The 59116-nt window shown below is 43.1% G+C and overlaps 1 protein-coding gene across 1 annotated transcript; it reads left to right on the forward strand.

Moving 5' to 3' along the window:
* The first annotated feature begins 514 nt into the window (after positions 1–514).
* grtp1a (growth hormone regulated TBC protein 1a) lies at positions 515–58513 on the forward strand. Its single transcript, XM_052014003.1, has 8 exons — positions 515–654; positions 753–892; positions 19518–19676; positions 27795–27919; positions 39976–40072; positions 52611–52783; positions 55791–55976; positions 57643–58513. The coding sequence occupies exons 1-8, from the start codon at positions 611–613 to the stop codon at positions 57730–57732; spliced, it is 1014 nt and encodes a 337-aa protein (XP_051869963.1). The 5' UTR covers positions 515–610; the 3' UTR covers positions 57733–58513.
* The last annotated feature ends 603 nt before the right edge of the window (positions 58514–59116 follow it).

Below are 59116 nucleotides of genomic sequence, written 5' to 3' on the forward strand. Positions count from 1 at the left end.
CGGGCGGGCTGATTGGCAAGTGACAGCAGGCGGGGTGATTGTCAGGTGAGGCAGTACTTGTGAAGCAGGGTCAACGTTTCAAACCTTTGGATTTTCCGCATCAGCAGTTGTTTGTAGTTTGATTGAATAGAAAAATAAACCGCAATAAAACAAAGTGCTAGAAACGTTCTGCGGGTCAGGTAGCATCAATGGAAAGAGAAAAAGGTTAAAGACCCTTCATCAGAACTGGGAAAGAGAGAAAAAAGTTAGTTTTAGTTGCAGTGGATGGGGTGATTGGCAGGTGTTAGTGGGCGGGATGATTGGCAGGTAGCCGTCGGCGGGGAGGTTGGCGAGCAGCGGTGGGCGGATGATTAGTGGGTGGCAGTGGGCGGGCTGATCGGCGGATGATTGGCGGGTGCCAGTGGGCGTGGTGATCGGCGGATGATTGACATGTGGCAATGGGCGTGGTGATTGGCAGGTAGCAGTGGGCGGGGCGATTGGCAGGTGCGCTGGGCGTGGTGATTGGCTGGCTTCAGAGGGCGGGGAGGTGTGCGCCGAGTCCCGCCGCGCCGGCTGATCGTCTACCTGCGGCGGCTCGGCCTGGCAGTGTGGGACCGGGTTGGCAGTGGTAATGGAGGCAGCGGAGTCGGGTCCTGAGCAGGAGCCGCTGACTAGGTACCAGTTGGGCCGGGACTCGCGTCGAGGTGATCGGGGCGGCTGGAGCAGCCGCGGGTCAGGTCGGGTCTAAGCCGCTGCTTTCCCTTTCTCTCCAGGGTGGACGAGTACGGGTTCGAGCGGCCGGCGGGGACCGAGGCAGAGGAGCTGGTGTCGGATTACCAGGCAGTGCTGAACCGCCGCGCGATCAAATGGCGCAAGCTGCTGCAGGGCAGTCGGCTGCAACGGAGCCTGAAAGGTGAGTCACAGGCCGGCCAGACCGGGGGCAGTCGCCCCATCCTTCCCCTTCCACACACCCCCCCCCCCCCCCATTTCTGGGTTCTTACATTTGTCCCACTGCCCCAATTTGCCGTCTTTCTTCCCTGCCCCCGGTGCTAACATTTCCCCCAAATTGCTGGTTTGTGTCTTACTCCCACTTGCTCCCCGGACACAAGAACTGCCTTTCGCCTCCCTTTGCTCCATATTAATAAGATCAATACCTCCTTAGCACCCCCGCCATATGTCCAACCTCCTTGATGCAAAAACCTGCCTATCCAGAAGTGCTGCTGTTTTTGTATGCTGAACTTCGAGCATTGATGCGGTTGCATGATCCACAGAATATCACATCCCCCCACAAATTCCTGACTGGAGTCTTGTTTGTTGAGGTTGTGAGTAGTCAGGTACGCCAGTCGCAGAGCAGCTAATTTCTCTCCTCTTCATGTCACTGTCTCCATGATATGGGTTGTCTGCTTAATAAGGCACTTTAAATATTAAAAAAAATATCAGAAGGCAAAATACAGATTCTATATGAATAATTTGAATTGTGCATAACATATTTCTCTTTGCAAATGAATTTAGTGCTACTGTACTGTGAATAGACTTTTAAGGAGAATGTAAACATAGGGTGGTACTTGGATTACAGAATAGAGATGACATTTAAGGAGCCTGTGCTACTACCACTTGGGTTACTTAATAAAGTAAAATTAAGGATCAGCTGAATTTTTTGATATGAATAAGTGGTGCTGTTCTCCTTGGCTAAATCTTATTTGGTTATTGCTCCTATGAAGCATCTTGGGACACTTCATTGTTAAGGACACTATACAGATATCTATTTGTTATGTCTGCAGTCTTTTCATTTTCATCGTGTCTGTAAAACTTGTCCTCTTCACTCCCAATGTTGTGCTTTGTGTTAAAGCCTACCTTGTCTGTAGAGTATGCTCTTTGCATTGACAATTCTTTCTAGAATCAAACTTGGTTATGTACATACTCTGTTGTACCACCTCATTGCTGTCTACAGTGATTGCATATTAGTTTCCTTGTATTTCAGGGCGTTTCCCATCACCCACAGATTCCTCCCTCTGGTTTACCTCCCCTTTAGTCCATCATCCACTGTCCTCTTCTATCAAATTCCATCTTCTTCTACCCTTTATCACTTCCACCCATCACCTCCCAGCCTCTTGCACCATTCCCACCCTCCCCCTCCCTCATCTGCCTATCACCCTTCTCTGACCTGGATCCACCTATCACCTGTCAGCTCTTGCTCCACCCCTCTTCCCCCCACCCCCCCCCCCCCCGCACATCTTTTTATTCAGGCTGTCTCCCCTCTTTCTTTCCAGTCCTGATCAAGGGTCTCGACCCGAAACGTTGACTGTACACTTCCCTCGATAGATGCTGCCTGACCTGCTGAGTTCCTCCAGCATTTTGTGTTGTTCCAGATTTCCAGCATTTGTAGTCTCTTGCGTCTCTGTATTTCCTAGTATTTACTCGTTTTCAGTTTAAAATAAGAACTATATATCCATTTGCAAATTAGCCAGAGAGATGATGCATAAATCTATTCAACAAATTGTATGCTAATACATTAATTCATTCCGGGTAACTATTGAAAAAGTAATTTGTCCCTTTTCTAATTATTGATGCTCTTCATGCAACAAAAAGTCATCAACTGTAAAACCAAAGATAATTTTCGTCCTCTTCAACAGACTAGTAGCTAATATCCACCTCATCTTCATGCTTTTACATTTGTGGCAGTAGGTGTCCAGAACTTTCAGATACTCCATGCATCCTTGGAACCAAGGTTGGCTCTTGGGCATTACTTGGATCCTTTTCTACGTCGAGGGGGTTACAGAGGTTGAACTGTTCAACTTCCAGCCATGTGACATCATGGGCTTTGTGTTCAGGTTCTAGTTGGGGAGAAGACTGGCAATGCATTGGCACCTTCTCAGAAAAAGAAGCCTCTCATTTGTGTAAAGAAAAAAAAATTCATGTTCTCAATACATCGCAAAGTACTTTAGTGCTTTTGAAGTATTACAATATAGGAAGCAACAGTCACGTAGTATAACTTTAATGAAGTTTGCTGCAGTGTAATTGTTAGCTTTGATATGTAAGGTGGAACTTGCCAGATTTTTTAAGTGGTTTGATCTTCTAGCTGCCTCAGTAAAGCAGCCAACATACTTAAAAACACCACCCACCCCAGACATTCTCTCTTCTTCTCCCTCCCATCGGGCAGAAGATACAAAAGCCTGAAAGCATGTACCACCAGTCTCAAGGACGGCTTCTATCCCGCTGTTATAAGACTACAGAATGGTCCCCTTGTATGCTAAGATGAACTCTTGACCTCACAATCTACCTCATTATGGGCTTGTACCTTATTGTCTGCAAGCACTGCACTTTCTCTGTAACTGTAATACTTTATCCTGCATTCTATTATCGTTTCCCCTTGTACTACCTCGATATACTGATGTGATGAAATGATCTGAATGGATGGCATGTAAAACAGTTTTTCACTGTGCCTCAGTACATGTGACAATAATAAACCAATTTACCAAATAATGTACTAATTTCTTCCCGAGAATGCAAGCTCTGCTTGGTTTTACCATCTTATCAAAAAGTCACCATTGCAGCACCACTTCAGTTTCCATGCTGGGATTGTTTCAATTATATATGGGCCTGGATTTCTGAATCTACAGTCCATGGGGTGTGATAATTTGGTGGTTAGTTTATGGACTATTGGTCCAGAGAAAGGAGATTAAGTTCCTCTTTGGCGGCTGGAGGATAAAAAAAATCAACAAATAACTTGACACTGAATTAAGAAAAGGTGGTCTTGGTGACAGTAACATGAAACCCCCAGATTGTCATTAAAAACCCATCTGGGTCACTAATCTCTCTCATGGAAGGAAATCTGTCATCCTTACTTGCTTTGGCCTATGAGTGACTCCAGACTGACCACTGTGGTTGATTCTTACCTGCCTCCTCAGTTCAGCAAAAAGTAGGGATATGCACAATAAACGTTGGCGTTGCTAGTGGTAAATCTTTTAGACTTGTTATTTACCTGTTACAGGATGATGTGAATAATTGTTATGCTCTTCCTTGTATCTCTTGGCTGGAGTCCTGAGCATTGTGTGGTACTTTTTGTGGTAAATGTTCCACTCTGGTTCACTGTCCTGTCACTGCAGGCTTATCAGATGCTGTCATGTTATTCTCCTTGTCTTTGTTAGTTGAAGTAGACCAGGCTCAAGTTGCACTGGTTCTACAACAATAATCCATTATACAGCACATTTAAAACAGTTTCCCCAAAGTTTATCAGGATGATTGGATAAAGGGGGAGACCTTCCACTAACCAGTGAGCTGTCCAAACTTGCTAACTGCTTATCTTTGGAGCCTACTCTTTGATGCAGCCTGGCCCTGAACTCTGATTTTGTGGCAGCCACCATCCTGTTCCTCAAGCTGTCAAAGCTGTTGTTTAAATTGCCTGTTTATTTTTAATGTGTCAATGTAGTAAAATGAAAATAATACGAAAAAAGAAAAGTCTTGAGTTAAAGGGCTGAAAAGTTAGATTAAAAAAAACTTAAATATATTTAAATCAAATGAATTAAACCTATGGAAAATTAGCATGTCAGTTCTTTGTATGGATTTGAGTGGGCTTGAACCAGGATAAACTGATGCAGACTAGGTAGGCAGATTTCCCCAGCCTGTGATGGGAAATCCAAGAAAGTTTGCATTGTCTACAGCCCAGGAAACCCTGGATTAGCACTTAGTTGGAAGGGAAGGTTGGACTGCACTCTGTGCTTGGAAGACCAGAGCTACTGGGTTTAAGCAGAAGATTGCAGCCATTATAATTCTTGAAGACATCCGGCCTGGACTATCTCAATATAGAACTGATTATTGGAGATGGTTCGTCTTTTTTCCCCACAAAGGAACATGACCAGTAGTCCACTATCAGATAGTCATCCAGTACTTATCTGAAATGCACAAATTATGGCTCCATCCCAATGTCTCTTTTTTGATTCTCCAGAAGAACAGCTGACAACAACATGTTGGCCACAGGCATTTACTCCTACATCAACTCTCATTTATATTTTAATGTATCTGGTCTCTGGTCCTCTGTCCTGGTGTTTGTCAGCAATTTGCACATCCCCTTTGCAGGAGAGTTAAACACAAGTCCTTATTAGAACCAATAAGTAATGCATAATTGCTATCTGCATAAGCTGAGTTATAATGGGTCAGATACTTTGTCACACCCAAAAACTGTGCCTTATCTTTGCATTTTTCAATTCTGAGCTAATCACTTGTTGCAGTGGAGTCATGGAGTAATGAAACAGGCCATTCAGCTCATGACATTCATGCCGCGTGGTGGGAACCCATCTGTGCAACCATCCAATGGAATTCTACCTTCCAGCACTTGGCCTGTAGCCTTCTAGCTGGGGTGATTCAAGTGCTTGTCTAGGCACTTAAGTTCCATCTGCAACTCTCCTTTCACCACTCTCTGGGTGGAAAAAGAATCCCCCTCAGATCCCTTCTAAATATCTTGCCCCTTTCCCTATATCTATATCCTCCTAGTTTTGTCTACCTCTGATATAGATAGAACATGGGACAGTACAGCACAGGTACAGGCCATTCAGCCCATGATGTCTGTGCTGAACATGATACCAAATTACACTAATTCCTTCTGCCTGCGTACAATCCATATCCTTCCATTCCCTACATATTCATGTGCCTATCTAAAAGCCTCCTGAACACCACTATCATATCTGCTTTCTCTACCAACACTGGCAGCATGTTTCAGGCACCTACCACCCTTTTTCTTTTAAAGAAAAACTTGCCCTGCACATCTCCTTTAAACCTTCTTCTGTCACCTTAAAGCTATGCCCTCTGGTATTCAACATTTCTATTCTAGCAGACAGATTCTGGCTACCGACCCTATCAATGCCTCTCATAAGTGTGTAAACTCTCAGGTTTCCTCTCAGCCTCTGACATTTAACAGAAAAAAATCCTCTGTTGTCCAACCTCTCCTTGTAGCTAATACAGTCTAATCCAGGCAACATCCTCTCCAAAGCCTCCACATTCTTCCTGTAATGGGGCGACCAGAACTACATGCAATACTCCAAGTGCAGCCTAACCAACATTTTGTACAACTGTATCACAACTTCCTGACTCTTATCCTCAGTGCCCTGACTGATGAAGGCAAGTATGCCATATGCCACCTTTACCACTCTATCTACTTGAATTGCCACTTTCAGGGAGAGGTATGGACTTGGATCTCAAGATACCCAGAAGGAGATAGAGAGCCTAGTGACATAGTGTCATGACAACAACCTTTCCCTCAATGTCAGCAAAACAAAAGAGCTGGTCATTCACTTCAGGAATGAAGGGGGCGGGGTGGTGCACATGCTCCTGTTTACATCAACAGTGCTGAGGTTGAGAGCTTCAAATTCCTAGGAGTGAACATCATCAATAGCCTTTCCTGGTCCAACCACATTGACACCAGGACCAAGGAAGCTCACCAGCGCCTCTACTTCCTCAGGAGGATAAAGAAATTTGGCATGTCCCCTTTGACCCTCACTAATTTTTATCAACGCACCATAGAAAGCATCCTGTCTGGATGCATCATGGCTTGGTATGGCAACTGCCCTGCCCCTGACTGCAAGAAACTGCAGAGAGTTGTGGACACAGCTCAGCACATCACAGAAACCAGCCTCCCCTCCATGGACTCTGTCTATACTCCTCTCTGCCTCGGTAAAGCAGCCAACATAATCAAAGACCAAACTCACCCCGGACATTCTCTCCTCTCTCCCATTGGGCAGAAGATACAAAAGCCTGAAAGCATGTAGCACCAGGCTCAAGGACTGCTTCTATCTCGCTGTTATAAAACTATTGAACGATCCCCCTAGTACAATAAGATGGACTCTTGACCTCACAGTCTACCTTGTTATGAACTTGTACCTTTATTGTCTTGCCTACACTGCACTTTGTCTGTAACTGTAACGCTTTGTTCTTCATTCTGTTATTGTTTTACCTGTGCTACCTCAATACGCTGTTGTAATGAATTCTATATGAACAGTATGCAAGATATTGACATCTGACAGTAATAAACCAATTTAATCTGTACATTAATGCTTTTCATGATCCTTTATACTTTCCCCTTGCATTAGCCCCCCCCCCCCCCCCCCCAAAAAGTGCAACACCTCACACTTGCCCAGATTAAACTCCATCTGCCATTTCTCCATAACTGTAACTGATCTAAATCCTGCTGTGGCCTTCGATGATTTTCTTCACTGTCTGCAACTCCACCAATTTTTGTCACCTGCAAACTTACTAACCAACCCATCTGTTTTCATCCCAAGTTATTTACATGTATCACAAACAACAGAGGTCCCAGCACTGATCCCTGTTGAACAGTACTGGTCTAGGCCAGATATGAAGAAAAGTTTCCTGCAGTATACCCTATCTATATCCCTCAAATTTATGTACCTCAATCATGTCTCCTCCTAACCTCCTCCAGTCCAGGGAGAATAGACCCAGGCCTCTCCAGTCTCTCCTCATAACTGAAAGACTCCATCCCAGGCAGCATCCTGGTGAATCTCTTCTGTGCCTCTTCCAGTGCTATCACATCTTCCCTATCATGTAGTGACCAGAACCACATTCATACTCTAGCTGAGGTTTGACCAATGTCAGAGCACAACCTCCCTGCTCTCGTATTCATTGCCCTGACTAATGAAGACTAGTATCCCATGTGCCAAATGTGCATTACCCCAACACCTCTTGCCCCCCACCCTGTCAAAAGTGATGATGCCGGGGATTATTTCATGCAGGAATCCCAGATTTTTCATACACTTTGATTCCATACACTTCCATAGGCCGCACTGTTTGCAGCCTCTTCCAAGACAAGGAAAAGAAAATTACTAGAATCAATGTGATTGTTAAGCTATGTTCAAACTAATTGTTCTGTAAACTACACTTTAATGCTGTCACCCCTTTAAAGATCTTTTCATCTGCTGAGCATACACTGTCCAAACGTCACTTATCGTTCGTGGGACACTGGCATCACTGGCAAGACCATTTAATGCCTATCTTTAATTGCTCTTGAAGAGATGGATATCTTAAACTGCAACAGCCAGTGTAGTGAAAGTACTCCCCGCTACACAGGTTTCAGGATTTGTATCTAGTGATGATGAAGGTATAGCCATAAATTTCCACAATCGGGGCGGTGTGTAATTTACAGGCAGTGATGCCCTTGTGCTTTGCGTAGCTGATGTCCTGCTAAAACCTGATGATTTGCTGTAGTTTACCTTGTAGATGAGTACACAGCCCTGCTGTGATAAACTGCTGGTGGAGGAATTGAATGTTGGAATGGTGACTGGAGTGCTTATAAAGTAGAGACACGAGACTGCAGATGCTGGAATCTGGAGCAACACACAAAATGCTGGAGGAACCTGTTGAGTTCCTCCAAATGTTTGGGGGCTACCGATAAAGTAAATTGCTTTGTTCTGGATGTTGTTTGAGTTGCTTATGTTGCTGTAGCCACACTGATCCCAGACAAGTAAAGGAATCACTGCATCCCTGAACTTGTCACTTGTAGAAAGGCTTTGGGAGTCAGGCAGTAAGTTGAGTAATTCAGATTCCGCTTCTGATGTTGTAGCCAGTATATACAGTATATGTATAGTGAAGATCCAGTTAAATTTTTTGTCATTGGTGACTATCACCACTTGCTCCATGACATTGATGTTGAGGGATTTGGCAAGGATGTTGCAATTGAGTATCATGAAGAGGTGTTCGCTGCTAGGCAAACATTATATCTGAACGTTGTCAAAGTTGAGCTTATTGTCATGTGCACAAGTACATGTATGGACGGGTGCAATGAAAAACCTACTTTCAGCAGCATCATAGGCAATAGCATCATATAAGCAGCATTCACAAGAAAAATATAAACATAAATTATACACAATTTTTACAAGAAAGAACACAATTAGTATAAAAAAACAAAGTCCATTTTTAGTGTAAAGTGATCAGAGTGGCCATAATGTTGCTAAGCTGTAGTGGTGTTCAGGGTTTTGCTGGTTTGTTCAAGAACTGAATGGTTGAAGGGAAGTAGCTGTCCTTGAACCTGGTGGTGTGGGATTTCAGGCTCCTTGTATCTCCTGCTTGATGGTAGCTGCGAAAAGATGGCATGGTCCTGATGGTGGGGATCTTTGATGATGGATGTTGCCTTCTTGGGGCAGCGCCTCCTGTAGATACTACAGATGGTGGGGAGGGATGTGCCCATGATGTTTTGGACAGAGTCCACTACTCTCTTCTTGTGTTCCTGGCATTCGAATTGCTGTACCAGACCATGATGCAACCAGTCAGGATATTTTCAACAGTACATCTGTAGAAGTTTGTTCAGGTCCAGTTTTTATTGAAAGTTGGCATAAGACTTTTTGCCGTGTGAGGAATTGTGAAAGAAACCAAACAGTGCCCAAACATCGGCCGACATCCACTTCTAGTATTGTTTCGGGGTGAACTTGCGTGGTGAAGCTGTTTGGCCCAGGATGCTGCCCAGATGAATGTCTGGAGTGACCTTCGAAGGATTGAGACAATTTTGTCTCCCAGAAATCGCCACCATTTTCCGTTTGTGTTAGGTATGACTCCTGCCAGTGGGATAATTTCCTCTTGATTCCCATTGATTTCAATTTTACCAGGCCTTGTGATGCCACAGTCAAAGGATGCCATAAGATCAAGGGGAAGCGCTCATTCCTGGATTTATGCTTTTGTCCATATTTGGGCCAAGACTGTAAATGAGCTCAAGTGATCATGGCTGGATGCAAACAAAGCAATGGTACATTGGTTATTGGTGAACAAGTGCTCCTTGATAGTGCTGTTGATGATGCCTAATGTTACCTTGCTTATGATTGACAGTGGTAATTACAAGATTAGATTGTCAACCTTCTGTGCCCTGGACACTTCCCTGAAAGTGGTGTCGCAGATAAACCAGGTGGTGAAGAAAGCTTTTGGCATGCTGGCCTTCATCAGTCGGGGCATTAAGTATAGAAGTTGGGATGTTATGTTGCATTTACACAAGACAAGAGGCGGCATTTGGAATATTGTGTTCGGTTTTGGACACCCTGTTATAGGAGAGATGTCATTAAGCTGGAAAGAGTGCAGAAAAGATTTACAAGGATGTTGCCAGGATTCGAGGGACTGAGTTATAGAGAGAGGTTGAGCAGGCTAAGACTTCATTCATTGGAGCATTGGAGAATAAGGGGTGACCTTGTAGCAGTGTATAAAACCGTGAGAGGCAGAGATAGGGTGAATGCACACTGTCTTTTTCCCCAGGTTTGGGCAAGTATGTGGATAGGAAGGGTTTAGAGGAACTAGCTTAGATGGGCATCTTGGTTGGCATGGTTGGTTGGGCTGAAGGGCCTGTTCCATGCTGCATGACTCTGACACACTTGGGCAACTTTCCACATTGTTGAGTCAATGTCAGTGTTGCAGGTCCACTGGAAAAGCTTGTCCATAGCTGTGGCTAGTTCTGGGACATAAGTTTTGCTACTGCTGGGGTTTGTTGGGGTTCAGAGTTTGCTGTATCCATTGAGCTTAATCACTTCTTGATGTTGTGTGGATTGGATTGAATTGACTGAATCATGGCTCTGAAATTGGGAAGCTCAAACAAGCAAACACGAGACCAGGATTGGTCATTGTATTTTATCTTCTGAAATCTGGCTTGGCTCCCAGTGTATGAATTACAGATTGTGTTAATCTCATTGTTCTGTTTCTGGTTAAAAATATTCTCATTTGTAAGACATATATTGAATTTTCTAGCGGTAGTCCATGTATACTTATTTTAAAATCATAACTCCTATATTAATTATTTACTCAGGACTTTAATGATGTAAATCATTACAAACACTTCAACTTTGCATTCAGATGCTGAATCTTGCCATCTTTGAGGATGGAGGTGTTCGTGGAGCCAACATAAAAACAGAACATGCTGGAAACACTCGGTGGGTTAGGTGCCATCAGTGCAATGAGAAACAAAGTTAACATTTCCCTTTTCACAGATACTGCCGAACCTGCTGAGTGCTTCCAACATTTTGTTTATATTTCAGATTTCCAGCATTTGCAGTTTTTAACTTTCATGTTAATGGAACTGCTGCCACCTATTAGTTTAATTTTCATCACTGTTCACGATCGGATGCAGCAGACTGCAAAACCATTGCTTTTGTGACTTATTTCTATCTATAGTACGTTATATCTGCTGTTTTAGTACACCCATTGTCCTGTGTTTGGCTATAACAGGTTAACGCCTCAATTTTATGTTCCTCTATTACTGCTTCTGGAAAGTCCTGCCACATTTTGCATTGAACCAGGACTGGTCCCTGTCTTGATAGTAATGTAGAGTAGGGGATATGTTAGGCCAGGAGGTTAAGAATCGCAGAGGAATAGAATTCTGCTGCTTCTGATGGTCCTCAGTACCAGATGAAAGTCAATTTTGAAATACTAGATTGGTTCAATCATAGTCGTAGGATATGTTACACGGAAATGGGCCCTTCAGCCCACCATGTCCCTGCCAACCATCTAGTACCTATCCACTGATTCCATTAACCAGCACTTGAGGCTACCTGCCTCCACTCAGGCAGTGTGTTCCACACCTTTGAGTGAAACATTTCTTCCTCAGCAAGACTTCTTTGTTTTATACTCTATTCTCTGGCTAATGAAGGCAAGCATCCCATGTGCTGCCTTCACTATCCTATCCACCTGTGCTGATCTTGAGGGATCTGTGGACGTACACCAAGGCCCCTCTGTTCCTCAATACTCCCTATGATGAATGTCCTGCTCTTATTAGGCCTCCCAAAATGCATCACCTCACACTTATCAGGATTAAATTCCATCTGCCATTGGCCTGCCCAGCTGATTAATATCATTCTGTAGCCAGAGACTACCCTCCTCACTATGAGCAACCATCTGCGTGTCATATGAAGACTTACTAATCATCCCTCCTACACTTGCATCTGATCGTTAATCAATATAACAAACAGCACTGATTCCTGTGATACACTGTTGGGTATAGGACTCCAATCACAAAAGCGAGCCTCCCCAACAACCTCTGTCACCTATTACCAAGCACATTTTGGATTCAATATGCCTTGGCTCCCATGGGCTCTAACCTTTGGACCAGTCTTCTACATGGACCTTGTCAAAGGCCTTTCTGAAGTCCATGTACACATCGCTCTCATCAATATATTTAGTAACGTCTTCAAGAAACTTAATTAAATTAGTCAGATAGGACCACCCACCAACAAATCCATGCCAACTATCAATCCCTGCCTTTCCAAGTGTAGATTAGTCCTGTCCCTCAGGATTTTTTCCAATAACTTACCTCCCACTGACATTAGACTTGCTGTCCTGTAATTACCTGGCTTATTCCTGCTGACTTTTTTGAATAAAGTTACCACATTTGCTGTCTTCCTGGCACCTCACCTGCAGTCAGTGCAGATTTAAATATCTCCTTCAGGGCCCCAGTAATCTCCTCCCTTACCTCCAGTAGCAGACTGGGATACAGCTCATCAGGCCCTGGGGATTATTCTGCCTTTTTGCCCACTAAGACATCTAAAACCTCCTCCTTAATCTTAATGTGCCCTGGATTTTTGCCACCCTAACCAAAATCATTTACCATGATGGTGCAGGTACTACATGTGAGGGAGGGGGTTCTTCATATAAAGGCTTGGGCTTGATGTTTTGGTGAGCAGACAGATAAAATACAAGGTTAAGTAGTTATTTTGCTCCACATTGGTTCTCTTGCCCTCACCACAGACCCAACCTTGTTCACGGCTTGACCAACAAATTCAGTGCTGTTACTGCAACAGTACTGGCAATGGACAGTAAAGTCTCCAACCCAGAGTACGCTCTGATCTTGCTACTCGGTACTTTTATTCCAGGTGCCCCCTCCAGTGTCCAGGACGGATTCCTGTCACACTATTGACAGGCCTACTAGAGGGAATGCCATATTAGATCTAGTATTAGGTGATGAACCGGGTCAGGTGACAGATCTCTCAATGGGTGAGCATTTATGGACAGCAGGGCTTTGTGAAGGGAAGATCATGTCTCACAAGCCTGGTAGGGTTCATTGAGGAGGGTAGTGCAGTAGATGTGGTCTACATGGATTTTAGTAAGGCGTTTGACAAGGTTCCACATGGTAGGCTTCTTCAGAAGGTCAGAGGGCATGGGATCCAGGGATGCTTGGCCGTGTGGATTCAGAATTGGCTTGCCTGTAGAAAGCAGAGGGTTGTGGTGGAGGAAGTGCATTCAGATTGGAGGGCTGTGACTAGTGGTCTCCCACAAGGACCTCTACTTTTTGTGATATTTAATAATGACTTGGATGAGGGGGTAGAAGGGTGGGTTAGCAAGTTTGCAGACGACAAAGGTCGGTGGTGTTGTGGATAGTATGGAGGACTGTTGAAGCTTGCAGAGGGATATTGATAGGATGCAGAACTGGGCTGAGAAGTGGCAGATGGAATTCAATCTGGAGAAGTGTGAGGTGGTACACTTTGGAAGGACAAACTCCAAGGCGGAGTACAAGGTTAATGGCAGGATTCTGGGTAGTGTGGAGGAGAAGAGGGATCTGGGGGTTCATATCCACAGATCAAAGTTGCCTCACAGGTGGACAGGGTAGTTAAGAAAGTTTATGGGATGTTAGCTTTCATAAGTCGTGGGATCGAGTTTGAGACGTGAGGTAATGATGCAGCTCTACAAAACTCTGGTTAGAGAACACTTGGAGTACTGTGTCCAGTTCTGGTCGCCTCATTATAGGAAGGATGTGGAAGCAGTGGAAAGGGTGCAGAGGAGATTTACCAGGATGCTGCCTGGTTTAGAGAGTATGGATTATTAGGAGAGACTAAGGGAGCTAGGGCTTTACTCTTTGGAGAGAAGGAGGATGAGGGGAGACATGATAGAGGTATACAAAATATTAAGAGGAATAGATAGAGTAGACAGCCAGCACCTCTTTCCCAGGGCACCAATGATCAATACAAGAGGGCGTGGCTTTAAAGTAATGGGTGGGAAGTTCAAGGGAGATACCAGAGGGAGGTTTTTCACCCAGAGGGTGGTTGGTGCATGGAATGCGCTGCCTGGGGTAGTGGTGGAGACAGATACGTTGGTCAAATTCAAGAGATTGTTAGATAAGCATATGGAGGAATTTAAAAAAGGGGGATATGTGGGAGGAAGGGGTTAGATAGTATTAGGTGTGGTTTAAAGGTCGGCACAACATGGTGGGCCGAAGGGCCTGTATTGTGCTGTATTGTTCTATGGTATTTGAGGACGATTAATTCATCAGCTGAGGGAGGACACATGGCAATCATCTGTAAGTTTCCTTATGTGCGTTTTGCCTGATGCTATGAGACTTTTGAGGTCCAGAGCCAATATTAAGGATTTCAGGGGACATTTGATATTAAATAGCACAGAGCTACCACTTTTAGTGAGCCTATCCTATTAGTGGGGCAAGGCAAGGATTGTAATGAAGGAGTCTGGAACAGTCTGGAGGTCAGCAGCAATGGCCTGGGATGATCCTGAGGCTAGGAAGCTGGGAGCAACCTGACCCTGACAAAGCAGTCAAGGCATCTGTATAAATCTGTGCTCAAGATGATAAAGAGAAATCATGGCTATCAGTTAGGACAGAGAATGTTAGCTTGAGTGTTGGAGCTTCAAATATCATGTTTTCAGAGGAAGCTGGATTAGTAAAATCTTATTTTGTGAATAAATAAGAACTTTGTTTTTTTTGGACCAGTAAGGTTGAAAATTGTGTTGACGTGAATTTGGATGTTGCACTATTGACATTTGGGGGAAGTATTACACAAAGAAAAACTTGTTAAGACAAATGAAAATCCTGTCAAAAAATTGAGAATTCAATTTCCCAATCGGTGCTTCGACATTCAGAAATAGAGGCAACTTGGTCTGCTCTGAGTTAAGGCAATTTTCAACCGTAGAGCACTCTTGCATTGTCTAAAAGAATTTCTAGATTCTGGTCTCTGTTCATTAAATGGATATAAATGCACAGCAGAGAGTGGGGGGGGGGGAGAATTACAGGGGTAGTCACAGAATTAAGTGCATACAGAAAAGACTCAACAAGTTGAAGCTTTTTAAAAAGGGAAGACTGAGGTATCCTGATAGAGATCTTTAAAATAATGGAGGGGTTGGACAGGGTTGATGTAGGAGTGTATCCACTTATGGAACAATCCAAAACTAGTTGACATCAGAATAAGATAATTGCTTATAATTCCAATGGGAATTTTAGACAAAATGCCTTTACTCAGAGAATGATAAGACCTGGAGCCTTTTACCATGGAAAGTAGTTTGCAGTAGATAATTTGGATGTCTTCGAAAGGAAATTAGTTATAATCTGACATCCTCAGGACTTTGGTGCTAGACCATCAGGTTTTCCAATCTATTGGATATTAATCCTTTTAATACCTAAATGTAATTTTACTTCACTTTCTGATGAACCTGGTAAGAAAGGGAGTAGGAACTGTACAAGTACTCTGGACCCCTGCTCCAGCCACAAACCTACCCACATTCCTGACCCCTGGTGTCCCAGTCCCCAACCCTGGCTTTTGCTGCACACCCCACTTGCACTCTAGACCTCCGCCTCGCATTCTGTACTAATCAGCGCCAGATGCCCAACCATTAGGATTTCTGTACAATCAGATGCTGGATTATGGAAGATTTAACTGTATATAAGGACATGGGAGAAAAACGATTAGAGAGAGCGGTACTTGAAAAAAAATCTGAGATGCTTATAGAATCTTGTAGAACCCTAACCTGTGAAGTGTGAACACCAGTTGAGTTATGCAAAATGGACTGTTTTTATGCCAAATATTCTGTGTGATTTTGGAGAACGACCTAAGTGGGTAATAAAATCATTTTACTGTGAAGAAAGATATTAAGATAAATTGAGGAACTAGATGTTGGGATTGTCTTGGCATATGGAGAGCCTACTCTGCTGCACTTGGAGTACTGTGTACAGTTTTGGTCACCCTGTTATAGGAAAGATGTAGTTAAACTGAAAAGAGTGCAGAAAAGATTTACGAGGATGTTGCCAGGACTAGAGGGCCTGACTTGTAGGGAGAAATTGGCCAGGTTAGGTCTTTATTCCTTGGAATGTAGGAGAATGACGGCAACCTCATAGAAGTGTTTAAAGTTATGAGAGGTATAAATAAGGTGGACGGTAATGGTCTTTTCCTCAGGGTAGGGGAGTCCAAAACTAGGGGGCATAGATTTAGGGTGAGAGGGGAAAGATTTCAAAGGGAACTAAGGGGCAACTTTTTCACACAGGGTGCTGAGTGTATGGAATGAGCTGCCAGAGGAATTGGTTGAGGCAGATACAATTGTATCTTTTAAGAAGCATTTGGATAGGGACATGGGGAGAGGTCTGGAGGGATATGGGCTGAATGCAGGAAATTGGGACTAGCTGAGTGGACAACGTGGTCTGCATGGACTAGTTGAGCTAAGGGGCCTATATCTGTGCTGTATTGCTCTATGACGCTGTGGCTAGGCAGCAGTTTGAAAGCCCATTTACAAAGTCTTTCTGCTTTGGAAAAATGGATCTACAGCTTCATCCTCCCATAATATTTACATAATATTAACCTATCAGGGTGTGCATTCTATTCCTGTGTGTATGTGTATATGTATAAATAAAATTGCCTTCCCCTTAAACTGCCATTCTACACGTCACTGCAGCTACTCTTGTTCACTCCCAATAAAGGTTTCCCCTGAACTCCTCCTGGATTTATTAGTGGCTATCTTTTGTATAAGGTCCCTATCTTCGGACTCTTCACGTGTGTGTGTTCACAATCAATGCCTTATAATTTTAAACAAGTGCATTGGGTTACCCCCTCCCTGTCTTTGTCTGTACCAGAGAAACCGGTCCAGTTTTCTCAGACTTCCCAGGCAGATATAACGTCTACATTCTAGTATTGTATCCACTCCAGTGCCTCTATGTTGAATTTGGGTCACTTTTGTATTTTGTCTCTTTATTCTGTGCCTACTTAGTGTGTATTCTTGATCCAAAAATGTTGATTTTATTTTGAGTGTGAGGTTGTTCAAGCTTTCAAATCTTAGTTGCTCCATATAAATTGAAGACTGTAATTGGACTTACTTTTTTAATAAAGTAACAGTCTCCTAATTCAGCTGTTATGAGTGCAGTGAAGCATGTCTTTTTTTTTGACCAAAGAGAAAGGATTCATTGAGGGTTTCTGTTGGAACTGAATGGCTCTTTCATCCAGAGATAAAGAAGTGAATGAATGAAGATGCTTGTCATGTACAAAGTGGTTCATGAACTCTGAGGGATGTAAGCCAGTTCTCTGCCAAATACTTCTACCCTGAATAGCAACATTAGATTATGTGAATAAAGTCTTCAAATATGGGGTAGGCAGAGGAGAATTCAGAATCAGATTTATTATCACTGACTTATTACGTGAAATTTGTTGGTTTTGCAACAGCAGTACAATGCAAAGATTACTATATGTTACAAAAATAAATAGTGCAAAACAAAAGGAATAGTGAGGTAGCGTTCTTGGACTGTTCAGAACCATAGAACCGTACAGCACAAAACAGGCCCTTCGGCCCACCATGTTGTGCCGTCCATCAAACCACCCTCACACTATCCTCCCGCATATCCCTCTATCTCACGTTCCTCCATATGCCTATCCAACAAACTCTTGAACCTGTCCAATGTATCTGCCTCCACCACCACCCCAGGCAGTGCATTCCATGCACCAACCACTCTCTGGGTGAAAAACCTCCCCCTGACATCTCCCCTCAACCTCCCACCCATAACCTTAAAGCCATGCCCTCTTGTCTTAAGCATTGGTGCCCTGGGAAGGAGACGCTGACTGTCTACTCTATCTATTCCTCTCAATATTTTATATACCTTTATCATGTCTCCTCTCATCCTCTTCCTTTCTAGTGAATAAAGCCCTAGCACCTTAAGCCTCTCCTCATATTCCATACACTCTAATCCAGGCAGCATCCTGGTAAATCTCCTCTGCACCCTCTCCAGCGCCTCCACATCCTTCCTATAATGCGGCGACCAGAACTGAACACAGTACTCTAAGTGTGGTCTAACTAGAGTTTTGTAAAGCTGCATCATCACTTCGCGGCTCTTAAACTCAATCCCACCACTTATGAAAGCTAACATCCCATAGGCCTCCTTAACTGCTGTATCTACCTGTGAGGCAACTTTCAGTGAAGTATGAATATGAACTCCCAGATCCCTCTGCTCCTCTACACTGCCAAGTATCTTGCCATTTACCTTGTACTCTGCCCTGGAGTTTGTCCTTCCAAAGTGTACCACCTCACACTTCTCTGGATCGAACTCCATCTGCCACTTGTCAGCCCAGCTCTGCATTCTATCAATATCCCTCTGTAAGCTCCGACAGCCCTCCATACTATCCACAACACCGCCGATCTTATTGTCGTCCGCAAACTTACTAACCCAGCCTTCCACCCCCTCATCTAAGTCATCTATAAATATAACAAAAAGTAGAGGTCCTAGAACCGGTCCCTGCGGGACACCACTAGTCACTGCCCTCCAATCCGAGGGCACTCCCTCCACCACAACCCTCTGCTTTCTACAGGCAAGCCAATTCCTAATCCACACAGCCAAGCTTCCCTGGATCCCTTGGCCTCTGACCTTCTGAAGAAGCCTACCATGAGGAACCTTATCAAACGCCTTACTAAAATCTATATAGACCACATCCACCACACTACCCTCATCAATCCTCCTAGTCACCTCCTCAAAGAACTCTATCAGGCTTGTGAGGCAAGATCTTCCCTTCACAAAGCCAAAGAAATCTGATGGCGGAGGGGAAGAAGCTGTTTCTGAATTGTTGAGTGTGGGTCTTCAGGCTCCTGTACCTCCACCCAATGGTAGTAATGAGAAGAGGGCATGTCCCAGATGGTGAGGGTCCTTAGTGATGGATGCCACTTTCTTGCAGTGCCACTCCTGAAGATGTCCTCGATGGTGGGGAGTGTTATGCCCACGTTGGAGCTGTTTTTAGTTAGTTGGGTATTGTCAGTTTAAAAATATGAACTTTCAGATGTTTTAGCTGGGTTAATTTTTGAATGCAAATCCAGTAGACAATTTAACTTATCAATGGACTTTGGGTGTCAGGGGGGGAAATACCCTGCTACTTGTAAGAAAATACTTCTGTATATTTGCACTTCAACATTAACATGTTTTTTTTTCTATGTGTGCTGATGATCTTGTTGGAAAAGGTCAGTGGAAAATTCTGCTGAGCTTGCTAGAATGCTACATTACGGAGGCTAGGGAGAGTAAAATGTTCCAGGTACTCTATCTCTAATCATTTGCACCATTCTCAGTAATGCCTAAGAAAAGAATCTTGATACCACCAAAACTTGCTCTGCATGCAAATAAATTGGCAATAGTCAACAACGTATCCTGGCAAATTCAGGACTTGTCTTTTTTTCAAATACAGAAATTGTTTTAAATGAAGAAATCAAACTGCTCCTTGATTAGGATCAAGAGTTCTGTCTGGACCACCAGTGAAGGTGACCTTAGAGTTTTTGTGTTCACTTGTGTTTTGAATTTTAACCACTTGCTTTTATTCCCATAAAAGTAAAGCGATACATCAGAAAAGGCATTCCAAACGAATATCGTAGTCTCATCTGGATGACTGTCAGTGGAGCCCAGGGACAGATGGAAAAGAACCCAGTGTACTATAAGAAAATGCTGGAAATGGAGGAAGATCCAAAGCTGGTTGAATCTGTAAGAACAGGTACCTTCTGCACATTGTTTACTGATAGTTGTTGTTATTATTATTAGTTAATGATGTATGAAATCCTGGAGTTAATTAGTGTTTTATAACAGTGGGTGTGTTGCACTGTGAAGCACTCAAATGCAATTTTAGTTGGTACCTTTATACTAAATATTAAAATTTTAGTTACGGCAGGGCAAATTACAAGGGAAATTATTTCTGAGGATTATTAGAAAATAATGAGAATCTGGTACCTTGGTTTTGCAATCTGTGTACGCCACAACATTTCCATCATAAATATGTGCGTAGCATTTTGACATGGAAGTGTAACAGGAAGGCAAATGGTACAGGCGGGAAAGTGTGTGAAGATAATGTCTCTGGTGTTTTAGTTGACCATTTGTTGCACATACATGCTAAGTTCAATACTATGTCTTCCCTTGCCTGTTTTGCCACCTATTGTGAATTTTAGAACCAAACAAATTATCTTTGAGGCATAGAATGGGCTGGGAGGAAATGGGGTTATTGACACAGAGAGCATTGACTCTCGTCAGCAACTCTTGAAGGATCGCATGAGAGGTGAACAGGGTGGGATACAAGAACAACTAAAGGAAGAGAAACAGGGAGGTGGGTGTGTTTGGGTGTATGTAATCCCAAGGCCAGAGTGTTGGTGGTTCCTGTTATTGCCGGGCATTTCAGCAAGGTCCACACTCAGGAGAAGCAGGAGAATGGTGTTTCTTTCTTTTCTCTTGTTGACATAATTTACAGAGGGGAAAGTACAAAAGGCTAGGAGAGGGGAAACAATAACTTGATGGTTACATAAAAAGGTACCATAGAACAAAAGTTGTTTACAGTGCACAGTAAGGCTTCAGCCCATTGTAGGCGCTGACTTTCTTCCCACCTCTCTGCATCTTCCACTGTATCAAACATGATACTGAAGTATCTTAATGCTTTCTGAAAATCTACATGTGTGTGTCCACGTTATAAACCACTGAGGATGGGCTTCAATCTATAATTTCCATCATATTGTACCTTGTGCTAAAATAATATGTTGCACAAGACATAGATTATAATATTTATAAAGTATATTTGTATAGTTAGTATCTAAAGAGCTGTATCTTTTGGTTACAGACAATTACTAAGCTTGCAAGGCACCAAATCATATTCCACTTGCTTCAAGCTGTTACTTTTCTTTCCCAGAATATATTCTCTTAGCTGCAAACTGTCTCCGCGTTAAGGCCCATAAAAGAATGCCCTCTGTGATATCTCAAAGTCAAATCATTAGGCTAAATGCCAATTGGTGAAAAAAAACAAAAAGAAATTAAGGGAGGGATGAAGGGCTCCTAACAACTCTAGCAATATGCTTCTCTGATCAACAATGTGTCCCTTTGGCACCCATACCTTACAAATTGCCTTTGGTGTTTATACAACAGGCTGTGTTTCCACAATTTGATACTGTAGCCTGAAGTGAAGCTGTAGTTCCTTTACATATGAGCTATGTGGTATGGTCTTGCAATAGTGGAATAAATAACAGAATGGTCTATGTTTCATTGCTCTACTCCTGTGTTTATCAGAGTTGGCAGACAGTTGACCAGTGTGTAGGTTTGAAGTTTCCAACTAATCCTCTGCATATTTCAAGGTTTTTGATCCTACCTGCACTGAGATATGAGCTTGTTTATGTTGGAATGAAATGTGTGTGTCAAAAAAGATAATGAATGTACAGTATGCATATCCCTGTTCATTTGTGTTCTGGATCTTGACATCACAGGCAAGCCCAGTATTTTTGATCCATCCCTACTGAGCTGCCTCCTTCGACTACAGCAGTTCTTCTGATGACATTGTTCCTATATGCCTTTGGGAAAGGAGTTTAGACTCAGCAGTAACGAACAATAAAGATGTATTTCAAGTCATGATGGTGTGTGACTTGAAGGCGAGCCTTCAGGTGGTGGTGCTGCCATGCACCTACTACCTGGTAATAGAGGTCAGGGTTTTGGGTGGTGTGGTTAAAGTAGTTAAACAAAGTGAGCGAGGAAGTGAACAGATATTTGAAGATGCAGACCATCTCAGGCCATAAAATGGCAACCCCTAATGCACGCAGGATACAGACTGTGCTGCTCAGGTGATCGCTAACAGAACCCAAGGCCCGGACTTAAAGCCTGGAGCTCAATTATTTGCAGGTGAATTGCTGCACAGAATGTGGTGTTTCTTCATATTTATCACAAAGCTTGAGATTTGTTAGCCTATATAGCCAGCAGGCCAGATTATCCACCTCATCACTGAAGGAAATTGGAGCAAAATAATGATGAAGTTTGATGAAGAAAAAATGGAGAGTTGCTGATTTGCTTTATGCTAGTTATTTCTAGTTGTTTGGGTTTGCTCTCTCTTCATTTTGCCACAGTTAGTCATTTGGGACAACTTGCAATAAATTAATATTTGCAAAATTGATATTTTGATGCAGATAAGATGCAGGAGTTTGCATCTCAAGCTGGAAGTTTGCCTGACATTTTTTGAATATTTTCCATTGCTTTCATGTTAAATCTCCTTTTTGTGGTGGTAGTGGGCTTGAGCTAGGACCAATGGTGAGAAGGTGCACTTCCAAGATATTCCTAAAATTTATTGTAGGTTTTGGTCTCCAGATTTATCATTACTAGTCACAGCACGGAAACAGGCCCTTTGACCCAACTCTTCTATGCCAACTAAGATGCTTACCTAGTCCTTTTTGCCTGCATTTGGCCCATATCCTTTTAAACTTTAACCTATCCATGTACTTGTACAAATGTCCTCCAGCAGTTAATTCCATATACCTACCACTCTGTGTGGGGGAAAACCTGCCCCTCTGATCTCCCTTAAATCTTTCCCTTCTTGCCTTAAATCTATGCCCTGTAGTTTTAGACTCCCCTACCCTGGGGAAAAGACTATGACTATCTACCTTCTCTATGCCCCTTGACTTTATCACCTTCTATAAGGTTCCCCTCAGCTGCCTTTGCTCCAGGGAAAGCAGTCCCAGCCTATCCAATCTCTCCTAATAACCCAAGCCCTCCAGTCCTGGCAACATCCTTGTGAATCTTTACTGCACCCTCTCCAATTTAATCACATCCTTCCTATAGCATGGCGATTTGAACTGCGCACAATACTGCAAGCATGGTCTCACCAATGTCTTGTACAGCTATAACATGATGTCCCAACTCAATGTTCTCAATGCCCCATCTGATGAAGGCAAGCAGACCATGCACCTTCTTCACCACCATATCTCATTGTGTCACCAATTCCAGGAAATTATGTACTTATACCCTAGGTCTTTCTGTTCAATGACATTTTCCAGGGCCCTGGTTTAACATCCCAAAATGCATCACTTTGTGCTTGTCTGAGTTAAATTCCATCTGCCGTTCCTTTATCCACTTTTCCAGTTGATCTGGATCCTCTTATAACTTTAGACAACCACTGTACCATCAATTTTGATGTCTTCTGCAAACTTGCTAATCATGTCACGTACATTCTCATCCAAATCATTAATATATATGACAAACAACAGGGGGCCTGGCAGAAAACCCTGTGGTACACCACTGGTCACAGGTCTCCAATCTGGGAAAATAACCCTCCACTACCACCCTCTGCTTCCTACTACCAAGCCAATTTTGTATGCAGTTAGCTAGCTCACTCTGGATCCCATGTGATCTAATTTTCTGGATCAGCCTACCATGTGGGACCTTGTCAAGGGCCTTGCTAAAGTCCACAGAGACAGCATCTACTGCCCTGCCCTTGTCCTCTTGGTGACCTCTTCAAAAAAAACTCAACCAAATTCATGAGACATAATTTCCCACGCGCAAAACCATGCTGACTATCCCTAATCGCTCCTTGCCTTTCCAAATGCAGATAGATCCTGTCTCTCAGAATCTTCTCCAGCTTCATGACCTCACCTTAGGAAGAGTTAGCCATTCTCTAATAGGGCCGTCTACATATTGCTTCAGAAAGCTTTCCTGGACATTCAGCAAATTCTGCCCTATCTAATCCTTTGCCACTCTGACGGTCCCAGTCAATATTAGTGAGGTTAGAATTATCTATTACACCCAGTCATTCCCTACATATATTTGCTTGTCTAACTCCTGATGACTATTAGGAAGTTCGAGTATAATCTCATCAAAATGATCACTCCCTTATTTCTAAGTTCTACCCATGTGGCCTCATTGGATGATTTCCCCCCTATCCCCCTGCAGAATGTCCTCTCTACAGTTCCCTGAAAGTGGGAGGCTTTCTCTAATTAGTCTTGGACTTGTTTGTGAGAGCTACTTGTAGCTGCAAGGGTGGTGCATAAGGTTTGGAAGAGAACAGATGGTTTTGTAACTTTCATTCTATTTCAGATTTTGTTTAAACCCTGGATCACTCTTTCCTGTGCATAATAGCTATTTTATTTAAAATGTCCTTCATATTTGGCTTGATCTTCCCTTACTAATTTTTTGCATTCTTTAACATTTTGACCAGTTACTTAAATTTAATTACAGTTTAATCTTCATTTTAATCTAATAGAATCAAATATGTCTTTGTACAGTGAAGCCATGCATTACACATTAGCAGTGCTAGAATTGGCTCTTGAAACCTTCTCCATTTCTATTGGCACTGGTGAGGGTGCAGAGGAGATTCACCAGGATGTTGCCTGGGATGGAGCATTTAAGTTATGAGGAGAGACTGGAGAGGCTGACATTTGTTTTCTCCAGAGCAGAGGAAAGGTTAAGACTGAACATGATTGAGGTATATGAAATTAGATAGGGTAGACCACAGGAAGAGATAGATGAAAGTAGGGGACATAGAATTAGGGTAAGGGTTAGAGAGGATCTGAGGGGGACCCTTTTCACCCAGAGTGTACCTGGAATATACTGTCTGAGAGAGTGGTGGAAGCAGAGTCACAGAAGTGACCAGATGAGCACTTGCATTGCTTAAGCGTAAAAGGCTATGGGCCAAGTGCTGGGAGCTTAATATGATGGGTTCCCACTGGTCAGTATGGATTTGGTGGGCCGAATGGCCTGTTTCCCTGCTTCTATGACTATTTCTTTGCCCATTCATTGTGCCCTTTTGATGGTCTTTGTCTCACAAACTTGCACAGTTTCCTTTCTGATAGTTCCTGGCTTGTTGCAGGCCTGTATGGAAGCCTTCCATGCATCATCCATATCCTATAGATTATCATCTTGGTGTTTTATTTTATTACTTTCATAATTTGAAAAATTTGGTTTCCACAGCTTGCATTTACATAACAGCGTTTAATGTTGTCAAACATCACAAGGGTGTGTAATCAGAAGAATTCTGTGGCTTGGTATAATATACAAAATATATGATACACGTGGCCGAAGTATTATCAATGTAGGTTTTAAGGAGGGGAAAGATGCAAGGAGAGTTGATTGGAATGATAGACTTGCTCACTTATGTCCTTCAATGTAATGTAACTTTCTTTATTTTAATTGAAATATGGGAGGCTGACCGCAGTGTAGGTCAGAGAGCTTGGAGGTAATGGGCAAAAGCGGCTTAGTCTGGATTGGATGCAGGTAACAGAGATGGGCTCAATCCTGCAGGTGGTAGAGGAGGGGCTGGGATAGTTGCATTTGAAAGTGATGTAGGGAATGATTGAAGGAATGGCTGTGTGCCATCTGCAAAATACACTGCAATTACTCAAGGTTATTCCAACAGCACCTCCCCAACCTGTGAATTCCTACTGTCAAGGACAAGAGCAGCAGGAGCATGGGAATACCACTGCTTGCAGGTTTCCTTTGTCCACATCATCCTGACTTGGAACCATAACATTGCTGGTCCTCCTCCATCACAAAGTCAAAATCCTAGAGCTCCCTGCCTCACAGCATCAAGGGAGCAGGTTCTCAGACGAGCTGCAACCGTTTAAGAAGGTCACTCGCCGTCTCAAAGACAATCATAGGTGGATAATAAACACAGACCATGCCCCTGCATTTGTAAAAATGAATAACTAAATGAAAAGGACAGTACTGCAGGAAGAGGAAAGACTGCAGTCTAGCTGGCTTCAATGATTCCTTCAAATACCTGTTCCCTTCTTTACCCACTTTGTTTTTCACTGCTTCCCAGGCTATCACTTACAAACATCAGATGGCATGCAGGAAAAGTGCTTGACATACATGCTCTTAAATCACCAAATGTGAATGATCTCCTTTGGTACTCTCTAAAAACATATATCCAATGTGTTATTTTATACTGTCCTTAAATCCATTTTAATCCAGTTTGCATTACAATAGCAGGCACTTTTTTAACATTACATAACAACCTAACGTGTTTCACAGAGGTGTCATATTAAATCTAATTTCTTCACTGCATTTATTTTTATCTGGGGGCTGATGTGGAGTGGGAGTGAGTGTAAGAGGCCATCTAAAAATGTGGTTTTGAGAGAATAGGTGGGAGGAGAAAGTGAGAAAATACAGAAATTAGGGAATTAATTTCAGAGAATGTGGTCTGGTTAGCTGATGATAAAACCACTAATAACATTAGGGTGAGAGAGCTAGTTTGATTAGACAACATATTGTGCTTTTTTTTAATGGAACATTGCCACATTTTATAAATTTCATTACCATATTTTCCAAGTTCCAGGATTTAGACCCAGTGATGTACCTCTAAGTCAGGAGAGCATGCAACTTGGAAGGGTAATTGATAATTGGTTTATTATTGTCGCATGTAACGACATGCATTGAAAAACTTTGTTTTGCATGCCATCGTACCGATCATTTCACGACATCAGTACATCCAGGTAGTACAAGGGAAAAGCAATTGCAGAATGCAGAATGTAGTGTTACAGTTACAGAAAGTGCAGTGCAGGTAGACAATAAGCTGCAAGGCCATGACAAGGTGGATTGTGAGGTCAAGAGTCCACCATTTCGTACAACTGGTCTGTTCGATAGTCTTAAAGAGCCCACATGTGCTGGTGTTCCTAAGTGCCTCCTGCCCTTGTCCTCCTTTGTGGCTGCTGAATTCTCTCTGTTAGATTTGGAGACACAGCCCATTTGTTTTTGACTGCTCCAGTGTGGTTTCAGTGTGAACTTTCTACACAATCATCTTCCATCTCAATTCTGTAGTTTATTCCTAAATTCTTTATTCAACTAGACTTTCTTGTGATTGGTTAGTAGGTGGGGATGGAAGTAAATGAAACATTGAACGATTTGTGCATGACTGTTGTTTCCTGCTGTTTGAATGCTTGATTCCATCTACTTCAGTTCCAGAGTGAGCAACTTGAACTTTAGGGAAACTATCATTCTCGACACCTAAGTTTATTATTCAATTTTATTTACTCATTTATCTCTTTTTCATCAGATCCCTGGTCACTGATAGCTGAGGTTCTTCATTAAGTTTTGTTCTGTAATAAATTAAGCTTGCACTGCAAATTATTGATAATTTTCATCCTCCTCCCTTCACTACATTTTCAATTTACATTATGTACATAACTGGCATCCCCTTGAAATCAAATCAGTTCATTGGTAGACTGGTTGTGTTTCATTTTCATTATTATTTTCTAGCCTGATCTTAGACATGTTTTACAGAGTCCAGTAACTGTCTGTCATTAGCAATTGCTTTTGTGTAAATCCCATCTAACCCAGTGACTGACCATTTTAATCTTTTGATCTCAGTGTGAGCTGGATATTGTTTTACTTTATTGTGAATTAAAATGGAGAGAATGTGAACAATATTGCTGACACTGAGATCCTTTGACCTTATCTCCTTTTCTGATATTTCAAGATCTTGGTGCAGTTGTGAAAATATGTCAGATGGATGTGCACAAGAGAAAAATATTGAAATCAGTGAAACTACCATTTAATAATGCTTTGAGGCACTTCGAATATTTCAGAATCAGGTTTATTATCACTGATATATGTTGTGAAATTTGTTGTTTTGTAGCTGCAGTAGAGTGCAAGACATAAAAATTACTACAAGTTACAAAAATAAATAGTGAAAAAGAGGAATAAGGAGTGTTCATGGACCGTTCAGGCAGTGATGCAACCAGTCAGAATGCTCTCCACTGTACATCTGTAGAAATTTGAAAGTCTTTGGTGTCATACCAAATCTCCTCAAGCTCTTAATGAAGTAGAGCCGCATACAGCCACATCAAAAAACAAAGTAAGTAACTTCTGTTTTTATTTTCAGACATTAACAGAACCTTTCCCGACAATGTACAGTTTCGCAGAACCGCTAACCCCTGCCTACAGCAGCCACTTTTCAATGTTTTAGTGGCATATGGAAATCACAACAAAACAATTGGCTATTGCCAGGTATGTAACATCTGCTCTTTAAGTGCTTTGCCAAGATCAATGTGTAATATCTGGTCTTTAAAACCATGTAACCTGTTTTGGGTCACTCTGAACTAAATGCAGGGCATTCTCTACATTGCTCTTGCAAATACAAAGCATCCAGGTTCTCAAAGTTGTGCAGAGGTGAGAGTCTGAGTTGTAAGGAAAGGCTGTAAAATCTGCTTGTCATCCTTGAAAACAAATGAATGAGGAGACCTTACCAGAGAATATGGAATATAAGAGGGATAAATCAATCCTCATTATTTAAATTGATAAATTAGTCTATTGTCACAAGTACTGAGGTACAGTGGAAAAACTTTGTTTTTATGCCATCCATACAGATCATTTCATCACATCAGTGCTTTGAGATAGTACAAGAGAAAACAATAACAGAAGGCAGAATATAGTTTTACAGTTACAGAGAAAGTGCAGTGCAGGCAGACAATAAGGTGCAAGGCCATAATGAGTAGATTGTGAGATCAAGAGTCCATCTTATCTTAGTAGGGGATCCTTCAATAGTCTTATAAAAGCAGGATAGAAGCTGTCCTTGAGCCTGGTGGTACATGCTTTCAGGTTTTTGTATCTTCTGCCCATTGAGAGGGAGGAGAAGGGAGAATCTTGCCAGCCATGTAAGATAGTGCCAGAGCATGGCAACTCACTGCAAGCTGCTCTCTGCAAATATTATTTTCGGTTAAGTCTCAACCACAGAACAAGTGGATAAGAATATTGGTTAAGTTAGGATTGAAGGCACTGGAAGTCTGAAATGGGGTGGGAAACATTTGTAATATACGGCAGGTCAGACTCTTTGGAATTGTATAGTCTTCCTCCTTCCCTAGATCTGGAAATATCTCCACAAGCACTGACCCGATGTCCAGAAGTATTTTGCACAGTGATCAATAACCAGGAGTGTGGAAGCACCAGATGGAAATGATAGAGAATACCTTTGGAGGCAGAGACTTTTAGTGTCCATGGAAGGTTAAGCCATCTGTTAGATTCTTGCTTTCTGGAGTTCACATTGAAATTCTGGTTAATGTGCAAACCTCGTGAGTGGCTAAATACTCCAAGTAACTGACCCAGCCGTTCCCACTCAACGCTTTTACTTCCCCGTTTTTGATCTTGCTCTCTCGATTCTGTTGTTTCCCTTGCTTGATGAATGGTCTTGCCCCAGCTTTCTCCTTTATTGCCATTAGCCTTGCTTGTTCTCTGTTTTCCTTTATTCCTTTTCCTAATTCTTGCATTTGCCATATCTTTCCCTCCTTTCTTATTCCACCTCCCATCTCTTTTCAACCCTAGTCGCTGCATCATAGGAACTTATGGCACAGAAAGAGTTCATTCAGCTCTTGGTTCTCATGCCTGCCAAGCAAGGAGTCTAAACTAATCCCACTTTCCTGTTTTGGTCAGTGGTCACACATTTGACACTTATCTAAGCATCTTTTTAAATGCAGGGAGGGTTTGGATTAGTGAGTTGTGAACACAGCTCAGTTCAATCCCCCAACTAACTTCCCTTTCTTTGACTCTGGCTACGCTTCCAGCTGCCTCAGGAAAGCAGCCAACGTGATCAAAGACCGCTCTCACCCCGGTCATTCTTTCTTCTCCCCCCTCCCGTCAGGTAGAAGATACAAAGGTTTGAGAGCACAAACCACCAGACTCAAGGACAGCATCTATCACGCTGTTAAGTGGACCTCTCGTACGATAAAGATTAACTCTTTTTCAATCTTTTTATTAATTTTCAAATTAATACAGATTAATACATATAACATCAGTAATTATACACATAATACAAAGAGAACTGGAAGACAATCATGACATATATAGTCATAAAGAATAAAAAATGTATTCTAGGCCCCACGGTTTCTTTGTAAACAAATATATTACAAACAAAAATCAAAAGGACAAAGAAAAAGATTTATTATATAAAAAAAACCCAAATCGAAAAAAAAATTGTAAGTAATAAAATGAAACAAACTTAAAACAAAAATTTCAAAATAAAGAAAAACTGGACTGATATAAATCGATGAACAAAGAGCATTATTATGTCGTCAACTCCGCTCCTCTAAATTCAAAGATTATTGAAAAGGGATCTATATCATATGAAAATATTTGAATAAATGGACTCCAAACTTCCTCAAATTTAAGCGAAGAATCAACAGTGCCACTCCTAATTTTTTCTAAGTTTAAACATGATATAGTTTGAGGAAACCATTGAAAAGTGGTAGGAGGTATTACATAGAACATGGATCCTTCCATTTAAACAAAATGGATCACTTGGCCATTAATGTAACAAAGGCAATCATACGACAAGCAGCAGCAGATAGGTGGCCAGATTCCATCATTGGTAACCCAAAAATTGCGGTGATTGGGTGAGGTTGTAACTAAAGATGAACTCTTGATCTCCAAATCTACCTCGTTGTGGCCCTTACACTTTGTTTTCCTGCATTGCACTTTCTCTGTAGCTGCATGATCTGCCTGGATGGCATGCAAACAAAAGTTTTTCGCAGTATCTCTGTACACATGACAATAAACCAAAACCATACCATAGTGTAAATGGGTTCTTGATGTTCAATGTGGGCTGAAGGGCCTGTTTCTGTGCTGTATGATTCTTGTAGCCTTTTTCCCCACCATTCTTTCAGGCAGTGAGTTCCAGACCCTCACCATGTGTGAGTGGGAGAGGGAGAGGGGGGGAGGTGGTGGTTGGAGAGAATATGTCCTCAACTCCCTTCCAATCCAACCAATTACATTAAATGCCTTTATCATTTGTCTCTTTGCAGAGGGAAATGGGTCCTTCTTGATCACTCTCATAATCATACACCTCAGTGAAATCCCCTCTCGGACTCCTATGTACCAAAGACAACACGGCACCCCCAGCTGAGTCGGTCTTTCATTGGAACTAAATTTCTCCAGCCAGCTAACGTCCTCGTAAATCATCCCTGCACCCTCTTTAGTGCTATTGCATCCTTCCTACAGTTCTGTGTGCACTGACATTGGTGTTACTGATTTGGGAAATGAGTCTGATAGCACTAAGTCTGACAATGTTATATTCAGGAAGGGAGCCCACTGAAAGACTCCTGGCTCTGTAGCAAGGAAAGGTTTCACTTCCAGTGACTTAGTGGTTTTGTACAGTCACTAACCTGATAGGAAATGTCTTTTCTCTATTTTCCTTCAAAGAAAGGATTGTCCAGGAATTTTACAGGAGAAAGCAATGATAATTACATTCATTTGCCATTCTTCCAAAAAAAATTTAGTTTTATTTTGATTATCTCACACTGCCATCCAGAAATGATGATGCAAGCGCAGGTTTGGTGTTCTGTGTGTCCTTGAGGCATTAAAGGGGGCCATTCTTTTGTATATTCATTTGTGGCCTTTGCAGGCTGACTCAGTATTTAATTGTCCATCCCTAACTGCCGTTGAGAAGGTGGAGGTGAGCTGCCTTCTTGAACTGCAGTCATTGAGGTGTGGGTACACCAGCAATGCTGTTAGGGAGGAAGATTTTGACCCATTTCAGCCCATAAGTCTTTGCTGGCTTACAGGGCGATCATTCTCCCTATTGCTTTCCCCTGTAACTCTGTTCTCTACATTCCTATCGACTCCCTTGAGATTCCACCACTTGCCTACACTGGGGTCAATTTACAATGGGCCAACAAACCTACCAACCTGCACATCTTTGGGATGTGGAAGGAAACCAGAGCACCCAGGGAAAACCACGCGGTCACGGAGAATGTGCCAACTCCACACAAGCAACACCTGAGGTCAGGATTGAACCCCGGTTGCTGGAACTGGGAGGTAGCAGCTTTCTGGGAGGCAGCAGCTTTACAGTGATGTGTTGACTCTTCAATCCTTGCCTTTGATGGCATAATATAAGGAAGAGCTGTGGCTCCAGGAAGCTTTATTAGCTTCCAAGGCCATGTTGTTGGAGGGAAAAGATGCTTTGTTCACTCATGTCACATCATGTTTATCTCTTGAGCACATTAGTTGGAGAGTGTCAGCAGTATTATCACACTTCCTCTTCCTGTGAAATTAAGGCGTCTCTCCAATATTGCTTTGCTTGATTACTGCAAGTTCTGTGCTGGTAGATAAAGCAGTGAAGAATGTAATTTGTGTATGCTGGAGGATGCAAACTTTTTTTTTCCATCTTTGGGATATGATAAAATTCTGGTCCCAACTGCCTTATGGACTGATGATGAAAGATCTCTTGTCTCCTGATGTTCTCTCAAGTACCTGGGGAGAGTACTCAAAAGTGAATATTTGAACCTCAACCAACAGTAAAAATGCTTATCTCCTTGCTATTAGTGGAAGTTCAAATTTTTTGCCAGTTTTTCCTACATTTTAATAGTAACCAAAAGTGCTTCAAGGACTGGAAATGCTTTGAGATGTTACAAGTCCATGAATGGAACTGTGTAAATGTAAGTTGGAGTTTCTGGACTCCTCCCGGATAACTTCATTTTCAAACTCCATGAACCCAAGAGGTTCTGTAGCCTGAGTGGTTTTGTTTTGGACTGGTATGATGCAGTGAATGTTACCATGATCAGAAGGCTCTATACCTTGCACGCTTTGTATTGGTTTGAATTTTGTTTGCTCAGGAAGTCACCAGAGCCACAAGTGTTAGTGTGACGCTATTACAACGCCAGCTATCCGGGTTCAGTTCCCGCCGCTGTCTGTAAGGAGTTTGTACGTTCTCCCCGTGTCTGCGTGGGTTTCCTCCTGGTGCTCCAGTTTCCTCCCGCGTTCCAAAGACGTATGGGTTAGGAAGTTGTGGGCATGCTATGTTGATGCCGGAAGCGTGGCGACAGTTGCGGGCTGCCCCCAGAACATTCTATACAAAAGATGCATTTCACTGTGTGTTTTGATGTACATTTAACTAATAAAGATATCTTATCAGTTTCCACCCATTGTTTTCATGTGAAAGAAATGCAGCTTAATTATTATACACACATTACAGGCTGTTCCTAGTAACGAACGAGTTCTGATTGACAGATGTCCATAAATTGATTTTGTCCACAAGTCAGAAAATACACAAAAATCACTCGATCTGGTAACCATACCTCCATGGTGTTGTAATGAATGGTATAAAAAGCACATGAAATTAAGAACAATCTCTAAAAGTGGAGAGAGAGAGGGGAAACTAGTTCTGTTGTTCATAGAAATGAATGTATATGCAACTTTTGAATTTAATAATATTATGGGAGCTCACTTGTGTGTTCTGTCCATAAGTCAGACATTTGTAACCTGGGACGGCCTGTATTTTTCCTAACTGTGCTCCATTAAGAAACCCCTGCTGTGAGGTTTGTGTTCCTTAGAATGGTTTCAATCAGCAAACAATATTTAGTAAGCCTTTCCAGCAGAATCTCCCTTTGCGTGTTCCTCATGTTTTGGGTGAGATGTTAACTCTGTCAGCTCAATGTGAAAGCCCTGATGGCACTATTTTTAAGAAACGCCAAGTAGTTATCTCCTGTGTCCTGGTCTCCATTTATCTGAAAGTAAGCACTTTAAATCATTCCCGCCCTGCTTGTGGGAGCTTGTGTGTTTCCCACAGTATAACCCGCGAAGCTGCAGCTTTGGCTACAAAGTGCCTTGGTAATGTGGGCTGTCTGGTAGGAGTTTGATGCCCATTTCTGCCCTAGTAACCATGACATGACCCCACGCATTGCCAGGTTCTACAGTAGGAAATCTCTAAAACAATGATTGGATACAGTTGTCATGCTTTCTCAACTTGGATAAGGAGAGTTCTGGAGTAAATCTCAAGGGAGCAGAAAGGAAATGGCAGATGAAAGAATTCAACAATACTTCTTGATTCCCTTCCTGATCTTGACAAAACCAGATATCTTTATTAGTCACATGTACATCAAAACACACAGTGAAATGCATCTTTTGCAATAGTGTTCTGGGGGACAGCCCACAAGTGCTGCCATGCTTCCGGTGCCGACATAGCATGCCCACAACTTCCTAACCCATACGTCTGTGGGCTGCTTTAGTTTGGAATGTTGCAGCTTTGTAACTGATATTTGCTCCTGCATTTACCGTTTGTCTCGTGTCTTCTCTGCTCACTTGGGATTTATTGCTGTGTATAAATGACTTTTGACCCAAATACTGTGTGAAATTTGCACACCTATTGGGCAAAGTAGGGTGCCAGTGAGGGATGTGGGTCAAGTACCCATGGGCAACAGTGATCCTTTCCTTCATCTGCTTCTGCGACCTGGACTTGCCTCCAGCAGGCACCACAAAGCAACGAAAAAATTATCACTAAAGGTGTCTCCACAATGTTCTCCATATTTACTAGAAGAATAAGCAAACCAATATCAGCATCGTCTCCTGGGTCAACATCCCCAGCACTGTAGCCTCAGTTGCCCTCGTCTGTGTTGAGTTGGCCACATTGTTTGAAAGCCAAACACCAGATATGCAAAAAGGATACTCTATTCTGAGTTCTGAGGAAAGAGATTACCAGGCAGACAGAGAAAAAGATTCAAGGATGTGTTCAAAGCCTTCCTGAAGTGTAACATCCCCGCTAACTCCGGGGAACCTTGGCTGATGTCCGCTCAAAGTGGAGAAGCATTCAGGATGCTATTGAGAATCTCAAGGCCATGCATTGGGAACACTTAAAAGAGTGGACCACCTCACAAACTATCCACCCACCCCAGCAGGTACCCCCTGCCCCATCTGTGGAGGAGTCTGTGGTTCCCATGTTAGCCTCATCATATACCTCTGAGCCAAAGACTGGAGTGAAAGTGGGTCATCCTTGATCCTGAGGGACTGCCTAAGAATAGTAATATAAAAACTGTCCTTTACAGAAGGAAAATCACAGTCTGATTCTCTTGGCTTGTCAGGCTACACAGGTAGATAGGATGGTGAAGAAGGCACAGGGTATGCTTGCCTTCATAGGTTGGGGCACAGAATATAAAAGTTGGGATATTATATTGCACCTTTTTTTTAGAAAGAACAAAGGTTAGACTGCACTTGGAGTGTTGTGTGCAGTTCTGGCTGCCACACTATGTGTTTGTGCTGGAGCAAGTGCAGAGGAAGTTAACCAGCATGTTGCCTAGTTTGGAGGACTTGAGTTATGGGGAGAGATTGGATAGGCTGGGCTTGTTTTCCCTGGAATGAAGGAGGCAGAAGAGTGACCTGATAGAAGTGTATGAGATTATGAGAGGCATTGGATAGATAGTCAAGATCTTTTTCTCATGATAGGGGTATCAAAAACAAGAGGGCATAGTCTTAAGGTGAGAGGAAGGAGCTTTAAAGGAGATCTGAAGGGAAAGTTTTGTTTTACACAGTGGTTGGATAAGACGGGAGCTAAGGAGTGTTGATTGGGAGCAGCTGAGATAAGTGGGAGTGGGAACATGTGGGAGTTGTTTAAAGACCAGCTGATCAGAGTTCAGAATCGGCATGTTCCAGTGAGGAGTAAGGACAAGGATGGTAAGGTAAGGACCCAGAGGTCTTAAATTTAGTCAGGAAGAGAAAGAAAGCATACGTTAAGGTTGAAGAAGCTTAAAATCAAACTGGGCCCTTGTGGAATACAAAGATAGCAGGAAAGTGCTCAAGCAGCCAATTAGGAAGGCCAAAATAGGCCATGAAATGTCCTTGGCGAGCAGGATCAAGGATAATCCCAAGGTATTTTATATTAAGAAAAAGAGGATAACTAAGGAGAGGGTAGGTTCACTGAAGGATAAAGGAGGGAATTTATGCTTAGAGTCAAGAGCACATGACTGAGGTACTAAGTGAGTACTTTGAGTTGGTATTTACTGAGGAGAAGGATTTGGAGAATAGTGAAGGCAGAGTGGATCATGCTAATGTGTTGGGACATTTTGAGAATAAGGAGAAGGTAGTGCTGGGTCTTCTGAAAAGCATTAAGGTGGATAAGTCCCCAGCGCCTGACGGCATATATCCCAGAATACTGGAAGAAGCAAGTAAGGAGATTGCTGGGGTTTTGACAAGGATCTTTGTGTCCTCAGTAGCAACAGACAAGGTCCCAGAGGACTGGAGAATAGCAAATATCGTGCCTTTGTTCAAGAAGGGAGATGGGGATAATCCAGCTAACTATGGGCCAGTGAGCTTCATGTCAGTGGTAGGGAAGCTATTGGAGAGAATACTGAGGGATAGGATTCATGCACATTTGGAAAGGCGTGGCCTGCTTAGGGACAGTCAGCATGGCTTTGTGCGGGGCAGGTCATGTATTACAAACTTGATCAAGCTTTTTGAGGAGGTGACAAAGGAGCTTGATGAGGGTAAGGCAGTGGATGTTATCCACGTGGACAGTTATCTCCTGTGTCCTGGTCTCCATTTATCCAAAAGTCAGCATTTTAAATCAGATTATCAAATCATTCCTGCCCTGCTTGTGGGAGCTTGTGTGTCTCCCACAGTATCACCTGCAAAGCTGCAGCTTTGGCTACAAAGTGCCACATGGACATTAGTAAGGCATTTGACAAGGTCCCTCAAGGTTGATTCAGATGATAAAGATGTATGGGATCCGGGGTGAATTGCAAGTTTGGGTTCAGAACTGGCTTGTCCATAGAAGACAGAGTAGGGGTGGAAGGCTGTTCTTCTGGCTGGAGGTCTGTGACCAGTGGTGTTCTGCAAGGATCGGTGCTGGGACCTCTGTTGTTTGTGATATATGTCATTGATGTGGATGAAAATGTAGATGGGTGGATTAGCAAATTTGTGGATGACGCCAAGATTGGTGGAGTTGTGGACAATGTAAAGCACTATCAAAGAATACAGCAGGATATAGATCAGTTACAGATATGGGCAGAGAAGTGGCAGATGGAGTTTAATCCAGGCAAGTGTGAGGTGTTGCACTTTGGGAGGTCAAATCAAAGGAGAAAGTATACGGTTAATGGTAGGCCCCCTAACAGCACTGAGATACAAAGGGATCTTGGGGTCCAGGTCCATAGTTCACTGAAAGTGGCTACGCAAGTGGATAAGATGGTAAACAAGGTGTATGGCATGCTTGCCTTCATTGGTAGGGATGTTGTGTATAAGCAAGGAAGTCATGCTGCAACTATATAAAACTTTAGTCAGACCACACTTGGAGTATTGTGTGCAGTTCTGGTCACCCCATTATAGGAAGGATGTGGAGAGGCTGCAGAAGAGGTTTACCAGGATGCTGCCTGGATTAGAGGGTATTAGCTCTTAAGAACAGGTTGGACAAACTTGGGTTGCTCTCCTTAGAGTGTCGGAGGCTGAGGGGAGACCTGATAGAGGTTTTCAAAATTATGAGAAGCATAGATAGGATAGACAGTCAAAATCTTTCTCCCCAGGGTAGAAATGTCAAACACCAGAGGACATGCTTTTAAGGTTAGAGAGAGGAAGTTTAAAGGTGACGTGAGGGGCAAGTTTTTTTACTCAGAGAATAAAGTGCCTGGAATAAATTACCAGAGGTAGTAGCAGAAGCAGGAAGTTTGGTGGAGTTTACGAGGCTTTTAGATAGACACGTGAATGTAGAGAATGGAGGGATATGGATGATATACAGAAGGAGGACATTTAGTATAAATCGGCATCAAGATTGGCACAATGTTGTGGGCCAAATGGCCTGTCCAGTGCTGTACCATTCCATGTTCTATATCTGGATCGCGCTGCCAGAGGAGGTGGTGGAATCAGGTACAATCACTACGTTTAAGAGCCATTTAGACATGCTTAGATAGGGAAGACGTGGAAGGAAACAGACCTAATGTGGGCAAATGGGATTCATGTCGATGGGCAAAACAGTCGGCATGGACATGGTGGGCCAAAGGGCCTGTATCTGAGCTGTACCGCTCTGAATCTTCACTTATTGGGCAGTGTAACAGGCACAGGGGAAAGCAAAGCAAAGACGGCACGAGATGGTTCAAGTGATTCAGGCTCTGGTCACTGGGTGACAAACTGCTCAGTCATGCAAGAAACATTCTCCAGCACCGTACAGCCAATTCAGTAATTCTATAACACGCAGTCACAAAGAATGACCCTTGAATGCTCGCAGTGCCTTATCGGCTTTTTACTTTGTACAGTCATGTGGCGTTGCCTGTGTGAAGCAGAGTTGTGGAGTTTGAATCTCAGACGTTGACCTGTTGGTTACCATGGTAACTTAGTGCTTCAGTTAGCTTGGTGGAGTGCTGAACTGCACTGCTCAAATTACGACTGCTGTTTGGTTAATGGTGTCGGGGTGAGTGATCAGTTGATTCAGCTTTGGACTGGAATAGGATGGTGGCTAGCGGGGAGGGGTGTGCTACGGTGAATGGTTTTAAAGAATACCCAAGTTCTGCACCCCCTTAAAAAAAACCCTTCTAGCACGCATTACAATTCCTGCCACATGGATGCCGTCCGAATGGCAAATGTCACGAACCAGCAACAAAAGAAACACACTGAGCATGATTCAGTGTTAAAAACTATTTTACTAATCACTACTTTGTGTGTGTGTGTGTGTGTGGCAAAGTCCAAAACTCCCAGTTTCGGAATGGTTCTTAAAGTTCAGTTCCGCAAGCCATAAGGTGAAACATGAGCAAGGGTTTCTTCAACAACCACCGTTGTCAGAAGATAAGACGTAGATGTAGAAAAACAGAGAGAGAGTAAATACGAAATCCAAATGTTCCACGATGGAACCCAAACGACACTTCAGTGTTTACTCGGTAGTGACTTCCTCACCCCGAAAAGCATCCGAATCGTGGTCGTCCACACACAAATACCTGTTTCCTTCTACAGGTCAGCAACAAAGTGAACTCCACCGGATTACTTCCAACTTCCATACATGGATTTCAGCGGCAAACACAGTTATTGTTTCTCATCCATTGATAGAGAAAACAAGCAGGCTGGTGTCTCTCTCCCTTCTCTCTCTCCTCCTTCTTCTGACTTCTACAACGTCATTACGTCCTTTATCTTCTATTGACATAAGCGCGCCCCACACACACATACACACACACTCCCTATCTTAAAGGGACTTTCACTGAGTCCGTAACACAAAGAGGTGCATTTTGTACCCGTCACATCTTTTTATTCAGTCTCATCTGTGCACAACATCAGAATGTCACGGTGTTGTTCTTGTATTAATTAGAACAGACACTTTGGCCCATGATGTCTGGAATCCCATCAACGTCAGTGGTGGCAGAATGCAGTGGGGATAGAAAGCCATTGGTGCCAGCCTTTGTTGCTTGGTGTGATGGAAGGTACACACCAAGAGCACTCTGCACAGTTCCAGGTGTTGCTCCACACCACCAATGTTCAGGCATTGAAAGCTATGGTAAAGGGAAGCCAGGCTGATCACTGGCTAAGGAACTTGAGCTACAAGAAGTGGATGGATGGGTTGTTTGGAATTACGGCAAAAAAGCTGGCTCAGCTGTTGGAGAAGTTTTCAGTTGATGAGCTGAACTCTGAGAATGTGTTTAAGTTTGGCACGAGCTCCAGATGGAAGAATGAATGGGCAGACATTTAAGATTGAACTTGAGTAAGCATGGATGAACTTTGTGAAGGATTGGAATGGATAATGAGAAGAGCCCACATTGCACATCTGCAGGCAACTGGCTATATTAGACCTGACCATCTCTCTTGTGATTATTGGCTCAATTTTCTCTCTATGTTGATACAACCTGATCATCAGGTCCCACAGCCCTGCTGTTGGCAATGCATAACACAGACAAAGGAGCACAATCACCCTCTGAATGCCCCCGTTAATCCATTTGACCTGGCCTCGTGCTATCAGGGATACTCATTTGGTTCTATCTATTCTATCTGCCACCTTCTCTGCACATTAAAATTACCTTTTTACTCTCCTTCCCAGAGCTGAGGAAGAGTTCCAGACCTGAAACATTAATTGCTTCTTTCTCCACAGATGCTGACTGACCTGCCAAGTGTTTCCAGGATTTTCTGTTTTTATTTCAGATTTCCAGCATCTGCAGTTTTGTTTTTGATTTCCACATTAAACCTTAATCATTTAGGCTGCTTCATTTGTAGCTTTTATAGAAGTTTGTCCATAATTAAATCGTAATCAAATTCTTATTTTAACTTCTCATGATTTTTCTTTTCCTTGATGTTTCCTTTTAGAAAATGTAATTTTTTTGATTCATTGTTTTATTTTTCAGGGGATGAATTTTATTGCTGGCTACTTGCTCATAGTGACCAAGGATGAAGAGAAGTCCTTCTGGTTGTTAGACTCTCTGATTAAGAAGATAGTACCAGGTATGCCAGCTGAAAATATAGAATACTGTGCCAGTATCACTTCACTCCTTTTAAGCCTGTCACACTGCTACTTATAAATGACAATGTATCTGGATAAAAATATACATTTTTTGAAGAATTAGGCATTCCAGACAAGATCAGAAATTTAAAACTAAAACAGAAAATGTTGGAAGTTGTCAGTAGGTCCGGCTGCATCTGTGGAAAGAGAAACAGTTAACGTTTCAGATTGGAGAGCCTGTCTCAGAACTAGGAAGGAGACAAAAGAAGCTGCAGGGAGGGTAGGGGATGTCTCTGAGGTAAAGTTGGAGTGACCATGAGGATAAACTGTAAACAAGATTATTTGATCAGTGCGTGAATGGGAGCAGTTCGAGAGTGAGAACATAAACAAAAGAGTGTGGAAATTACAAAATGCAGAGGAGGAGGACAAGACCAGCAGGTCAGGCTGGGCACATCCTCCACCCAAAGAGGGAAACAAAGGAGAAAAAACATATTACAGATGGATAACTGATAGGGACTGAGAAATTAAGTTATCTGAAGTTGTAGAATTCAATTGAATCCATGCCTGGAGTTGCAGTGTACCAGCCCCAGTTACAGAATGGGGAACCAGTGGGGATTAAATCAAATCTGCACTGTCGGAGGGGAGCATCATTAAACCTTGACTGATGGAGTTGAAGAATAATGTGAGGCCAGCAAGGTGGGTTTATCCCATCCTTGGGTGGAACAGCTGATAGGGCCGCTGCCTCGCAGCTCCAGAGACTTGCATTGAATCCTGACCTCGGGTGCTGTTTGGAGTTTGCACGTTCTCCCTTTGATTGCGTGGGTTTCCTCTGGATGCTCAGTCTTCCTCCCACATCCCAAAGACGTGCTTGTTGTAGGTTAATTGGCTGCTGTAAATTGCCCTTAGTATGTAGGTGAGTGGTAGAATCGGGGTGGGGGAGGAGTTGATGGGAATATGGGGAGAATTAAACTGGAGTTGCCATTGCTGCACCTTTCTCTTAAAAGGGAGTGTGTAGTGCTCAATGCTACTCACTGCCAACCTCACTGGGAGTTGTTACATGATGATACTGTGACCTGTGTTTTAGTTGTGTTTTAATGGTCTCTTCACCCTTGTCAATCTGAGGTGGAGATGTGGCTGGGCAGGGTAATTTGTGTGATGAAGTCAAAGGACCCTTCTGAAAAGTACGGAGTCACTGTTTGGGAGTTCTGCATTGATGTGTTCCTTCCAGTGGGTATTGACCATGTCCTTGATGATGTTCTACCATGGGATGGGGACTTGAGCGTTTGGACCACAGAAGGTCTTGAAAGCACTAAGCAAAGGCTGTGTGTCAAGCTGCTGAGCCACATGCTCTTTCCACCCACTGTCTGTTCTTCAGGTGACAGTAGACACCAAGAGCAGATGGTTCCACTTCTTTCAAATACACGACCTCACTGCCACATTTGGGAAGAAGAGCATGTGCCAGGAAATCCTAGAGAGACTGGAATTGTGACCCATCTCAAAGACCATACTTGACTGTGGTAAATGCAAGTCAAGAAATTTATTGTCATGTAAAGTGAGGTACAGGTACAGTGAAAAACTTGTAGCAGCATTGCAGGCACATGGGTTCAGACAACACGTGGAACATAAATTAGACATGAATTATACAATACATTGAAGAGAAAAAGACTGTGCAAAACAAGGCCTTAATGCAAAAAAGAATGCAGACAAATCCATGGTAGTGCAAGAGGTAGTCTGTAGTGTTCCATTGCTGAGGTAAGGTTAGAGTAGTGCAGTTTAGTTCAAGAAACCGATGGTTGTAGGGAAGTAGCTGTTCCTGAACCTGGTGGTCTGGGACTTCAGGCTTCTGTACCTCTAGTGAGGTCTCCACAAGGAAAGGCCTTCCGCAAGTGCCTCCCAGTCGCTACCAGTTGCTGCTAGAATCACAGCATGAATTGAATCCATCTTGAACCACAGTGAACATGATTTTCATTGCGTGACAACTCCAGAGAAATTCAGGGAGCAGCATCAACCACTGCACAGGGATTTTTATGTGGCCTTTTAACTCTGTCTTCTCAAATTTGTCTCCATTCTATGTCTGCTTCATGATGGTGTGCAAGCTATGATCTTGACCCATGGTTCAACAGCACACCCAATCCCTGGGCAGACTGGTGTCGGGTGAGGCTGTGTCATTGCCCAACACTTGATGAACCTTTCTCATAGCAACATCACACCTTGCCTCCAGCAGGGTTCCCAGTGGAAAGGAGCTTGTCTGCAGGACAGTCATACAGCTGCGGCCGCAGATGATGCTTGCATATGTGTACATTTGGAGTCTGACTTCCAAGTCTTGATTCGGGCTCTCATGCCAAAACTTCAACCATTCCTTTCCCTTCCACAGATGCTGCCTGACCCCCTGCATTCCTCCAGCAGTCTGATTTTTTGCTCCAGATTCCTACATCTGCAGTCTGTTGTGTCTCCAAGTCACGGACAACTTGTGCACTGCAGTATATGTGCTGCACACTAAACATCACAAAGGCCCTCCTACCAGCCTGCCCCCGCTATAGAACATCACCCTCCAATAGTAAAGCTCCAGGACAAGACCCTGGATAATATGGTCCCACTGATCACATGCTGGGAACCACCTGTCGGCAAAGGCAAACATCAGTGATGATGGCTACTCCTGTCTCCAGATCACCAGCTACTCCTTCAGCTATATGAGTAAGGTCTGTGAAGGTCAAAACCTCATGGTCTACCAGGCAGCAATGAACCCTGCCCTTCTGTATGTTTTTGAGACAAGAAAAACATTGGGAGATATGCTGGCAATATTGTCTCCACAACATCCTCCAGCTCTACTGGAAGGATGAATGAAGTGGTGTCGGTGATCTCTCCCAAGTCAACACCACTAGCTTTGAGGCTCTAATTGTGCACAGTTGCCTCATTTGGGCAGTCCACATCGTTCACAAGCCTGACACCAGACTCCTGAAAGAGGCAGCCTATCCGACCTCCACCATGGAAAGTATGATGTTCTCAAAGTCTCTTTGGGAGAAGTGTTAAGACCCTCGCTCTCCCGAATTGGTATTGGTTTATTATTGTCACTTGTACAGAGGAACAGTGAAAAACTTGTCTTGCATACCGATCGTACAGGTCAATTCATTACACAGTGCAGTTGCATTGAGTTAGTACAGAGTGCATTGATGTAGTCCGGGTAAACACAATAACAGTACAGAGTAAAGTGTCATAGCTACAGAGAAAGTGCAGTGCAATAAGGTGCAAGGTCACAACAAGGTAGATCGTGAGGTCATAGTCCATCTCATCGTATAAGGGAACTGTTCAATAGTCTTATCACAGTGAGGTAGAAGCTGTCCTTAAGCCTGGTGGTATGTGCCCTCAGGCTCCTGTATCCTCTACCTGATGGGAGAAAGGAGAATGACCTGGGTGGGTGGGGTCTTTGATTATGCTGGCCGCTTTACCAAGGCAGCGAAAGGTAAAGACAGAGTCCAAGGAGGGGAGGCTGGTTTCTGTGACGTGTTGGGCTGTGTCCACAACTCTCTGCAGCTTCTTGCGGTCCTGGGCAGAGCAGTTGCTGTACCAAGCCATGATGCATCCAGATCAGGTGCTTTCTATGGTGCATCAGTAAAAGTTGGTGAGTGTCAAAGGGAACATACCGAATTTCTTTGGCCTCTTGAGGAAGTAGAGGTGCTGGTGAGCTTTCTTGGCCATGGCATCTACGTGATTTGACCAGGACAGGCTATTGGTGATGTTCACTCCCAGGAACGTGAAGCTCTCAACCCTCTTGACCTCAGCACCATTGATGTAGACAGGTGCATGTACACCGCCCCCTTTCCTGAAGTCAATGACCAGCTCTTTTGTTGACATTGAGGGAAAGGTTGTTGTCATGACACCATTCCACTAAGCTCTCCTTCCTGTACTCCGACTCATCGCTGTTTGAGGTACGGCCTACAACGGAGGTATCATCTGCAAACTTGTAGATGGAGTTAGAGCAGAATCTGGCCACACAGTCATGAGTGTATAGGGAGTAGAGTAGAGGGCTGAGGACACAGCCTTGTTGGGGCACCAGTGTTGAGAATAATCGTGCTGGAGGTATTGCTGCCTATCCTCACTGATTGTGGTCCCTTGGTCAGAAAGTCAAGGATCCAGTTACAGAAGGAGGTGTTGAGTCCTAGGTCTCGGAGTTTGGTGACGAGTTTGCTTGGGATTATAGTATTGAAGACGGAGCTGTAATCAATAAACAATAGTCTAACATAAGTGTCTTTACTGTCCAGATGCTCCAGAGCTGAGTGTAGGGCCAGGGAGATGGCGTCCGCTGTAGACCTGTTTCGGCGATAGGCGAATTGCCGTGGGTCGAAGTTGTCTGGGAGGCTGGAGTTGATGCGTGCCATGACCAGCCTTTCAAAGCACTTCATGATGGTGGGAATTGTGGGAATACCAGACCCATGAGCACTCAGAACAGAGAAGGAACAATTTCAGTTCCTTCATCGAGAGTACATGGAAACCCAGAGTAAATCACACCAAACTCCCCTTCCACCTGCCCCATCCAGCATCTCCTGCCCTACCAAGGGCAGAATCTGTGGATCTCACATCAGCCACCTCCGAACCCCTCAGAACTGGAGTGTTAGCAAGTCATCCTCAGTCCCAAGCAAGTGAACTTGAGAAATTCAAGTAAATGATCTATCCAAGAAAAACTCACTCAAAAGGATTTGCTTAGAAATGTAATCAGTGAGCTGATATGTTCAGCCAAGAGTAATGCTGATAATGTGGGCATTTGAGACTAGTTGGTTTATTTACAGATGATAGTACAGGATGTCCCATATTCCATGGTAAAGAAACCTAAATTACGTGGCTCCAATCAGAATGATTGAAACTCGGGCTTTCCTGCTTTCTACTCATTACTTTGAATATAAAGAAACAATAGCTTTGTGGGTGTTAAGAGGTACTGCTCTCAGTGTGTGAGTACGTTGTTGTTATGCTGTGCCACTAGTTATGTTCTAGCTTGGTTTTGGAACTGCTGTTCTAAATGCAAAGGGGATTATTTGCAGCTGCTGAGACCATGTGATAGCCTTACAGGGCAGCTGACCTGAAATAACTGGCTGCCACATCTCTGCACATTAAGGGCAATTTACAAGCACACCAAATCTCTTTACTGATTGAATGTGACAGACACTGAGCTGCGTGCGGCAATAAATACTGCTAATGTATTACATCGTCAAAACAAAGCGGCAAACAGCTTTTCTCGATGCATTCATTCAATGTGCAAAACAGAACCATGGGACCTGCTGCAAAGGGAGTCGCTCGCTCACTACCAATTATTGTGATCATTTCATTGAATCAGCAGTCAGCATTTAGCTGATATTCTCTATTTTGTTGCTGTACAAAGCCTGTAGTGTTTCTGGCACTGAAATCCGTGAAATTGACTGATTTCATTCAGCACAGAGTTCAGAGATGGGACATTTTCTGTGGCAGTGTACAACATGAAGCAATCTACAGTGATCACATGCAAGCAGCCCCCCCCCACCTCCCTTGGAACAGGGAACTCCACCCCTTGCCCCACTTCTGCTGGGTTAGGATCAAGGGGCAGCACCATTCCTCCTAGAAGGCAGGAGTGTCGGAGGCTGAGGGAAGACCCGATAGACGTTTATATAATTATGATGAGCATGGGTAGGGTAGACAGTCAGGATCTTTTTCCCAGGGTAGAAATGTCAAATACTATAGGACGTGGATTTAAGGTGAGAGGGGGAATGTTTAAAGGAGATGTGTGGGGCAAGTTTTTTTTTTACACAGAAAGTGTTAGGTGCCTGGAACGCACTGCAGGGGAGAGTAGTGAAAGCAGATACAATAGTGGCGTTTGAGTGAATGGAGGGACAGGCAGGAGATATTTGGTTTAATGGCATTGTATTTGATGCAGGCATTGTGAGCGGAAAGGCCTGTTCTTGTGTTGTACCATTTTATGTTCTATAGTACCAGCAAGGGGCTCATTGAAAAGATGGCATTTGTGGTTGATCAGTTATCCTTGGTCTTCCCACCACCCTCCCTTTTGTGTATCACAAACAAAGGGCAGCTGAAACTGCATCCCAGCTGAAAAGGGATGGCATCGTTGCCCTGCACTTGCCCTCAATGGTTTTTCTTTTGATGGTGAGATCGCTAATTGTGAATCGCCTGTCAGTCATTTGTAAAGCTGTATGTTGCAGGTGGTATGGCAGTGTGAATCTTCCCATCCTCATGCTTATCAACCTTCTTGACACCATTGCATTGGAGCAGCTCCAGACCAGACATCCATGAGGTGCAGTGGGCCACCAACAGAATGGGGTTGTATCACAGTCTGAAACCTCACGACCTGGAATGTTACTCGCTTCATCTTTGCCCATTGAACCAAATCTGGAGCAGCACAAGGGTCTACGATCTTAAACGTTAGTGCTGTTTCTGTTTCCACAGATGCTGCCTGACCTGCTGAATGTTTCCAGCATTGTTTTTAAATCAAAATGAGGTGCTAAGCTAGAGAAGTGACAATTTAGGATCATCTTTACCCTAAATGGTGAAAATAGCATGCGGTAGACAGAGCTAAGTGGTCCCACAACCAATGGATCACATCAAACCTCTGCAGTGCCATGTTCTGTCATGGAAGGTAAATAAACATGAATTTGTATGGTGACCAGAAAGCAGGGTCTCCAAGGATATATCAGTGTCATTGATGGGAGAGCCCAGTTTGAGTATCCAAGACATGAAGCTTTTTAACCATTTTCGGTCAGAATAACAAGTGGATGATTCACCTCCACTTCTTCTTGAGATCCCTGTCATCACAGGTGCCAAACTGTGGCCTGTACCCTCCACTGAAATCCAGAAACAGCTGAGAACATTGATAAAGGCAAAAGTTCTGGGCCTTGACGACGTGGCAGTTGCAGTGATAAGAATGTCAGGGAGTCATCAATCACGGAAACGGGCCCTTTGGCCCAACTGCTCCGCGCAGATCAAGATTTCCATCCAAGCTAGTCCCATTTGCCCACATTTGGTGCATATCCCTCTAAACCTTCTAAACCTAAACCTTTCCTATCCAGGTAAGTTTTTGACATTTGGGGAATTCAAACTAATTCATATAATAATTTTAGAAATAAACACTAGAATCAGCAATGTTGACCATGTAACCACAGGATTGTAAGAAATGTCCAGTAAAGAAATTGTCCTTATTGGGTATGGTCTGCATGACTTGAGATCTACATGCAAGGAGTTGACTCCTAACTGCCCTCTGGAATGGTCAAGCAAAACATTCAATTCAAAGGCTATTAGGAGTGGAGAAAAAATGTGTCTCAGAAATGGTTGTGCTGCTTACCAAACTATTCCAGTGCAGCTACACAATTGGAGTGTATCCAGCAAGTAGAAAATGCTCCAGTACATCCTGTGTGCACCGGTCGGGCAAAATCCAATCCAGCCACCTACCATCTCAGCAAAGGAACTGGTGTCACTGACAATGCTCACTAATGTATTGGTTTATTATTGTCACTTGTACCGAGGTACAGTGAAAAGCTTGTCTTACAAACTGATTGTACAGGTCAATTCATTACACAGTGCAGTTACATTGAGTTAGTACAGATTGCATTGATGTAGTACAGGTAAAAACAATAACAGTACAGAGTAAAGTGTCACAGCTACAGAGAAAGTGCAGTGCAATAAGGTGCAAGGTCACAACAAGGTAGATCGTGAGGTCATAGTCCATCTAATTGTATAAGGGAACTGTTCAATAGTCTTATCACAGTGGGGTAGAAGCTGACCTTAAGTCTGGTGGTATGTGCCTTCAGGCTCCTGTATCTTCTACCCGATGGAAGAGGAGAGAAGAGAGAATGTCCTGGGTGGGTGGGGTATTTGATTATGCTGGCTGCTACACCAAGACAACGAGAGGTAAAGACAGAGTCCAAGGAGGGGAGGCTGTTGTCCGTGATGTGCTGGGCTGTGTCCAGAACTCTCTGCAGCTTCTTGCGGTCCTGGGCAGAGCAGTTGCCATACCAAGCCGTGATACATCAAGATAGGATGCTTTCTGTGGTGCATCGGTAAAAGTTGGCAAGAGTCAAAGGGGACAAACCAAATTTCTTTAGCCTCCTGAGGAAGTAGAGGTGCTGGTGAGCTTTCTTGGTCGTGGCATCTACGTGATTTGACCAGGACAGGCTGTTGGTGATGTTCACTCCCAGGAACTTGAAGCTCTCAACCCTCTCGACCTCAGCACCATTGATGTAGACAGGTGCATGTACACCACCCCCTTTCCTGAAGTCAATGACCAGCTCTTTTGTTTTGTTGATGTTCTGTTGGGAGTTTGTCAGCACGACTTTGCTCTGGACATCGTCATGCTCTTTGCCCAGAAATGGGCAAAAGAAGTGAATTCTTGAGGCGAGGTGAGAGTGACTGCCTTTGACACAAGGCCACATTTGATGTCGTGTAGCATCAGGGCTCCCTGGAAAAACTGAACATGTCCAGGGACACCACCACTGAGGGAAGATGCAGTTTCTATTTTCTGCTGCCTTCACTGTTTAGCGTACACATAAACCTGTGGTGTGGTTTCTCTAGCTTACAATCTAATTTTGAGATGTGCCTGGTTTTGCTTTAGATAGGGGTGATGGCAATGACAGAATGAGTGATATTCCAGATGATGAGGTTACAGATTGTGGTTCCAACCCATTCTCCTGATGGCCCACAGCAAATTGTGGAGGAACAGAGCTGTTCCCCTTCAGATATGTAAGAGATTCTCAGAGCAGTTTCCTAAGCCCAGTAGTCTTCAGCTGCTTCATAGTTCACTGTCTTTCATGTGTTGGGAAGGCAGAAGTGAGGGTGTCCACTGATTATATCATGTTCAATTCTAGTTCTAACCTTAGTCAGTGAAACAGCTCGGGTTTACTTTTTGCAGACCCTGCACAACATTTGGATTTGAGCTGAGAGTTCAAGTAACATTTAGGCCAAGCGATGGCCAGTTCTAACAGAAAAGTCTAACAACAACAAAGTCTAACTCCGTGAAAGTGGCTGCACAGATTGATAGGATAATAAAGGTGTATGACATGCTTGCCTTTAGTCGTTGAGGCACTGAGTTCAAGAGTCAGGAAGTTATGTTGCAGTTTTATAGGCCTCTAGTTAGGCCTCATCTGGAATATTGCATTCACTTCTGGTTGCCCCATTATAGGAAGGGTGTGGAGGCTTTGGAGAGGGTGCAGAAGAGGTTTACCAGGATGCTGCCTGGATTAGAGGGCATATGCTGTAAACAGAGGTTGGACAAACTTGGATTGTTTTCTCTGGAGTGGCAGAGGCTGAGGGGAGACCTAATAGAAGTTTATAAGATTGAGGAGTATAGATAGAGAGGACAGCCAGGATCTTTTTCCCAGGGTTGAAATGTCTAATACTAGAGGGCATGCATTTAAGGTGAGAGGGGGTAAGTTCAAAGGAGATGTGGTGGGTGCCTGGAATGCATTGCCAGGTGGTGGTGGTGGTGGTGGTGGTGGCGGCAAATACAACAGAGGCATTTAAGAGGCTCTTAAGCATATGAATGCACAGAGAATGGAGGGATATGGACATTGTGTAGGCAGAAGGGATTAATTTAGTTGGGCATTTAATTACTAGTTTAATTAGTTCGGCACAAATAGTGGGCTGAAGGGCCTGTTCCCATGCTGTACTGTTCTATGTTCTTAACATCTCAACATTCAGCAGCATTCCTATTACCAAAAATCCCACCTTCCACATCCTGGGGTTTACCACAGACCTTAAACGTAGCCAGATGACTGTTATTACTGACTAACAAGTGTAGATCAGAGTACTTTTCTATCATCTACAACGCACAAGTCAAGAGTGTGACACTTCCACATGCACTGCAAAAACTCATGATAGCACCTCCCCAAACCTATAACATCCACTGTCTACAAAGCCTGGGGCAGCAGGTGCTTGGAAATGTCACCACATGAAGTTTTCCTCCAAATTGCACAGTTCTGACATTTGCTGTTCTTTCATTTGCATTGGGTCAAAATCTTGGAACTCCTTAGCTTCATGGGAATGCTTTCCACCATAAGCTAGATAGCACATCGTACCTCGTCCTTGGGAATGGGCATCAAATGATGACCTTTCTGGTGATACACATCCCATGGGAGAATTATAGCAGGATTGGTACCTTGGGAGAGCGGGAAGAGTGTATTGGATGATCACCATAGAAAGAACTCTTTGTATGTGCCAGAGAGTAAGAAACACTCTTCACAAGATCATTGAGCAGTGAAACTTTGACATCTAATTGCATCATGTGGTGAGCCAAGTGCTGGAAGATGGGATTAACATGGATGGTGCCCACTGGTCAGTGTACACGTGGTGGGCTGAATGGCCTGTTTCCACATCTATGACTCTATGACCAGCTTCACTTGGCTATTGAATCCTCCTGCTTGCTGTAACAATGCTTGATTGCCTCCAAGTAGCAGGCATAGGTGGAGCTGAACAACCTTGTGTGAATTCCTCTGTCTGTCCCTAACTGAGGACTCTGTTGGAAGTCAGCAGCGCCTGTTGTGTTACAGGGAGTGGGGCAATGCCGCCACATTTCCCAGCCAGTGGCAATACAGTAAATGTGTGGAAGCTGTCGAGGGCTGGCACCAAGGTCATGTTCTTTTAATCTGTAATCTCTATCTTCAGATCTGCTTAGTACCTTAACATCTTGCTGTGGATTATCATAATGAGTGCTTGCAGGCGATTGTGTTACTTGACCATTAATCCAGAGGCCTGGGCTAATGATTTGGATTTAAGTGTTCACATCTGGAGCACCATAATTAAATTTAGTAAATTAAATCTGGAATAAAAAGCAAGTGTCAGTAATGGTCTCAAACTAAACCATGGGGAAGAAAATCTGCTGTCCATCCCTGTCTGGGCTCTGGGTGACTCCCAACTTACCCTGGAGTGGTCTAGCAAACCATTCACTTCAGGAACACTATCAGCTGCTGTATTTTTGGAATTGACATGGCAGCTTGCACAGTGACAGTGGTATTGTGACTGAACTGGTAATTGAACCATTCAGACAGGCAATCCTGCTGCATCCCTGTAAAACATCTCAGAAAGAACTCCATGCATAATTACTTGAGACAACCACCCCTTCGATCCACTAACAGCTGAGACCTACAGTCAATTCTGTTTGCAGTCTGGTTTGGTGGAAGATTCGCTGCTGTTCAATTAAGTTGTAAATGTGTTTGGCCCACTCAGACACTGGAAAGGAGGAGATTCCTCTTGTAGGTGTGGATAAGTCAGATGGAGGTGCACAAATTAAGAATGAAAAAGAAGAAAATCCTGGACATACTCTGCAGGTCAGGCAGCATCTGTGGAGAGTGAAGCAATTGACATTTCAGGTAGATAGCCCATCATCAGAATTGGGAAAGGTTAGAAATTTAGATTACTATGGTACAGCAGTTAGTGTTGTTGCCACCCAGCTCCAGGGTGCTGGGTTTGATCCTGACCTCTGGTGCCAGCTGTGTGGAGTTTGCACGTTTCCACTGGGAGTTCCTGTTTCCTCTCAGATGTGCTGTTGGTTGAATTGGTTAAATTATCCCCAGTGTGGCTGAGTGGCAGAAAGAGTCAGAGGGGAGTTGATGGTCACATGAGACACAATACATTGTAGAGTGCAAATAAGGAGTGATTGGGACTGATGGGATTAGTCTGGGAACCAGAATAGACCTAAAGGGTCGAAAACTTTCTACTTCTGCTAAACCGTCATCGAGCTGAAACATTAACTGTTTCTCTTTCCATAAACATAGAAACACTCAGGTTAAGCTACGACTTTCTATTTAGACTCCTATTGCAGCATGTGCAATTTCTTTATGGTAAAGGACCAGTAGGAAATGGGAATATCTCACCGGTATAGATGCTTCATGTATTTTTATGGCAGGAAGCCATCTGGTTCATTGATACTCTGCCAGCTCTCAACTGACCCTTAATCGCATTTCTCCACATATTTCTCTGCACCTTATTGTCTTTTACATGCCCATTGATCCCTTCCCAATTCTCCCTTTAGCCACCTACATTGAGGGGTAATTTACATGAGCCAGTTAACCTACCAATCCACATTTAGGGATATAGGGGGAAACCCACACATAGAAACTCCACACAGACAGAACCCGAAGTCAGGATTGATCCAAGATTGCTGGTGCTGTAAGACTTCAGCACACCTGCAGGGCCACTACACTGGCATTTCATGTAGAAGTAATGGTTTGTTTTCTGCTTCATTTTGAGGAATCTTAGTTTCATCATCTGTGAACATTTAGGAACATATTGTAGTGGCCGGTCATAATCATAGGATGCAGGACACTCAAATGTGGGTCAAAGTTATTCATTAACAGGAAATGAGGCAGTCTAAATACATAAAGGACACTCAAATGTGGGTCAAAGTTATTCATTAACAGGAAATGAGGCAGTCTAAATACATAAAGGATGTAAGGACCATCTCTGATTGTCTGCACGGAACTTGGGAGAGTACTTTGCTTGAAAAGTTTCTTCACTTCTGAAACACAAGTGTTTACTTTTACTTCCCTAAATTATCTTTTCCTCTTTTGCCAGGTTTCTACAGTCCAACAATGATTGGGCTAAAGACTGATCAAGAGGTTCTGGCTCATTTGGTTAGGATGAAGGTCCCTGCAGTGGCTGAGTTAATGGAACGGCACAATGTGATGTGGACCTTGGTTGTTTCTCGGTGGTTTATCTGCTTGTTTATTGACATTCTTCCCGTGGAGGTAAGCCCATGGAACAGGACTTCTCAGTACTGTGGTATCACAGTTCAGAGTTTACAGTTGAATGTATGTTCTTCATTTTCCTGAATGATTGAATTGTATTTAAAGCTTCAACATTTTTGTAATTTTTCACTTATTCAACTCCACTTTCAGTGAGAAATTTCTCCCAGAGAATCTCCTTCTGTGAGTCATGTTTTAAATCTTGTTTTTAAGGTGCCATGGAAAAGAAGCACTAGTACAGCAATGTCAATTGTTCCTTTACCGTAGTCCTGGGTGACTAGATTTGCACTGCCTACACTGTCCATCTTGGAATTTATGAGAAACATTTTGATGTTTGCTTAATCACAAAATGAACTGATTTTTCCCAAATGGCCTCAACTCCTTAAATTGTAAATCCATAGTTTTAGAGGTACATCCACAGAAACGTACTGCCTCACAGTAACCGGTTCACATTCAAGTACCAGAGTCACATTATTTTATGATCAGATATTGTGCAGTATAGACACTGGTCTATTTATAACAGACATGCTGGTGGCCCAGGTAAAGTACAGCAGCCCTGAAAATTGTCTCCTATAATAAGACTTCAACTTCATTTGTCACACCATTTCACACTCACGGTACTCCATGATCTTCATTACCCTACCCCTTTCCCTCAGGCATCTCAGGACTGTGGAATAGCTTTCTTCACCTTGACCTTGCTGTCCGTTATGAGCTCCTAATTAGTAGTCAAAGTGGTCAGACTAATAATGGTTTAGTATCTTCCTGTCAACAGGAATCAGCTGAGACATTCAACTCTTGGACATTGAGACTCCTGGCCCACTATACAACATTCCCAGGTCTCTCAGAAGACTCCATTTCACACTTGTGGATATTTACCATCCATAAATTTGCTGCCATTGCAGCCCTTGCTTGCCCTTTTACTCTACTGTTGTCTCGATGTCTTTCCCTCTTGGTTTGGCTAAAGGCAAAGTAATCCAGGTTTTGCGTCCTTTATGTCTACATAACATCATTGGTAGTCGCTGGAAATTGGTAGGGAGGTTATTGGGGAAAAGAAAACATTGAGGGACAGGATTAATCTACAATGAAACAGAAGTGTCTTTGACCTGAAACAGTAACTCTGTTTCTCTTTCCACAGATGCTGCTTCACCTGCTGAGTGTTTCAAGATTTTCTGTTTTATTTCAGATTTCCTACATCTGCAGTTTTGTTTTTGATTTTGTAGATTAATCTACATGTTATTGTTTGTGTATATATATATATATATATATATATATATATATATATATATATATATGCAATTTTGATGTGAATGTAGGAGGTATGATTAGTATGTTTGCAAAAGACGTGAAAATTGATTGTTGATAGTGAGGTGGATCATCTTGGGCTACGGGACAATCTTGATAAGCTGGTAAATTGGGCATAGCAACGGTGAGTGGAATTTAATTCTGATAAATGTGACACAATGCACTTTGGGAGGACTAACAAGGCTTAGGATACATTCAATGAATTGTAGGGCCTTATGGAGTATTGAGAAATGTGAATCTTGTTGTACAAGTCCAAAGATCCAAGTCAACAATATGGGTAGATAATGTGATTAAGGTGGCAAATGGGATACCAGCCTTCATTGGCTGGGGTATAGAACATTAGAACATAAGAACAGAGAGGTTATGGTAGAAGTTTATAAAAACAATGGTTAGGCCACAGCTGGAGTACTGTGCAGTTCTGGTCTACCCACTATAGGAAGGGTGCGATTGCATTGGAGAGTAGGATGGAATTTTTCATCTATGAGGAGACCCTGGATAGGTTGGGTTTATTTTCCTTGGAGCAGAGGAGACTTGGGGGGGGGGGGGGGGGGTGCTGATAAATAGATACAAAATTGAGGGGCATAAATATGGTAGTTAGGTACATTCCCCCAGAGTTGGCTGAGATGGTCAGGGGAAAGAAGTTTAGAAGGGACCTGATGTATGTTTTTTCGTGCAGAGGGCGGTTACAATTTGGTGATGGGTCAGCGTACAGGTGTGAGATAGGACACCTGGTTGAGTGATGCTGCAACAACAACCTCACTCACTTTAGGTAAAACTAAAGAACTGATTGACTCAAAGGGGAAGGTGGGTGAATTTGTGCCAGTCTACATTGGTGGATTGGAGAGGATAAGCAGTGTTAAATTCCTGGGTATTAACATATCAGATGACCTGTCCTGGGCCCAGCACATAAATGCAATCACAAGGAAGGTACATCAGTGTCTTTACTTTCTTAGAAGGTTAGGGAGGTTCAGCTTGTCACCGACCACTCTAACAAACTTCTACAGATGTACTGTTGAAAGTATCCTGACTGGTTACATCGTGGTCTGGTACGGCAATTTGAATGCACAGGAATGTAAGAAGCTGCAGAGAGTAGCGGACTCGGCCCAATACATCATGGGCACATCCCTCCCCACCATCAGTAGTATCTACAGGAAGCGCTGCCTCAAGAGGGCAACATCTATCATCAAAGATCCCCACCATTTGGGCCATGCCATTTTCTCATAGCTACCATTGGGCAGGAGGAACAGAAGCCTGAAGTCCCCCACCACCAGGTTCATGAACAGCTATTTCCCTTCAACCTTTTGGTTCTTGAACCAACCTGCACAACCCTAATCACTACCTCAGTATAGGAATACTACGATCACTTTGCACTACAATGGACTTCTTGTTCTAATTGTTCTTTCTTGTATAATTAGTTATTTTTCTTGTGAATGTTGTATATCAGATGCTATGAGCCTGTGATGTTGCTGCAAGTAAGTTTTTCAAAAGCACAGGTACATGTATGCACAGGTGCAATGACAATAAACTCAACTTTAACTTTGGAGGCGGAGACTCTCACAACATTTGAGATGAGATTAGCCAAGATACAGAATGCTACAGACCAAGTGTTTGTGTATATAGATGCTTGCTCAATGGTCAGCATGTATATGGTAGGTTGCAGGGCCTGTTGCTTTGCTGCTTGACTCATAACTATTTACCATTATTCTAGACTGTTCTTCGTATCTGGGACTGTCTGTTCTATGAAGGATCTAAAATCACCTTTCGTGTGGCCTTGACGTTAATAAAGTACCACCAGGCTTCAATCTTAGAAGCAAATAATTTCCCTGCCATCTGTGAGAAGTTCAAGCAGATCACACGTGGTCCTCTGGTCCAAGACTGTCATAACTTTATGAAGGTGAGATTTCTGATGTTTGAGTTGATCATCTAAGATTGTCCTAGGTTATTGGAGAATTTATTAATCATTGATCAAATGTGAAATTTCACTCTTTAAAAATAGATACAATCTCTTCCAAATGAGTCACTGGATGCAAAGAGTGAATCTTGTGGATTAAGCAGCTTGCAGTTTAGCATAGGGAGCTATCTCTAAGCATATCACCCTAGCATGGTCAAACCAAGTGGATGGCAAGCAAAGGACACTGCTGAAGCAAGATCCAATTTTAGTCTGGCCCTTGCACAACAAACACTGGTTGGTGTCAGTCTTTAAGGTTTCCCTTAAGCATCTGCTTCTAGTGATTGAGGTGTGCAATAAGCTGACAGAAGAGGTTGAAAGGGTGTGGTATTCACTCCTGTGGTTTGTGGTTAAAACAGAGATCATATTAACATTTAAGAACAGGAAGGCAATATGGGATGGTGTCCCTGAGATTAAACACAGTTCATGTGGTGCCTGAACATTAAAAACAACTGCTTAGGGCACGTGGCCTGTTTGTGTGTTTATAAGTCTGTCATTGAGAACATTAAAGGTGTAGGAAGTTAGGTGAGTGGCTGGTAAAATCAGCCCAGGGCACATTAACAACAAGCTGCTGCCAGGCTTGGTTGGTTGGGCCATATAGCCTGATTCCATGCCATAGTGATCAGTGTCGTTTCAGTTGGTCTCTGTCATTGAGTAGTCCTACAGCCCTTTGGTCCACCTGGTCCATGCTGACCACGATACCTATCTAAACTAGTCCCATTTGCCTGTGTTTGGCCCACATCCCTCTAAACCTTTCCCATCCATGCACCTGTCCAGGTGCCTTTTAAATAATGTTAATGTACCTGCCTCAACCACTTCCTCTGGCAGTTCATTCCATATATGGACCACTCTCTGGGTGGAAAAAGTTGCCCTTCAGGTTCTTATTAAATCTCTCACCTTAAACTTTTATGCCCTCTAGTTCTTGATTTCCCAACCCTGGGAAAAAGACTGTGCATTCACCCTCTCTATGCCCCTCATGATTTTATACACCTCTATAAGGTCACCCCTCAAGTCCTAGCAACATCCTCAAATCTCCTCTGCACTCTTTCCTGCTTAGTGACATCTTTCCTAGAGGAGGGTGACCAAAACTGAACACAATATTCCAAATGCAACCTCGCCATCATCTTGTACAACTGCAACATAATATCCCAACTTGTATACTCAATGCCCTGACTGATGAAGGCTAGTGTGCTAAAAGCCACCTTCACCACCCTGTCTACCTATGATACCACATTCAGGGAACCATGTACTTGTACTCCTAGGTCCCTCTGTTCTGCAACACTCCCCAGGGTCCTACTGTTCACTGTGAAAGTCCTACCCTGGTTTGTCTTCCCAAAATGTAACACTTCACACTTATCTGAATTAAACCCCATTTGCCATTCCTCAGCCCACTTACCCAGCTGACTGAGTTCCCTCTAATTCCTGATAACCATCTTCACTGTCTACACCACCATCTATTTTAGTGTCATCTCCAAACTTGCTAACAGTGCCTTGTACATTCTAATCCAAACTGTTGATGTAGGTGACATAACAATGGATGTGTCAACCAATTTGTTTGTAACAATGGCAGGATTTGATTAAGTTTGTTTTGCCTTTTTACCCTCAACTCTAGAAAATATTTACTGAACCTGGAAGATTGCCCCTCAATACGATCACCAAGCTACGAGAGATCAGCAGGGCCCAGATAGATGACCAGAGCTGATGTGCATGATTCAATTCCAGCTAACTAAATACCTCAGGACCTTGAAGACTTCCTACATTCCTCCAATGTATATTTGGGCTGGATTTGTCTCACCAGCATCTCAATTACTGTGAGCTACATCTAACCTGTACAATACTGTCTTTAAAAAAAATTGACTAGCTACTTGTACATACTTAGAATTCAGGTGATCAAAATTACAACTATTTGTTTCAGATTTAAAGTAAGATTACTAAATGAAGGGCTGTTTGTACTCATAGATTTCTAGTCATTTCTTAACATTAATTTATATTCACTTTTCATCCAAAATATAACTTTTTAATGTATTGTTAAATAGAATTATCTAATTATTCAGTGAGTGGAGATAGTAAATGTGTTATTTTGATATCAGTGGCATTTGATCAGGTGTAATTAAATTCTTGTACCAGCACTGTCCTGTCAAATCCCCAGACTCTGGCTGAACTGCACTGCCTTGGTATGGCTGACACTCCAGTCCTAATAAAGGCATTGCTACCGGTTTCCTGTATGATTTACATGGAGTGCAGTGGTGTCCAGCAGCAGCCAGCGACTCTTATCTGTAAAAGGCAATAATCAAAAGTTGGCACTTTCCTGGATATAGACCTTTTTCAGTGTGTACAGGGTTCTTCCCTATTTGTGTGGCAGCTGATATTTTGTACCTACTGTTTATAAATGCAGAATTGAAAGTGTGTTTAAATGTATTTTTTAAAAAAAAGTCAATTTCTTTGCAAAAGTGATAATTAAACAATAGTCTGAGCATTTTCTGTAAACTAGTGGGTCTGAATATCATTGATGGCAAAGAAATCTGTTAGTAGACAGGACTGAGAAAGACTGTATCTCTGTTTCATCCCCTAAACTATCACCCAGTAACCCACTCCCCCAGTCTCCTTGCAAGAGAGTCTAGTTTGAGAGAGTAAAGATGGGATTGAGTGGGGTTTGCATCTGGAAGTCAGGAGGTGGATTTGGGCTGCAAATTGATTAAGGAGTACTGTTAAACTGTTGAGCTCAATGCTTTGAAGGATATTAGACCAGAGGTGGCTGGTGAGGGCAGAATGATCATAAGACCACTGAAGTTTACACCATAGGAGGCCAACTAGCTGAGAGTTATTCAGCCAAATCCAAGTTCCCCATTCTTGGCCACATAAGTTATGGCACAACCGGTTCTCTATCAGGTACTTCTTAAACATGCTAAATGTTTCTGCTTCCTCCAGCCTTTCAGGTAACATATCTACACTCTGCCATTGTTTGGCTGGGAAAAAAATGACCTCTACCCCCAAGTTATTGACTTTGCTGTTGAGAGAAATATGTTCTTTCTCATCATTCTATCTAGGTCCCTTATCTTAGATACCTTGATTTAAATCTTCCCTCA

The sequence above is a fragment of the Pristis pectinata genome, chromosome 4, assembly GCF_009764475.1.
Source record: "Pristis pectinata isolate sPriPec2 chromosome 4, sPriPec2.1.pri, whole genome shotgun sequence".
In the NCBI taxonomy this organism is placed as follows: Eukaryota; Metazoa; Chordata; class Chondrichthyes; order Rhinopristiformes; family Pristidae; genus Pristis; species Pristis pectinata.

Bases quoted from the DNA above. Each gene is read 5' to 3' on its own strand.
- grtp1a (XM_052014003.1), top strand. From the start codon at position 611: ATGGAGGCAGCGGAGTCGGGTCCTGAGCAGGAGCCGCTGACTAG. The intron at 893-19,517 runs GTGAGTCACAGG...TTCCCATAAAAG, and splicing joins GCTGCAACGGAGCCTGAAAG to TAAAGCGATACATCAGAAAA. The intron at 52,784-55,790 runs GTAAGCCCATGG...CCATTATTCTAG, and splicing joins TTGACATTCTTCCCGTGGAG to ACTGTTCTTCGTATCTGGGA.